Source organism: Trachemys scripta, chromosome 2 (assembly GCF_013100865.1).
Source record: "Trachemys scripta elegans isolate TJP31775 chromosome 2, CAS_Tse_1.0, whole genome shotgun sequence".
Classification (NCBI taxonomy): Eukaryota; Metazoa; Chordata; order Testudines; family Emydidae; genus Trachemys; species Trachemys scripta.
In genome coordinates, this window is record NC_048299.1 from 238,823,734 (window position 1) to 238,879,892 (window position 56,159).

Sequence of the window (56,159 nt, forward strand, 5' to 3'; positions counted from 1 at the left end):
AAATAAATTAATGGAGATATCCTATCTCCTAGAACTGGAAGGGACCTTGACAGGTCATCAAGTCCAGCCCCCTGCCTTCACTAGCAGGACCAAGTACTGATTTTTGCCCCAGATCCCTAAGTGGCCCCTCAAGGATTAAACTCACAACCCTGGGTTTAGCAGGCCAATGCTCAAACTACTGAGCTATCCCTCCCCCTAGCTTCTATTTAACATCCTCCTGGGACAGTAGCGGAACAGAAAGAATGTTATCATATAATGAGACTGCATCATCTGTTTTTCCCCCAAATACAGAACAGAAATATTTATTGAACACTTCTGCCTTTTCTGCATCATTATTGATCATTCTCCACTTCCATCTACTGATGGACCAATACCATTGTCAGAATTCTTTTTGTTCCTAATATATTTGAAAACCTTCTTATTGTCCTTAACTCTGATGGTAATAGATTCTTCCTTTTGTTCCTTGGCTTCCTTTGTCAATTTTCTACAATTCTTATCTTCTGGTTTATATTCTTTACTATCAACGTCCCCTTTCTTCCCTGTGTGTGCGCGCACCTTCACTTCCCCTCTAAACCAGCCTTCTTCCTCAGTTGTGGGATTGTGGCTTTTGGGGCATCTGGTAAGGTGTTCTGAAATGATTCCCGATTATCATTCACATTTCTGACTAAACTCTCTCCCAGCTGACTTGGTTTATAATTATGTTCAACTTTGTGAACCTCGCCTTATTAAAGCACCACGTAGATATAAGACTGGTCTGGACTTTATTCTGCTTGCATGTTATAAATGTGATCAATTCTTCGTCTACAGATTCAACAAAGCAATACAAGTCTTCACTGAGCTCTCTGACTAAGAACCAATTGTTGTAGAGAAGCACCAAATTTTAACAACACAGCTGAGCCCACTGTAGCGTCCATGTTGGGGGAAAAGGCAGTTTTGCTTTAACTGAACAATTTACTGGACAACAAAATTAAAATTGCAGGTGCACTAACATTGGCTCCACGATTTTCCAGATAAGGTGACAGTGGATTTGGGGAGCAGGGTGGAGGTTTTTATTGTTTACTTTCCATTAAGACATTAATAGTGCGGCTCTACACAGGTATAGCTTCCCCCCTGTATGGATCAGATTACAGAATCAAGACTTTATTTTGCAGGCTCAACTTCCACTGGAAACTATGAGTGCCCACTGTGGTAAGAGAATGGGCATATCAAGTGCGGTGCTGCAGGGATCGGCCCTGGGTCCAGTTCTGTTCAATATCTTCATCAATGATTTAGATAATGGCATAGAGAGTGCACTTAAATTTGTGGATGACACCAAGCTGGGAGGAGTTGCAAGTGCTTTGGAGGATAGGAGTAAAATTCAAAATGACCTGGACAAACTGGAGAAATGGTCTGAAGTAAATAAGATGAAATATAATAAGGACAAATGCAAAGCACTTAGGAAGGAACAATTAGTTGCACACATACAACATGGGAAATGACTGCCTAGGAAGGGGTACTGCGGAAAGGGATCGGGGGGGGGGGACTGGGGGAGGGGGTCATAGTGCATCACAAGCTAAATATGAGTCAACAGTGGAAGGATGTTGCCAAAAAAACAAACATCATTCTGGGATGTATTAGCAGGAGTGCTGTAAGCAAGACATGAGAAGTAATTCTTTTGCTCTACTCCTCACTAATTAGGCCTCAACTGGTGTGTTGTGTCCAGTTCTGGGCACCACATTTCAGGAAAGATGTGGACAAATGGGAGAAAATCCAGAGAAGAGCAACAAAAATGAATAAAGGTCTAAAAAACATGACCTATAAGGGGAGATTGAAAAAATTGGGTTTGTTTAAGAAGAGAAGACTAAGGGGGGGACATGATAATTTTCAAGTACATAAAAGGTTGTTACAAGGAAGAGGGAGAAAAATTGTTCTTGTTAACCTCTGATGATAGGACAAGAAACAATGGGCTTAAATTGCAGCAAAGTAGGTTTAGCTTGGACATTAGGAAAAAATTCCTGTCAGGGTAGTTAAACCCTGAAATAAATTGCCTAGGGAGGTTGTGGAATCTCCATCATTGGTGGTTTTTAAGAGCAGGTTAGACAAACACCTGTCAGGGATGATCTAGAGAATACTTAGTCCTGCCTTGAGTGCAGTGGACTGGACAAAAAGACCTCTCAAGATCCTTTCCAGTCCTAAGATTAATTTTATTGTTGCTTGTAGGGTATATATCTAGAACTTGGACTGACTATTACCACCAAGTGTAGCACTAATGTTGCAACAATACTTAGCACTTCCACTGCACTTTTAAAATCAGAAGATCTTGAAATACTTTGAAAACCATTATATAAATCCTCATGTACCATCTCTCTAAGAGAAGACATATCTATTTGTGGTAAACAGCATTTCAGTTTTTATTTCGGACACCATCCCCAAATTTAAATATTTGTAAACACTAACCAATAAGCAGAACTGACCAGAAAATGTGTAAGAATCTCTCAGAATATTTCACTGTCCTAGACTTCACTTCCCTGTACTCCCTTCCCCCAGCCTTTTTTTTTTTTAATTGTCAAATTTAAATTAGGATTGGAAGTTCCTCAGGGCAGGAACTGGCATTTTGGACTTGTCTGTAACATACCAGGCCTACCTATGGTACTATTTAAGACTACACAGCAAAATAATTTCTCTGCCTCAGATGGTGGTTAAGTGTTTTGTGCAGTCACACAGTGAGTCAAAGGCAGAAGTAGGAGTAAAGCTCAGCAGTCCCAACCCCAAGACCCCAACCCGAACCACTGGACAGAAATAGAAAAAAACAAAGAAAAGAAAAAGAACTAGATAAGTCAATGGCTATTGGCCAGGATGGGCAGAGATGGTGTCCCTAACCTCTGTGTGCCAGAAGCTGGGAATGAGTGACAGTGAAAGGTTCACTTGATGATTACCTGTTCTGTTCATTCCCTCTGGGGCACCTGGCATTGGCCACTGTCGGAAGACAGGATACTGGGCTAGATGTACCTTCGGTCTGACCCAGTATGGCTGTTCTTATGACAACACTTCCTACCCTCAATGGTACATTAATTAGCTCAGCAGAGGCATGGTAAATTCAGAATTTAAAATTATATCACCTAAATTTAGAAGGGGAAATAAGGTCTTTATTCAGTTTTGAGGTACACCAAGGTAAGTGTCTCTTTTTGAGTGCATGGGAAAAAAACAAAACAAAACAAAAAAACCCCACTTACCGTATATACTCGTTCATAAGCCGAATTTTTTTAGTAAAAAAAGGGAAGCACCAGAGAAGGGGGTCAGCTTATGAAGGGGTATTGAGAGGGAGAGGTGGGAGACAGCCCCTCCCCCCAACAGAGGAAGTAAGGAGAGGCAGCACAGCCAGCAGAGCCAGAAGGGAAGAGGCAGGACCTGAGTCTCTCCGCTTCAGCCTCTGAAGCGGCTGCAGCTCCGGGGCTGGCAGTCTGCAGCCGTGCCGCTCGGCCCCGCCACCCAGAGCAGGCTGTGGCTGCGCTGCCCGGCTCACTGGAGCACACTGCAGCCATGCCACCCGGCCCAGATGACGACTAATAGCCCAAGGATTTGTTTGCTTTGCTTGTTGACAATGATTTGTACAGTTAATTTTTCATTCCTACATTCTTGTGATGCATCTGAAAATTAAACTAATTGTACAAATCATTAAAAAGCAACAGAGGGTCCTGTGGCACCTTTAAGACTAACAGAAGTATTGGAGCATAAGCTTTCATGGGTGAATGCCCACTTCATCAGACGCAAGAGTGGGTATTCACCCACAAAAGCTTATGCTCCAATACTTCTGTTAGTCTTAAAGGTGCCACAGGACCCTCTGTTGCTTTTTACAGATTCAGACTAATACAGCTACCCCTCTGATNTTTCATGGGTGAATGCCCACTTCATCAGACGCAAGAGTGGGTATTCACCCACAAAAGCTTATGCTCCAATACTTCTGTTAGTCTTAAAGGTGCCACAGGACCCTCTGTTGCTTTTTACAGATTCAGACTAATACAGCTACCCCTCTGATACTGTACAAATCATTGTCAACAAGCAAAGCAAACAAATTCTTGGGCTATTAGTCGTCATCTGGATTAAAAACTCTGGGGGCAGGAACCTTATCTTCAGACCTGCCAAACTAAGGGCTTGGCTACACTTGCGAGTTACAGCGCAATAAAGGAGCCTCAGGCGCACTAGCTCACTACCTGTCCACACTGGCAAGGCACGTAGAGCGCTCTGACTCCACGACTACAGCGCTGCTGGCACTCCACCTCGGCGAGCGGAATAACATTTGCTGCGTCTTGGCTACAATGCACCGGCGTCAGTGTTAACGAGGTGTTGCGTTACTGTGCTCTGATCGCCCTCTGGAAACGTCCCATAATCCCCTTAAGTCAAGTGGCCACTCTTGTCATTGTTTTGAACTCCTGTAGGAATGCGGAAAGGCCCTTTCAAAGCTCTGTTTCTGACAGCCAGCATGCAAGCCCTTACTGCGGAATGCTGTGAGAGAGAGAGAGGCGGGGCAGAGGAGGAGGTCTGCTGCTGTCTGAACTTACAAGACAGCATGCTGACATGCTCTCATGCCCTCAAAAACCCACTCTCTCCCCCCACATACACACAACACATTCCCTGTCACACTCCACCCCACTCCTTCCATTTTAAAAGCACATTGCAGTCACTTGCATGCTGGGATAGCTGCCTATAATGCACCACTTCCAATGCCACTGCAAGTGCCACATATGTGGCCACGCCAGTGCGCTTGAAGCTGTCAGTTTGAACAGACTGCTGCGCTTTCCCTCCTGTGCTCTCCAAAGGCTGGTTTAACTCAAAGCGCTCTACATCTGCAAGTGTAGCCATGCCCTAAACAAGTTTGACTAAAACCCTACTTCAGCAATCCTGAACTTTTAATACACCATATTACAGGCTGGGGAAGAAGCTAGGCAAGATTAGATTAAGCAGCCTGTTGCTAATGAGCTGTCTAACTCACTCAGCTCTCTGCCCCTTGATGCCTTGGTTAGTTTTATTTTGGGAGATGGCACTTGTACTAGGGATGGGAGAACTAATGCTAAAAGTATACCTTGCCTAAAATGGAATCTTTTGTATGAATATTTTAAAGTATTCTTCTGTTCCTTCAACACCACATGGTTAATGCTATTCTCCACCACCACATTCTCCCCCCATAAACACACACACACACACACACACACACACTTTTAAAGTTATTCTGGTTATAGACTCAACAGATCTCCCAGTTCCTCTGCTGGGCTGGCTGTTCAATTCCAGTATGGCAAGTCCTGAGGTGAGAGGCACACAACAATCAAGCAAAACTGTCAGCCACCATAGGCGGAAGCAAGACAGTGCTACAGTTTTATTTAAGGTAGAAAACCTCTTTCCATCAGTGTAGGATGGAGACCTCAAAAATTTGGATAGCACCTGAACTTTCTGGTGTATTATCCAAAACAACCTTTGGAGGTCTGCTATTATTACCTATGAGTAACTTAGAGACCATATGCAAGCCCTAAAAGTATCAGCTCGGGGCTGCTAAAATTTGAAATTTTACTTCTGAGATTCCCCTAGCCAAGACACAGACCAATTCTGATTAGTAACAAGAAGAGTCATTTGTTCAAACTTTACACACTTTATATTTAAGTTTAAGTGATTTATAGTTAGCACCATGTCATCTAGGCATCTGGACAAAAAATGAAAAGGTTATCCAGTAACCACTGTACTGCTCCCATCTTAGCAGCCATGTTTTTAACAGTAAGGATGAACATGAACCAACTAAACAAAACCCCCAAACTAAACCCAAATACAGAACCCCTCCATCCATCTTCACTCGATCCTGGAAATAGCCAACAATACTTTCTGGTTAAAAGTATCACAAACTGTTGAGAGATCTACCAACGTCAATATACAGATATTACCCTTGTCCATTACCAGAGGGACATCAAACACCAGTAGTACTGATTCTGGACAGTACCCCAGCCTGAAACCAGACCAATAGGGATCAATGTAATATGTGGAATCCAAGAATAAACTGTAGCTGACACTACTACCACTTTCCTGGTGGTGGTTTCTTATTAAAAAAGAGATGCTGGAGTGAGGCCGGTAAGTGGGCAGCTGATAATTCTGTTCTTTACTATAGATTTTGTCCATTATCAGACACATAGACGAACACTGTTGGAGAAGAGTCAACACAGCTTTTGTAAAGGGAAATCATGCCTCCCAATCTATCAGAATTCTCGGGGGCGGGGGGGTCCAAACAAACATGTGGATAAGGGTGATCCAATGGATATAGTGTCCTTGGACTTTCAGAAAGCCTTTGACTAGGAAAGGCTCCCTCACCAAAGGCTCTTAAGCAAACTAAGCAGTCGTGGAATAAGAGAATTATAGAATCATAGACTATTAGGTTTGGAAGAGAGCTCAGGAGGGCATCTAGTCCAACCCACAGCTGAAAGCAGGACCAACTCCAACTAAATCATCCCAGCCAGGCCTTTGTCCAGCCACCCCTTAAAAACTTCTAAGGATGGAGTTACTGATCCATGAGAAGACCTCCCTAGGTCTTCTCATGGGAAGGTCTTCTCATGGATCAGTAACTGATTAGAAGACAAGAAACAAAGGGAAGGAATAAATGGTCAGTTTTCTGAATGCAGAGAGGTAAATAGCAGTATCTTCCAGGGATTTGTACTGAGACCTGCGCTGTTCAACATATTCATAAATAATATGGAAAAGGGGGTAAACAACGAGATGGCAAAGTTTGCAAATGATACAAAATACCTCAAAATAGTTAAGTTCAAAGCAGACTGTGGAGAGTTACAAAGGGATCTCACAAAACTGGGTGACTGGGCAACAAAATGGCAAATGAAATTAAATGCTGATAAATGCAATGAAATATATATTGGAAAACCTAATCCCAACTATGCATACAAAATGATAGGATCTAAATTAGCTTTTACCACTCAAGAAAGATCTTGGAGTCATTATGGATCATTCTCTGAAAACATCCACTCAAATGTACAGCTGCAGTCAAAAAAAGCTAACTGAATGTTAGGAGCCATTAGGAAAGGGATAGATAAGAAGACAAAAAATATCACGATGCCACTATATAAATATGTGGTATGCTCACCCCTTAAATATTGCATGCAGTTCTGGTTGCCCCATCTCAAAAAAGATATTAGAAATGGAAAAGGTATAGAGAAGGGCAACAAAAATAAGTAGGAATAAGGAACAGCTTCCATATGAGGAGAGATTAAAAAACTGGGACTTTTCAACTTGGAAAAGACACAACTAAGGGGGGATTTGATACAGGTCCATAAAATCATGACTGGTGTGGAGAAAGTAAATAAGGAAGTGTTATTTACTCCTTCTCATAACATAAGAACTAGGAGTCACCAAATGAAATTAATAGGCAGAAGATTTAAAACAAACAAAAAGGAAGTATTTCTTCACACAATGCAGTCAACCTGTGAAACACTTTGCCAGAGGATGTTGTGAAGGCCACGACTATAACAGGGTTCAAAAAAGAATTAGATATATTCCTGGAGGAGAGGTCCATTAATAACTATTAGCCAGGATGGCCAATGGTGCAACCTCATGCTCTGGGTGTCCCTAAGCCTCTGATTGCCAGATGCTGGCACTGGACAACAGGGGATGGATCACTCGATGATTGTCCTGTTCTGTTCATTCCCTTTGTAGCATCTGGCATTGGTCGCTCTCGGAAGGCAGGATACTGAGCTAGATGGACCATTGGTCTGACCCAGTATAGCCATTCTTATGTTATAAAAAAAGTTTCTTGAACAAAGATTTAGCCAGAACTTGTCTAAATGAGTTGGATATTTGTCCTCTTCAAAAGGAAGCAATATTAATAATGGGACTCAAATCTCCCCTTTGTCCTTAGGCAGATATGAAGGACAAGAGTCAATCTCAAAAGGTAACATCTTTCCAAAAACACCTACACTCAGTAAGCCAAACTGGGAGAATAAACCAGCAAACACCACATCTCTGCAAATCCATTCCTACACTTCTCATGAACCAGTCAGCTCAGCCAAATCTAATCAATCTTATCTTTGAAATAGACTGACAGTTCCCTTGTGTGGGAAACACTTAATTGTAACTAAATTGTGACAGGAGAAACCATCAATAACTTGATATACTCCTGAGAGTCGAGATTTCACAGATGCTATGGCTAAGGGGAAACAAAAAGTCTCTTCACCTTAATCACCCCAGAAACATCTAAGAGTTCTCTGTGATGCAACTGATCAGACTTCAGTTAAGCCTTCCACCACTGTTGCTGGACATTGTGTACCATGGTGACTTCTGAGGATGGTGGAGGATGGAGCAATATTTCAGATGTCCTGGTGTTTCGGTTGTAAAACAAACACACACACACACACACACACACACACACACACACACACTTATAAATTTGTACTAGATCACTAAGAAGATATCCCAGTGATTGTGAAGCAATATCCCCAAAACATTCTGGTATTTTATTGGGTCTCTCAGCACAGAATTCCAGATCCAACACTCCAGCCCAGATTTCCTACCCTCACAGGAGCAAGGAAAGGCCCTGATTTCAGTGAGGAGATGATCTGTGACAACAGCTTATTTCTTAATATGCTATAGTTCCAGTCCCATCATGCAGTTCAAAAACATGAGTATGCCCACTGATAAGAACTGAGACAGAGACCATCTGGCACTTCCCACGGTCGACATGCACTCCAAAAAGACCACTGGGACATGCTTTAGTACAAGAGGACCGCAGCACCATTCCATGATACGCAACACTGACCACACTAAACAGTTTGGTTTGGGTAAATCAGTGGAAAGCACACACACAATAAACCTGCCAACCATTTTTGTGCCTGCACATTGTGGCACCTTTCTCACAATTTCAGCTACGACTCCCTGAAAAAGATGCAGAGCACGGCAACTGGGGCATGATTGACAACATATACTCTATATTATAGGCATACAATGTATGTACATAGATATATAATGGTGGTGTTGGGGTTTGGGAGAGAAAAAGACATGGCATCCTTTAAGGCAGCTAGCAGCCACGGGAGAGCCAAGAGGGAGCAATGCCTGTATCCTTCTGCCACATTCCAACTTGGTTCCACATAAGTCTTACTACTGCACACTGAAACTGAACTAAAAGTTAATGTTGGGAGATAAAAGTTCACCAGGTAGATATCCAATAGAGTATCTTTGTCAATACTGAAAGCTATAAATAGGAACATCCAGTAAGAAAAATAGGGGCACACTTTTTAATTCCTTCAAAAGACAGTGAATACAGAAAGCAACTTGGAGGGCCAGAGAGGGAGAACTGTAAATATTTTATTAAAATATATGGACTGTCCCTCCTAATTAGGGATGATTTGCATATATGATAGCACTCTCAATTAAGCACCTCCTAAACCTGGTAGTGCTTCCCGCTAAAGGAAGCGGAGTAAAACTTTAGAACTGATTTTCTGATATTTCAAGTGGCTCAAGACTGAAGCTGAAAAATGAGGCTTCCTTTGAATATTGCTATACCTATATAAATTCCCAAAGAAAAGCTAAACAGTTAATAAACTGTCACAGGACAAACCAGCAACTTCCCGGCTGAAGTTAATTAAAACTCCAGCAAAGCCCCACATGCTTAGCATGTGACTAGAATTCTTTAAACAGTCTTTCTGGGAAGCTTTCAAATGGATTGGTTTAAGCTGCTTTACTGCACTTGTATTTATCTACAAGGAATTTTGGAAATTCCTGAGTACAAAAAAAAGCTTCCTCAAGTTAATACACTGCCTTGTGATACAAGCAATTTTAACCTTATCTCAAGGTGCCAGGGGCTGAAGTTACACATTTGACCACTAGCAAGCCATCTGTTAATGCTTCTTTCACAGTCCACAGAACTGCTCTTGACACATTAGCTGTTCTTGAAAGAATGTTTAATCTGGAAGCCTCACCTAAAGAATTTTTGAAAAAATGAAATTGTGCTAAAAACAAAAGTAAAGGCAAGGTTAACACTATACCTCAAGGAAAAATCTAGAGACAGTTGGCTTGGTTGTTTAAAAAAAAAAGATGGCCTACGGTCAAAAAGAAAATCTCTGGGACAGCAGGAAATTGAACTTGGGTCTCTCAGGTCTCAGGTCAGTATCTTAAATGCTAGACGAGTGGTCACCAACTGGTCGATCGCGATTGACTGCTCGATCCTAGAGACTCTCCCAGTCAATTGCGATCTCTGGTGGTGTAGAGGGGCTGCTGCTAAGGCAGGCTCCCAGCCTGCCCCTTCACCATGTCGCTCCCAAAAGCGGCCAGCGCGGCACCATGGGCGGGGGGGACAGGGGTCTCGGCGCGCTACTCCTGCCTGCAAGCACTGCTCCCGCATCTCCCATTGGCTAGGAATGGGGAACTGTGGCCAATGGAATCTGCAGGGGCAGTGCCAGAGGCGTGTTGGTCCCTTCCGGGAGCGGAATGGGGTTGCAGCAGGAAGCCTGCCTTAGCCTCGCTGCACCGCCAACTGGGAGATGCCCAAGGTAAGTGCCGCACAGCAGGAGGCCATACCACAACCCCCAACCTTGAACCCCCTCCCAGAGCCAGCACCCCAAACTCCCTCCTGCACTCCAACCCCCTGCCCCAGCCCTGATCCACCCTCCCAGAGCCAGAACCCCATACCCGCTCCTGCACCCCAACACTCTGCCCCAGCCCGGAGCCCCCTCCTGCACCCAAACTCCCTCCCAGAGCTTGCACCCCTAACCCCTTCCTGTACCCCAACCCCCTCCCCCAGGCTCAGCTTGGAGCCCCCTCCCACACTGCAAACCCCTCAGCCCCAGCCCAGAGCCCGCACTCTCATCCCAAACCCTAACCCCCTGCCTGGTTAAAGTGAGTGAGGGTTGGGGAGAGTGAGCAAGGCGGAGCAGATCCTGGGTTGCCCTTAATTCAAAAAGTGATCTTGGACATAAAAAGGTTGGAGACCCCTGTGCTAGACCATGCTTTTTCTGAGTGTGAAAGTAGTAATAATATGCAGGTTTCTTCCAGATGAAAGACACTTCTGCACTTTATTTAAAACAAACAAAACAAAAAACCCTATATAAATGTGAAAAACTAGACAATGGAATGTTAAGCTTACAAGATCAAGTACTCAAGAGTCAGGAAACCCCTAAAAAGAGTTAAACTTTTTCTTGCATTAGCTTGACTGCATTGTGGATCCTATATATTTCAAGATTCACCTAATTATAGATAGTCATTAATGGGTAAGTTATTGTTAACAAAGTGGCAGGAATAGAAGATACTACATACTCATATGTATAATACATACTCACATTCTACATTCACACTTGCATCTGAAGAAGTGAGGTTCTTACCCACGAAAGCTTATGCTCCCAATACTTCTGTTAGTCTCAAAGGTGCCACAGGACCCTCTGTTGCTTTTTACATTCACACTGTGGCAGAAATCCTCACTTTTAACGTTTCCTGACTTCAATGTTTGATTTTGCAAACTTAACACTGAAACAACCCTAGGTCTTCTGTCTTTACTTTCCATAGCTGTTTTTTTTTTGTTTTTTCTCCCTTCCCAATAAAATAAGAAGCAGGGAGAAGAGATAATGCTATAAGTACCTTATACAACATTTTAGGGGAGAAAATACAGAACATCTTTTTACCCAACTGAAACTGAAGGGTAACCAACATTCTCATTTTTAGAGTAGAATTTGAGACTTACAGAAGTTAAGTGACTCGTCTAAGGTCACACCCAAATCTATACCAGCAATGGGAATAAAAATAAAGGTTATTTTGACTCGCAGTATACGGCCCTAGCCACTCAGTTACAATACCTCAATAAATGGAAGAATTTTTTTCCTACAGATCTTACACTTTTTAAAAAGCATTCAATATAGAAAAATTATATGAAAATGCTGTCATATCCCAAATTACAGAACCATGTGAACAGTAGCAACTTCATAGCACTATTTGAAAAGTTATTTAAAAATGCTGACTTTGTCCCTCATATTTTAGGCTCTATTTGCACTGTAAGCACAACAATTTTGGAAGAAATCAGTTCCATCACAGTTGTTCCATAACCAGTTATAACACAGTTCCATACTGTTGTTTTCCTATAAATAACCAACCTTATATCCAAAAGTTATCTAGAAGAAAAGATGGAAATATCAGGGACGTGTTAAGAATGAATCCAGACCATCTGCCATGGGAGGCATGCCATTGGGTGGCTGGAGAACATGCAAAAGGGATTATTGAGAGATTCCCTCCATTGGAATGTTATTTAGAGAGGGAAAACTTATGGGATTTAACAAAAGAGGTTATGCAAAGAGCAGCCCAGGATAGGCAGAGATGGTGGAGTCTTGTTCGTGTTCTGATGTCAGATGGTGCAGGAAGGTTTGAGATTCAGTATAGACAAAACCTTAGTTATGGTTCCATTTTAATCTGTTCTTCACCTTCAGAACAGCGGGAGTGTCAAAACTATCTTTCCTATTTTTGCTGGAGTGCTCTATGGAGGTCCAGAAGAAGCAAATTCTTCATCCTTAAGTGAAGGGGCAAGAGCGTTGAGTATTTTATCAAAGACTTATTCTTCAGGAGTATGACAAATGGGTTTTAAGAGGAGCGAAAACACACCACAAAAGAATTTTAAGTAATCTGAATAAAAAGACTTCTCCCTTCTAATCATGTTTCTTCCCTGGTAACTGTGAGCTCATAATCCTATCATTTCTCAAGTTATCCAGAGAGCTTTCCAGGAAGAAGAGGGTAGACAAGTACTGAATTTATAATGTAAAAAACAAGGAGAGGAAACTTAATTTCCTCACAAACATTTCTTCCCCAGAGTGGAGCTAAAAACAAAACAAAAAACAACTTTCAGACCTTTTTAAAAATACACTATGTAGAAACAAAAAGAGAAAGGCAAAACCCATTTACACCTCTTTGCAAGGTCACTTTCAATGTCCCATTTACACTACAAAACAGTATTGTAACTGGGTCCCCTCGCACTGCTGTATTTGAAGTTCTGATGGAACCATAGTTTGTGAGCTACTGCCTAGATTAGCCACAGCGAGTATACTTACCAAAATAGTTTAAATGGAAATGAACCATTTTGTTCTCTGCATTTATATTTTATATTGTAAATGGTTTCTGTCACTTTACAAGGAATCATCTTGCAGGCACTCATTGTCATATGAAGTGAAATCTCACCCTCCCCCCTTCCACCAAAACTGATGGTTAAACTTGTGACATCAGAGGAAAAAATCAAGGAATGTTTACAGTTATGGGCCAAAAACACCATGTTTTCCCAATATCCAGACATAAAAAGCCAGTACCATCTGTGTTCTGAAGACGCTGGGTATGAATCCAATTTAACTGCTTGTTTTGCTTCTTTCGATATATCAAACCTAATTTTATTTTAGTTCTGTTATTACATGCACTCTCTTAAAAAATGTAATCAAAAGTGTTTACATTCTATGAGGCACAATTTATGTATTAGAAATCATTTTTCTGGGCGCCAACCTGGTCGCCACTGCTGTATGAAAGTCATTTGTACAGTGCATAAAAGAAACACATTCAAATAGAAGTTTGTGACTGTTAATTTCACCATCCTTTCTGTGTTTGCCACTGGAAGTTATGTTGTGAATCTAAGTCAGATTTTCATATTTGCTAAAGTGCTCAAGTGACTCAGTCAGCCAGTCTCAGTTACAAAATAAGTCAGGCAGTTAGGAGCCTTAGTCACTTAAATTATACCCTAAAATCCCTGCTTTAGGAACTGATCTGTTCTTGTCAGAACTACAAACCCCCTCTCCCTTCCCCACCCCAACCCCCCCCTTCAAGTGCATGAAAAGGTCCACCAACTAAACAATACAAAGCTACAGCTACGAAGTTTAAGATTGTGTCCCCTCAAGTCCCAAGGCTAAGGGCTTGCACTTGATGCAAACTTATGCCACAATACTCCATGCTCTCAAACACTTCTCTGTTATCCGTCAAGATAGTTGCAGCTTGCACATTAAAACAGTTTCAGTAAAGGTCCAGGTTTATTATTTAAACTGCACCATAAGTGTGCTTGTCCCTTTAAGAACAAATCAAATAAGAGGTCCGTGCTCCAAAGAGATTATACAACATAACCTATCAAAAAGACAACAACAAAGAAGTGGGGAGAGAGGATGAGGATTATAGCAATAACATCAGGTGGTATACCTGTTACCATCATGCTGGTTCATTTTTAAAAGAAATATTTGATTCCACTGTGCTTTGGGATAGTATCAGGAGAGAGATGACTTGGAGATCAGCCATAAAATGCTATATGTCAGTTTTAAAATATAACTGCTAACCATGATTAATATACTACTCAATTCGGGAGAGAAAGTCTGTGTGTAGTTACCGCCAATACACTAGAGCAGGGATAGCAAATGGAGGACAATTAACGCAGACTCCAGGGTTCACTGGCCTAGACCAGGGGTTCTCAAACTTCATTGCACTATGATCCCCTTCTGACAACAAAAATTACTACCTGACCCCAGGAGGGGGGACCGAAGCCTTAGCCCACCCGAGCCCCACTGTCCTGGGTGGGGGGGCCAAAGACGAATCCTAAGCCCCACAGCCCCAGGTGAGGAGTGGGAGTCAAAGCCAAAACTCAAGAGCTTCAGCCCCAGGCAGGGGACCTGTGATCCTGAGCCCCTCCACCCAGGGCTAAAGTCCTCATGCTTCAGCCCCGGGCTCCAGCAAATCTAACGCCAGCCTTGGCAACCCCCTCAAAATGGGACAGCGACCCACTTTGGGGTCCCAACCCACAGTTTAAGAACTGTTAGCCTAGACAAATGGGAAAATGCCTGCCACCCATGCAGTCATTCACATGTACTGAGCCCAAGATTTCCAGAAGTGTGCCCCCAAAGTGCTGGCTGTGTCAAAATGACTCCAGTGCAGGGTGCCAAGCACTTTTAAAAAACAGGCCACTTGTATAGGTACCTAAATGTTAAAGTCTTGGCCTAAACTGTCCACTAGGCATCTGCCTGTTCTTTCATATAATATATCCCCAATGCTGGTGGTATTTCCCTTGCTCAGTGAAACATATAGTACTCCCATTACTGGAAGTAATATAAATATAACAAGGGAAGACAGGATCCTCTGAATAACATTAGCATGGGAAATAAGTCAGCTAAATTAATATTTTCACCTCTAATTTCATGCCCTTTATTTGCAATCATCTCGCTTCAAACATACATTCTGGGCAACATTGGGAGCCACCATTTTTAGTGCCATTTGAAGATAATTACTACCATGTCCAATCAATTGTTGCAAAAGTTAAACTTACTTTCTAAATATATATTTTAAATGTGTGGTTTGCTTCCTTAACTTTCCTTCTTAAAGTTTAGTCTTAATGTAACTTCTCACTCCTTACCAAATAGTAGACAAGTTAGAAATTATTCCATAAATATTAAATGTTAAGTATCTTATTGCAATAGCTTGCTTAACATGAATTAAGCTTTGTATTTGGGAACAGAGAAAAAACAAAATACTTTCCAAAGTAATAAATATTTTTCCTTTCTTCTCCTATTGCTCTCAAGCTGAAGGCAAGGTGGGTTGTACGTTTATGCAACATCCCGATTAACTGCATGAAATGGTAAGCTTCAAAGACATTAAATAAAAATGTAAGCTGCTGTTAGTAATCCATCTCTTTCTATTGTTAGCCATCTATTTCTTCCTCAGACAGACAATGGCAATCAAATTAATGCAGTTACTAACCTAACCTGCATATGTTAAACCGTTACTAACTTATAGGGAATAAGGAGGGGAGGGTTCACTGGCACATATTACTCTCTTTAGTCTCAGTATTCTCAGGTATAGAAAACAAAGTATCTGCATGTCAGCCTGTTCTCTAGCAATAATATTTGACATAAGTTTAACTACTTTAAATTTGTTTCTAATGTCTCTCCAACAAACTTAGCATTTTTAGGAAACTTACATTTTTTTGCAGTGTGGGCATTTTGCCAAAGTGTTAAACCTCAGTTCCATCCACTGTAAAAGAGAAAGAAAAAAAAAGTTGAAAAAACCCTCTAGCCTGAGAAAATGTTTATTTTACTTCATGTTAAATGTCACTGGGGATCACTGCAAAAACATTTTGCTTCTCATGCTTTAATCTAACTTGTTTCTTGTTTTATTCCATACATGGGATGCCCTTTTGCCAGCAACAATGTTGCACTCCTTGGATTGGGATTTCCATGTTAAATAATTTCCCATGACTTGCCTAACTGTTTTGAGCTTGTTTGACGTAGCAAGGGTTCCATTTACAACAGCAGCGAATGCAATGTAGTATAATTAATCAGGCCATTTCTCCCAATTCTATGAGCACCCTCTGAACCAGAACAAGTGTATTTTCTTTGGAACATCCCTCTCTTCAAAATATTATTCATCTAGGTTCTAATAAAGCTTCCTCCTCTCCCCCCATTTTTACCTTTTAATCTCTTTTCTTGATAATCAGCTTTAATATTTTTTTGCATGCAGCGATTCATTAAAGGGAAAGAAACAGAACTCATTCATTTTGAGGAGAAAGGCAATGTGTATGCCTTTCTAATAGAGACAATTTAAAAAAAAAATCAGTTTTATTTTACCAAGAGAAACACAACACAATGGGAGCAGAACAACATTTGCCAACTATTTCCCAACATGTCTAGCAATTTGTCTATTCTGCCCCCTTGACCCTGAGAACTCAGGCAACTGTCATGCTACAAATTCCCAGCAAGTCTATAGCATAGCTTCTGAAGACTATGGCCTTGATGCTTATCTCCATGTAAAATCAGGAGTAACTCTACTGAAGTGAGTGGTAGTATACTGGTGCAAACCTGCTATAAAAAAGATTTAACCAAGGTCCTATAATTGTACTGCATGTAAATGCAAGCTACATCACAACAGCATTTAAATGCGTGAAGAATGCTTTCACATCTACTTAGAAGGTCTAATGTGGAAAAGGCCTAAATAGATTCCTGGTAATCTCACTCAGATGGATTTCTATTAATAAGCTATGTGAGACCACTAGCACACACATCAATCATTGAAACAACGGAAGTAAGAGGACCTGGAGTTCCAGTTTCTCAAGCAAGAAGTGTTCTTGCTTTGTCACTGGTTGTATTTTAAAATCCCTCTGGGGAAATAGGTGAGATTGGTCATCAGAGTTACAATTTTCTAAGGTAAGCTGGGGTCAGAGAGAATTCTGATAAAAATAATTGCGCCTTGGTGACAATGCAGTTAAGACTACGAAAGTTTCTCCATGGATGTTTTTGTTGCAAGGACACTAGCTTCATTTTATATCTTCAGCATGAATTTAAGATGTTTTTATCCCACCTATCTATAATCGATATGCTGCTGACACATCCCACTTTTGTTTTCATTCAATCTTTATGTTTTGATTGCTACCATTAGCAGGATTTGCTAATTTCTTTTTTTCTTCGATACACCTCTGAAATGCTTCATTAGCCATGGGAAAAGTAAAGAGTGAAGCTTGTGTGTAAGCCAGACTCCTACATCTTTTCACAAACATGCCTTGGCTCTAAACTTGAATAATAGCTTTCTCCTTCCACTGAGAGCATCAATTGGAGTGTTTTATTTGTTATTTTGACTGAAATAAATGTTGCCAATGTGACATCCAATACCAATACTTTACAGTAGTTTTATGCACAGAGTTCATTTATGAGAAGAAAATCAAAACAAAGTCTTACATTTCAGAGAAACGTGCATTCATTCACTAAACTATTCTAAACATAGAGGGACCAATTCTCACTTATACCAAGACCCCTTTACCCCACTCTGGCAGAGTAATTTCCACACACCTCATGGCTTCTTTATGCTGTCAGAATAATGTGAATGGGCTTCACAGCACGCGGGAATCAGACCCACAGCACTAGTAGTATGGCATACATTTCTGTCACTTGGGATTTGACTCTCCATGTTTAACTTCTAACTCACATACTACTCCACCAATTGACCCTTTAAGTTTGTTTTGTTCTGAAGGGTTCATTTATAACATTATTTATAGCTTTCACACTCAGCCAGTAAGTTTTAGAAAAGATCTATCACCATTTGCTCCCCTCCAGGATCCAAGTGGAAACTGAGAATATATAAATCCCTCATATATCTACAACACCTTTCATCTACAGATCTTGAGGCATTTTAGAAACATTAATTATGTCTCAACACTTCTGTGATGTGGGTGAATCTATGTGCTAAGATACTACACTGCTGGGGGCCATAGAAGTTTAGATGGATGAACTAAAGCACAGACAAGCGAAGTGACTTTCAGAACTATCAGTGCTGGAGTTGGGAATAGAACTCAAGAGACCCAACTCCCATATTCCTTCTTAAAATTGCTATATGGAACTCCCAGATACTGGAACCAAATCTCTACTCCATTATTCCAGTTTTACCTCTTTAATTCCACTGAATTCAATGGTGTTATAATGGGATAAAACTGGTGTAAAGTATTGGAGAATCAGGATCATTAACTCAATTTGCAAAGTTAGGTGCATTCATTACATGAAGAACATTAATGAATAATCTTATAACTAAATATTGCCTAGAAAGCATATAAATATGCCCATTCATTAAGAGATTATAGCTACTAAACATGAGTATATTAAAACCTTTTAAAGGACAAAAAGATTTAATTTAATCTACTCCATTTTAAACAGGGGAAAAATAAATAATTTTACTACAGATTAACTGCACACAAATTTATGAGATTTTAACTATATGCCTTTTTCCCCAGTCACTGAAGTGCTTAGAATAATTTAAGAACCAAGAATACATGTGGCACTATACAAGACAAAAAGGAGGATGTATTAATGAACTTACTAAGGGTCTGATCCTGAACACTTTTATACAAGTGAGTGGCTCCATCAAGCTCAATGGAACCTCTCACGTGTTTAACTGTTTGCTCTATCAGATCCTAAAAGACACAATGTAGAAAACAGAAAACACTGGAAAGCAATGGACAGAGAAATGATTACAGTTATAATATATTTTATTCTTGGAGTGGTATTATCTCAGACTAACACACAGATAAGAGAATACTGGCAAACCTGATAAGAAGCTCTGTAGAACATCTTAACTCAGCAGCATTGTAATATATGTGGTGTCAATTATTTTAATCTTACAGAATATAGCTGTCTAGGGTGGTCCTGATTAACTTGCTCCTTGGACTGTCAGAAGTTGGCAGTAGCAAGGAAGGAGAAACAGAATTAACCTAACATCATTCAACCGCAGTCCTTATGACAGATCAAGTAATAGTACAGAGAGACCATTGATGGAATTCCATCAAGTAGTCCTCAACAGGATCTGGCAGTGGGGTAGAAATTAGGAAAAGAATGGGGCTGGGGTGAAGAGATTCTCAGGGTTCCTACATGGGTGCAGAGGACTCAAGGCAGGGGGAAGGATACAGCAGACCTGGTCATCAACTTGGATAAAACACTTGATGCCCCATCTGAATCTTTATCCATGGGAGGGGGGAAGCGGTTAAAACAAACACCTGCACTTTTAATTTATTCAAATACTTCCCTCCCCATCCACAGTTTCCTTCTGAGACCAGAAACACAAGTGCCAAATATGACACAGGAAAGGCTGTTCTTGGGAGTTTTTCCAGCTAGAATCCCAAGTGGAAATGCAGATAGTCTCATAAGATTTCTAGCTTAATTTTACAGACTGGAAGGTCTGAGTCTAGCCACCTTTAGGTCACAATGTGAAATTTTCCATTCACAGAAGACTTTCTTCAAGAATGACAACTATGAATGGCCAGCACAATCTTCTTCTGGAAACACACAAATGAGAACAACCCCACTTAGAAAGTGGTGAAATTAATGAAGGAATGTAACGTATGGTTCTTTTGCATGAAATAATGTTTTTCTTGACTTCATATATATTGCCTATAAGCTACAGTGATGGTGTTAAAATGGTGACGAGATTGGCTTTGTGTTAAATTGCTAAAAAAAAGTTCTTGATACTTAATTTTTCATTCTCTTCCCCACATTATCTTTTTCATCTTGCATTTAGCTACTTAAGTGTCACAGAGCCACCCACCAGTAAATTGGGTTACAGTTTTACAACAGATTAAAAACAAAACCTCAGTATCCTAAGCATATGATGAGAACAACAAAGACCCACCCATCTGACAGTTCAGCTACTCCATTTCGGTTAGAAATAAGAGAAGAAGATAACACCCATTTTTGAATCTCAGCTGAGACTGTGGGAAGTGGAAAACTGCAAAAAAATCATGGTGATGTTTTCCAGTCAATGGTGCTCAGAAAACGACATCACCTACTGCAAATCTGAGTCCTCATGAACTATTATCCATTTTTTGTTTTTAAACTTGTGAGGCAATCTTGTAAACAGTATATTGGGTACCAGGAAGGGCAAATCACTGAATTGCCCCACCTACCTCAACTCCACTCCACCCGCCCTGCAAAAAAAGTGTTTGCAGTACATTTAAAATGGAAATCAAACATGAAACAGTCATCCTGACACGAGACAGATTCAGACTGCAAAAATCAGATCGTCTTAGCAGCCAATGAATGGCGGTATGAGAGTGCAGGGAGGATGTTTTAAAGTAAATTCTAATGTTAGTGTGTAGTGGTTATCTTAACAGGTAATTAAGCCTACTGTTTTAAAACAAAGATATTGATTTAAATTACAGACTCTACCTTAAAACAACACTGAAATGGTGTTTGTTTCAAGATTCTACTAAAGCCTGTGTTTTCCCAGCCATAATTTGCCTCATGAGATTTTGGTCTCCTGCTGGGAAATACCATTTGTCTCATTAAAATAGAAGCTTTTGCTGAGACAATAGCCCCATTCATTGAATGGATGTACTGAAATACTGATGGGAATGTCAAAGAACTCTTATGAAAATATATTTCAATTACAGATATTGTATTTTAAGAAAAACTTCAGTGAGGAAATTAGTACAGGGGCATAGTCAACATGAAAACCACATCTGCCTAGAAAACATTTTACCTAGTGTAGAGTAAAGTAACACCTAAGATAACTACAATTGAAAGAAGAAAAAGATATTTCAAGCATGTGACTTTAAGCTCTGGGTCATATTTTAACCTGCTGTAAATACTGTACATACCTATGGATCAATAAACACTGCTACATTAAAAAAGTCATAGACTTTAAGGTCAGAAGGGATCAATATGATCGTCTAGTCTGACCTCCTGAACAATGCAGGCCGCAGAATCTCACCCACCCACTCCCGCAACAAACCCCTGACCTATGTCTGAGCCATTGAAGTCTTCAAATCATGGTTTAAAGACTTCAAGATGCAGAGAATCCTCCAGCAAGTGACCCATGCCCCACACTGCAGAGGAAGGTGAAAAAACCCCAGGGCCTCTGCCAATCTGCCCTAGAGGAAAATTCCTTCCTGACCCCAAATATGGCGATCAGCTAAACCCTGAGCATGTGGGCAAGACTCACCAGTCAGACACCCAGGAAAGAATTCCCTTTAATAACTCAGATCCCACCCCATCTAACATTCCATCACAGCAGGCCATTGGGCATATTTACCGCTAATAGTCAAGATCAATTAATTGCCAAAATTAAGCTATCCCAACTTACCATCCCCTCCATAAACTCATCAAGCTTAGTCTTGAAGCCAGATATGTCTTTTGCCCCCACTGCTCCCCTTGGAAGGCTGTTCCAGAACTCCACTCCTCTGATGGTAAGAAATCTTCGTCTAATTTCAAGTCTAAACTTCCTGATGGCCAGTTTATATCCATTTGTTCTTGTGTCCACATTGGTACTGAGCTTAAATAATTCCTCTCCCTCCCTCTTATTTATCCCTCTGATATATTTATAGAGAGCGATCATATCTCCCCTCAGCCTTCTTTTGGTTAGGCTAAACAAGCCAAGCTCAAAACCGATCCCTGAGGAACTCCACTACTAACCTCCCTCCAGCCTGACAGTTCACCTTTCAGTATGACCTGTTGTTGTCTCCCCTTTAACCAGTTCCTTATCCACCTTTCAATTTTCATATAGATCACCATCTTTTCCACTTTAACTAATAATTCCCCATGTGGAACTGTATCAACTGCCTTACTGAAATCGAGGTAAATTAGATCCACTGCGTTTCCTTTATCTAAAAAATCTGTTACCTTCTCAAAGGAGGAGATCAGGTTGGTTTGGCTCTATCTACCTTTTGTAAAACCATGTTGTATTTTGTCCAAATTACCACTGACCTTAATGTCCTTAACTACTTTCTCCTTCAAATTTTTTTCCAAGACCTTGCATACTACTGATGTCAAACTGACATGCCTGTAGTTACCCGGATCACTTTTTTTTCCCCTTTCTTAAAAATAGGAACTATGTTAGCAATTTTCCAGTCAGACAGTACAACTTACAGATTCATTGCAAATTCTTCCTAATGGGCTTGCAATTTCATGTGCCAGATACTTTAATATTCTTGGATGAAGATTAAGATAGTCCCATTAAGATGTTCGAGTTTGGCTTCTACCTCGGATGTGGTAATATCTACCTCCATATCCTCATTCCCATTTGTCATCCTGCCATTATTCCTAAGCTCCTCATTAAAGACTGAGGCAAAGTATTTGTTTAGATATTGGGCCATGCCTACATTATCCTTAACCTCCATTCTATCCTCAATGTTTAGTGGTCCCACTTCTTCCTTTGTTTTCTTCTTATTTATATGGCTATAGAACCTTTTACTATTGGTTTTAATTCCCTCTGCAAGGTTCAACTCTACATGGCTTTTGGCCTTTCTCACTTTATCCCTACATGTTCTGACCTCAATAAGGTAGCTTTCTTTGCTGATCCCTCCCATCTTCCACTCCTTGTAGGCTTTCTGCTTTTTCTTAATCACCTCTTTGAGATGCTTGCTCATCCAGCTTGGTCTACAACTCCTGCCTATGAATTTTTTCCCCTTTCTTGGGTCGCAGGCTTCTGGTAGTTTGTGCAACTTTGACTTGAAGTAATTCCAGGCCTCCTCCGCCTTTAGATGCACAATTTCTTCAGTCCAATCCACTTCCCTAACTAATTTCCTTAATTTTTTTAAGTTAACACTTTTGAAATCAAAAACCCTGGTCAGTTTTGTTTGTTTGTTTATCCTTCCATTTAGTTTGAACTGAATTAGCTCATGATTGCTCGAACCAAGGTTGTCCCCTACAACTATTTCTTCTATGAGGTCTTCACTACTCACCAAAACTAAATCTAAAATGGCATCCCCTCTTGTTGGTTCAGCAACTACATGGCGAAGGAATCCATCAGCTATCGCATCCAAGAAAATCTGAGCCCTATTACTATTACTAGCACTTGTCCTCCAGTCTATATCTGAGAAGTTAAAGTCTCCCATGAACACACAATTCCTATTAATATTTACTTCATTAAAAACATTAAAGAGGTCTCTAGCCACATTCAAATCAGATCCTGGTGGTCTATAGCACACCCCAAGCACTATCCCAGAGGAGGCTCTAGTAGCTTTCTTCCCCAATGTGATTTTTGCCCAGATAGACTCTGTCTTATCCATTCCATCACTTCTTATTCCTTTATAGTCTACCTCACCATTGATATGCAATGCTACTCCACCACCTTTGCCTTTATTTCTGTCTTTCCTAAACCGCACATACCCTTCAATACCTGTACTCCAGTCATGACTACTATTTCACCATGTTTCTGTTATCCCTATAATATCTGGTTTCACTTCCTGCACCAGTAACTCTAGTTCCTCCATTTTGTTACCTAGGCTCCTCGCATTGGTGTACGAACATCTCGATTTTTGCTGTTTGGCTTCGCTCATATTCTTTACCTGATTAGGCACAAACATTCTACCTATTAGACTGGTATCTACACTACCCTTCCTCCTTATGTCCTTTCTCCTACCCATGGCTGTATCCTTTCTTACTTAGTTTTCTTCCCTCTCAATGTTAAAATCTGGTGTGGAGATTACCTGGACATCTCCCAACCATCTCCCCCAAATTCCTAGTTTAAAGCTCTCTTACTCAGTTGTAAAAAGAACAGGAGTACTTGTGGCACCTTAGAGACTAACACATTTATTTGAGCATAAGCTTCCGTGGGCTACAGCCCACTTCATCAGTTGTGCCAGCCTCCATCCTAGAAGTCTATTTCCCTCCCTACTCAGGTGAAGTCCATCCCGAGAGAACAGTCCTCTGTCCATGGATGCCAGTGGCCATTCATCCCAAAGCCCTCCTTATAGCACCACTGCCTGAGCCATCTGTTGATCATCATAATCTTGTCACATCTTTGTTGCCTTTCTCTAGGAACAGGCAGAATCCCACTGAAGATCATCTGAGCCTCGATTTCCTTGAGCGTCTTCCCCAGCCTGGCATAGTCTCCCTTCATACATTCCAGCGAGAATCTAGCCGTATCATTTGTTCCCACATGAAGGACAATCAGTGGATTCTTTCCCGCTCCCATTAGGATCCTCTTCAGCCTCAGGTCCCGTATCTTAGCACCTGGCAGACAGCACACCCTTCTGTTCTCTGGATCAGCTCTGGTTACAGGCCTGTCTATTCTTCTCAGTAAAGAGTCCCCAGTCATATAGACCTGCCTTTTCCTGGTGATGGTGCGATTCTCCGATCTATCCCCTGTTCCCTCTGGCCGCAACTCCTCTCGATTCCTATTCTCCCTTGTAAATCTCTGCCACCCATCCTGTATCGTCCTGGGGCTCATATTTGGTGTTATCTCCATTAACTCTTCCCCTCTTCCTATAGGACTAGCTGCTCTTCTCTTCTTCCTTGCCCTCTCACCTTCAGCGACCACCTGCTGTGCCCTTTCTTCATTTTCCAACTCCGCAAACCTGTTCCTGAGCTCTATTTCTCCTTCACTAGCCTGTCTTTTCCTCTGCCTGGTTCTCTTAGTCATATACTTCCATTGTCCACTTTCCTCACCCAGCAGTCTCCCCTCAGAGTTCTTTGGTCCTGCTTCCATCTGCAAGTCTGAGCTTCCCCCTTCAGCCTCCTCATGTCTTTGCTTCATCATCTGCTCGAACCCCTTTCTAAGCTCAACCAGAATTTCCACCTGCATCTCCAATCCTCGGATCTTTTCTTCCATCAGCTCTACCAGGCGACACTTCATGCAGACAAAACTCTTTTCAGGTACTCCCTCCAGGATCATGTACATATTGCAGCTTCCACATCCAGTCATCTTCATTGAATCTTCCACTGCTTGGATCACTACCACTGCTGCCTCTGTATCTGTCATAGCCTTCCCACCTAAGTCCTGTTAGTCCAGGAAACACAAACCAAACCAAAACACCACCACCCACAGCAAAACAAACCTCCAGCGAGCACCACAACACTGCCAGAACATCACACTCTCCCTTCACTAGCCTGTCTGTTCCTCTGCCTGGTTCTCCTAGTCTTCCCCCCAAACTCCTCCAACAGAACTCCCACTCAAACAGCTCTGTTTGCTGGCTCCTCTGCAGCTGTCTGTGCCGCTGCCTGACTGCCCGGCTACCTAAAACACTTCAAATGATCCTTTTTCAGGCAGCACAGTAGGAGGAGATCAGAGATTTCGAACTTTCACTCCTACTTCCCAGGCCTAAGCACTAGCACACAAAAGGCTCTTGCAAATTTCTGGTGTATATGTCTACCATGTTGTCTAAGAGAAAGTCCAGTGGACACAATGGCAGCAACTGCTGACACCTTAACTACACCACTGTAGACATGTATTGGTGGAACTAAACCAGTTGTAGTGGAAATTTCTGACTAATAAGATCTCTGTAGGTACTATCCAAGACACTGGACCTGAAGAGGCATTTGCTGGGTCTCCAGAGGTAAGTAGAGGGCTTTGGGATTATTTACACATACAGAGGACCCACCTACAAGATGGCTGTCTGATTCCATCTGTGACACTGGCAGAGCAGGTGCCAGTGTAACCCACGTGCCCAATAGGGAGATATGCCTTTAAGAGCTCTGTAGAGAACAGGGCGGGGGGAATGAATTGAGTCAGGGTCATTATTGCTAGGCAGATGCACCATTAGCACTCCACACTCAGAAGTTTCTGGAATTGGGTGTTGTAGTTTTGGCTATGCTCCAGTAGGTTCCCTGTAGCTGGACTCTACTTGCCCCCATGGAGTCTGTCAGAGCAGCTGCTTTACAAAAGGCGTATGTCCTGTGTGGGCTGGGAGAAGCTGAGCTACACGAGCAGAAGGAAGGCCAGTTTTCTCTAACTTTGAAGCACTTTGCAGCAGGTTAGTGCTATTGTTAACCCTCCAACAGGGAAGCCCTGGCAATGTTAATTATATAAAAGGGAAATTGGGAGGGAAACAAATTTATTTTATTTTAATAGTAAACTTTGAATGCTATATGATTTTAGCCAAACTGTTTTAGTTAAATTGTCCCAACTAGTATGATTAATCAACTCTTCTCTTATTAAAAACAACGAGGAGTCCTTGTGGCACCTTAGAGACTAACAAATTTATTTGGGCATAAGCTTTCATGGGCTAAAACCCACTTCATCAGATGCATGGAGTGAAAAATACAGTAAGCAGTATATATATCACATCATATGAAAAGATGGGAGTTGCCTTACCAAGTGGGGGGTCAGTGCTAATGAGGCCAATTCAATTAAGGTGGAAGTGGCCTATTCTCAACAAATGACAAGAAGGGGGTGAATATCAAGAGAGGGAAAATTACTTTTGTAGTGCTAACGAGGCCAATGAAATCGAGGTGGACGTTGCCCATTACCAACAGTTGACAAGAAGGTGTGAGTATCAGCAGAGGGAAAATTATATAAAATTATTATATATGCCATCATGTGCCAGCAATGCCCCTCTGCCATGTATATTGGCCAAACCAGACAATCTCAATGCAAAAGCATAAATGGACACAAATCAGACATCAAGAATTGTAACATTCAAAAACCAATAGGAGAACACTTCAATCTCCCTGGACACTCAACAACAGACTTAAAAGTGGCAATTCTTCAACAAAAAACTTCAAGAACAGACTTCAACGAGAAACTGCAGAACTGGAATTAATTTGCAAACTGAGCACTATCAAATTAGGCCTGAATAAAGACTGGGAGTGAATGGGTCACTACAAAAAGTAAATTTTCCCTCAGCTGATACTCACACTTTCTTCTGAACTGTTGGAAATGGGTGACGTCCACCTTGACAGCAATTAAATTATGGTAATATTAAAAATGGAGAATCAGCAATTTTTTGCATATACAGTTTTCTAATATCCCTTGTAGGGAACACAAAAGCCGATCTACAGACTCAGCTGAACGAGGCTTAAAATGTTTCTTGGAGTGTGATTCCCTAAAGCAGCCATCAGATTTGCATTCATGAATAAGATACTAATTTATAAAACTGAGTTTTTGGAAGGTAGGTATGTGCAAAGTAGTTTTTGTAGTCTTGTTCATACAAAGAATCACAGAACACTTCATAGCAGAGAAGAATCTAAGTAAATTATGTAGCTTACAAATATGCATTACTCCTACAGATAGAGTGGACAAAAAATTAAAATCTCAGCGTTTGCAAAAACACCTGAATAAGGGGTCTGGCACATTATCCAGTAGAATTTGATTGCATAGGACATTGTTTCTAGTAAAACAATGCAGTGTAAGGGTCTGTCTGCACTACAATATTATTGTGTCAAGAGAATGCATTAAAACTTAACAATACCATGACTGTTTAATAGCGGCTTAGTTTTGCCTATGTAGATGGAGCCAAACACCATTATAACATCACAGAATCAAGTTATGATAATTTACCAGACTGCACTCTTTTGTATCATGCCAGAGCTCTAAAAGGATTCCATAACATAGTCCCAAACTGAATTTAAACTATGTAGGCAAAATCAACCCACGTTATAAGGTGATCTTTGATAAAACGTGTACTGTAGATGGGCCCTTAGAAGAATTTGATCTTGAAGATTGAAGCTTTTTTTTAAAGTGATATCCTATTATTTAATAAATACTATGTTCCTGTAATTACAAGGAAGCAGTCAGAGTTAAGGTTGTGCGTACAAGCTGAAATGTACTGATTTCTGAATGTTTAACCATGAAACCTTAACACTGGATTTTTTTTGGGGGGGAAGGGAGGCATAGGTTGCACTAGGTATGATTTTTATTTATTTTTAAGAAAAAATGGAAAAAAAGAAGAGTGAATAGAAGGAATTTCTGTCTCCAAGACTTCACAACTTTAGCATTGCAAAAAAACCTTGCAAATAGCATGTGTAAATCCATGACCCAGCTCCCTAACTAGTGCCCATAGAACCTACAGCACACTCGCAAACTCACATTTAAACTACAACAGTATTTAAGGTGGTTAGTGTGCACTTTAATTGATCTGTAAATGTACCCCACAAAAAAAAAAAAAACATCCTCTAGCAAAACTGCCGCAAGGAAGCCCCTCTCTTGCACCCATTACAAGGCAAACGGAAGCCCTTCCTCAACCCCTTTAGACTTCTTTATATCAGTAGATAAATGTATCTTTAGCCCTTTCACACCTTACAAGGTTGGAAAGAGCCCTTGCTTTAGCAAGGTGACATTGGTCAGTTGATTATGAAAACAGTTTAGCTTCAAGGACCTGCATTGGCCATTTTTCATAGGGGCATAACTAATGCACTTTGCAACAAATGTCTACTATGCATGTTCACAACATGATTTTCAAACACTAATATGTTGGTGAAATCAAAGCAAATTTCCTCCAGCATAAGGCTGTTTATTACATCTCTATAAGGACTATTTCTATAGTCAATTTCAACATTGAAACCTCAAGCTTTATGACAACAGGGCTGGTCAACAAATGGTTGCAAAAATATTTTTACTGTAAGGGGGAAAAATACTTTTCCCAATCCTCCTATTCTAAAACAGCTGAACTTTTTGCTCAAACTTTCAAATGAATTTTTACCTTTGGCCTCAAAGTAAAGCTTCAACCCTACACAAATTTACACATGAGTGTAGCTTCAAAAGGACTACCCACTTGATAAAAGTTATGGATATGCATAAGTCTTTGCAAAACTGGAGTCCAAGCATGGAGAATTTTATCCAGAGGTGAAAGTTTCATAAAGTTATGAGCATCTGGAAAATGAACTATAATAGAAACAATTACACAAGTTTACTTATTGCAGAATATAATCATCACTGGATTGTAACAACAACAGTTTAACAATAGTTTTCCATCAGTATTATATTGATTATGGGCCTGACCCTTTCCTAGATGGAGAGAATACTGGGGGATTTGCTTGAAGAAGCACAAGTAAATACTCAGATACAACTGCATATCCAATGTGATATCTGTGTGTTAACAATCAACTCACAAAGGGATTTGGCTCCACATCAATGCTGTACCAGAGGGATAGGCTCTTGGAAGGAATTCCACTGATGTCAGTGATATTGCACTGATGTAACTGAGGAGAATTTAGCCCTTCGGCTACATCTACATTTAGAGCTGGGGGCTGATTCCCAGATGACACGCTGCATAGTCGGGATAGCATAGGCAGTGGCTCAGGCTAACCGTTTGAGTATATGCCCAGGGGGACAGGATGGGTACCTGGGCAACTAGTCTTGAGCTGCCATCCATGCTCCACTGCTATTTTTAGCACACTTGCTTGAGCTAGCTCAGACGCATCTATTTGAGCTAGGAATCACAACCCCAGCTCCAAGTGTACACGAAAACCATGACACTACAATGCACTTTGGTTACTTACCAGGAATGTATTTCCACAGTGTCCACACACCACCCGAGTACCTTCTGGCTGAACTGGCAAGGCAGGCTGAGCTGGCTGCTCTTCTGGAATCAACATCACTGGACCCAGGTTAATGATGCGTCTACTGTGGTAGGAACATTAAACATATATGCCATGTCATTACACTAATGAGGGGAAGGGATGATGCATTTAGATTATTAGCTCTGCAAGACCTTACCAGATATTTTATGACTGTAAAGTGGAACCTACTTCTTATTATATGTGCACCCAATTGAGCTCTCTCTAGTAGTGTTTTCCAAACAGGTAAGGAAGACACCGTTTTCTTTATTGAAAGGTTATTACATAAGTGTAAATGGCGGCAATTTCAAGAACAGAGACCTAGCCAGCAAATGTCAGAGTCCAGTTTGGGATACTGCCCCTCATGAAGAGGGGAGTACTAAAAGTGCAGAAAATCTGGGTGAGATGACCAGATATTCAGGCTTGTGAACAGAGATATGTGGCAATGGCTGGGGAAACACATAGCGGAAATGGGACTCTCTCTCTTGGTCTTCCAGCCAACATCCTTCCACATTCACACTCTCCTTTCCCTTCAAAATCAGGCATCCCTCCTCCAAGCAGATTTCTTCTTCTTCTCATATGACTCTGTCCCTCTTTCCCACACACTCCAAGCCAAGACAGGCCACGCAGCTTCCTTGCCTCTTGTGTATCACAGTCTCTGCCCACAAAGGGGATGTCCAACACTCACCTCAGGCTGCTCCGCTGCCAGCTTTGGCAAGCAGTGAGAATATGCCCGATTTATAAGATTTCACACACACACACACACACACACACACACACACACAATGGGAGAAATCCCACAGCATGAGGCTTGGACAGACTGTGGGAGATCCCTGTTTATTTCCCAGGAGGTTTGCTCACCTGGGACCCACACAGAGGGCGACTCAGATGACATTAACCATTCTTTATATCTACCCTCGAGTTGGCAATGGGACTGAGAACTGGCATAGTGTCAGAAGGTCAGAAAATACCAGTAATCCAGTACAATTAAACTCACTTAAGAGAAAATTATATTTAAAGGACAACTTTTTCTATACACTAAGGCCTGGTCTACACTACGAGTTTAGGTCGAATTTAGCAGCGTTAAATCAAATTAAGCCTAGACACGTCGACACGATGAAGCCCTTTTTTTTTTTTTTTTTTGACTTAAAGGGCCCTTTAAACCGGTTTCTTTACTCCACCTCCGACGAGGGGATTAGCGCTAAAATCGGCCTTTGCGGGTCGGATTTGGGGTAGTGTGGACGGAATTCGACATTATTGGCCTCCGGGAGCTATCCCACAGTGCTTCATTGTGACCGCTCTGGACAGCGCTCTCAACTCAGATGCACTGACCAGGTAGACAGGAAAAGCCCCGCGAACTTTTGAATTTCATTTCCCGTTTGCCCAGCGTGGAGAGCACAGGTGACCACGCAGAGCTCATCAGCACAGGTAACCATGATGGAGTCCCAGGATTGCAAAAGAGCTCCAGCATGGACAGAACGGGAGGTACGGGATCTGCTCGCCATATGGGGAGACGTATAGCGCTAGCTGAACTCCGTAGCAGTAAACGAAATGGCAAAATATTAGAAAAGGTCTCAAAGGCCATGAAGGACAGAGGCCATAACAAGGACGCACAGCAGTACCGCGTGAAAATTAAGGAGCTAAGGCAAGCCTACCACAAAGCCAGAGAGGCAAACAGAAAGTCTGGGGCAGAGCTGCAAACATGCCGCTTCTACGCGGAGCTGCATGCCATGCTAGGGAGTGCAGCCACCACTACCCCAATCGTGTGCTTTGAATTCATCAATGGAGAATCACGCAACAGGGGAGCGGGTTCGGGGTATGAGGAAGATGATGATGAAGACAATGAAGATAGCTCATAGCAAGGAAGCGGAGAAACCGGTTTCCCCAACAGCCAGGATATGTTTATCACCCTGGACCTGGAACCAGTAACCCCCGAACTCACCCAAGGCGTGCTCCCAAACCCTGAGGGCACACAAGGGACCTCTGGTGAGTGTACCTTTGTAAATATTACACATGGTTTAAAAGCAAGCATGTTTAATGATTAATTTGCCCTGGCAAAAGCGGCCAGTACAGCTACTGGAAAAGTCTGTTAACGTGTATGGGGATGGAGCGGAAATCCTCCAGGGACATCTCCAGAAAGCTCTCCTTCATGTACTCCAAAAGCCTTTGCAAAAGATTTCTGGGGAGGGCTGCCTTATCCCGTCCGCCATGGTAGGACACTTTACCATGCCAGGCCAGTAGTACGTAGTCTGGAATCATTGCATAACAAAGCATGGCAGCGTATGGTCCCGGTGTTTGCTGGCATGCAGACAACATCCATTCCTTATCTCTCTTTGTTATCCTCAGGAGAGTGATATCATTCATGGTCACCTGGTTGAAATGGGGTGATTTTATTAAGGGGACATTCAGAGGTGTCAGAGGTTCCTGCTCGGCTGAACAGAAATGTTCCCCGCTGTTAGCCATGTGGTGGGGCAGAGGGGTGAAGTGATCATCCCAGAGAATTGGGGGGGGGGGGCGGTAGTTGGGTTTGTGCTGCATGTTAACCCGGAAACCCCAGCCCCTCCTTTTACATTGAAAACCCATTTTAAATGACCAACCCAACGGGTCCTTGGTATGGGAAATGAGGGCGCTACTGTTTGAAACCATTCCCACATGTTAAGAAGGTTAAAAAAGCCAAAAGACGGTGGCTTACCATGGCTGCCTGCAAGCCGAATTCTGTTGCCTGGCACTGCGTGAGTGATCTCTCACACCAAACTCGCAGGCCTTCAATATAAGAGGAAAAATGCGACCTTGTAACGAAAGCACGTGCTGTGTAATGTGAACAGCAAAATTTAACATGAAAGAGTGTACCCATTGTTCTCTAAAATTTGACTTTTTTAACCACCTCTCCCTTCTCCTCCACCAGCTGAAAATGTTTCTCCTTCACACAGGCTAGTGAAGATTAGAAGGAGAAAACGGTGGACTCGGGTTGATATGTTCTCAGAGCTCCAGATGTCCTCTCACGCTGACAGAGCACAGCAGAATGCATGGAGGCAGTCAATGTCAGAATGCAAAAAAGCACAATATGAACGAGAGGAGAGGTGGCGGGCTGAATCGTGGGATGAAGTGAGCAAGTGGCGGGCTGAAGAGGATAGGTGGCGTCAGCTTGCTGACAGAAGGCAAGAGTCGATGCTCCGGCTGCTGGAGCATCAAACTGATATGCTCCAGCGTATGGTTGAGCTGCAGGAAAGGTAACAGGAGCAGAGACTGGCGCTACAGCCCCTGTGTAACCAAGTTCCCCGAGTTCCATAGCCTCCTCACCCAGATGCCTAAGAACGCGGTGGGGGGGCCTCTGGCCACCCAGTAACTCCACCCCAGATGATTGCCCAAGCATCAGAAAGCTGGCCTTCAATAAGTGTTAAACTGCAGTGTGTCCTTTTCCTTCCCTCCTCCACCACCCCTCCCGGGCTACCTTGGCAGTTATCCCTCTAGTTGTGTGATGAATTAATTAAGAATGCATGAATGTGAAGTAACAATGACTTTATTGCCTCTGCAAGCGGTGCTCAAAGGGGGGAGGGGAGGGTGGTTAGTTTACAGAGAAGTAGAGTGAACCGGGGGGCGGGAGGGGGGGGAGGTGGAGGGTTCATCAAGGAGAAACAAACAGAAGTTTCACACCGTAGCCTGGCCAGTCACAAAACTCGTTTTCAAAGCTTCTCTGATGCGCACCGCGCCCTGCTGTACTCTTCTAACTGCCCTGGTGTCAGGCTGCGTGTAATTAGCGGCCAGGCGATTTGCCTCAACCTCCCACCCCACCATAGATGTCTCCCCTTTACTCTCACAGATATTGTGGAGCGCACAGCAAGCAGCAATAACAATTGGAATATTGGCTTCGCTGAGGTCTATCCGAGTCAGTAAACTGCGCCAGCGCGCTTTTAAACATCCAAATGCACATTCCACCACCATTCGGCACTTGCTCAGCCTATAGTTGAACAGGTCCTGACTACTGTCCAGGCTGCCTGTGTACGGCTTCATGAGCCATGGCATTAAGGGGTAGGCTGGGTCCCCATGGATAACGATAGGCATTTCAACATCCCCAACGGTTATTTTCTGGTCCGGGAAGAAAGTCCCTTCCTCCAGCTTTTGAAACAGACCAGAGTTCCTGAAGACGCGAGCATCATGTACCTTTCTCGGCCATCCCACGTTGATGTTAGTGAAAAGTCCCTTGTGATCCACCAGGGCTTGCAGCAGCACTGAAAAGTACCTCTTGCGGTTTATGTACTTGGTGGCTTGGTGCTCCGGTGATAAGATAGGGATATGGGTTCTGTCTATCACCCCACCACAGTTTGGGAATCCCATTGCAGCAAAGCCATCCACTATGACCCGCATGTTTCCCAGAGTCACTACCCTTGATATCAGCAGGTCTTTGATTGTGTTGGCTACTTGGATCACAGCAGCCCCACAGTAGATTTGCCCACTCCAAATTGATTCCCGACTGACCGGTAGCTGTCTGGCGTTGCAAGCTTCCACAGGGCTATCGCCACTCGCTTCTCAACTGTGAGGGCTGCTCTCATCCTGGTATTCTGGTGCTTCAGGGCAGGGGAAAGCAAGTCACAAAGTTCCATGAAAGTGCCCTTACGCATGCGAAAGTTTCGCAGCCACTGGGAATCATCCCACACCTTCAACACGATGTGGTCCCACCAGTCTGTGCTTGTTTCCCCGGCCCAGAATCGGCGTTCCACGGCATGAACCTGCCCCAGTAACACCATGATTTGCACATTGCTGGGGCCTGTACTTTGTGAGAGGTCTATGTCCATGTCAATTTCCTCATCACTCTTGTCGCCGCGCTGCAATCGCCTCCTCGCCTGGTTTTGCTTTGGCTTGTTCTGGCTCTGCATATACTCCAGGACAATGCGCGTGGTGTTCATAGTGCTCATAATTGCCGCAGTGATCTGAGCGGGCTCCATGATCCCAGTGCTATGGCGTTTGGGCTGAAAAAAGGCGCGAAACTACTGTCTGACAGAGGGAGGGAGGAAGGGAGGGGCAAGTGATGACATGGCTTACAGGGAATTAAAATCAACAAAGGTGGCTGTGCATCAGGGAGAAACACAAACAACTGTCACACAGAATGACCCCCCCCCCAAGATTGAACTCAAACCCCTGGATTTAGCAGGCCGTTGATTTCACGGAGGGAGGGGGAAGCAAATGAATACAGAACAAATCTGGTCCATCTATTTTTTACATCTTAAGCTGGCAGCAGATGGTGCAGCATGACTGATAGCCATCGGCATCTTCTGGGTGCTTGGCAGAAAATGCTGTATTACGATTGCTAGCCATCATCGTCAAGACGGTTCAATAGGACTGCCAGCAGGACTGAGTCTCCAGGAGACAAAACATGTCTGCCCAGGTGCCTCTGACCGAACTCACTGATGAGTACGACGACGACGGATACCCGTCGTAATACACCATCAACTGCCAAAAGGCAAGGAGCTGCTGCTGTATAGCAATGCAGCCCCACGTCTGCCAGCACCCAGATAGCCGATGACGGCTACCAGTCATACTGCACCATCTACTGCCAAAAGGCAATTAGCTGCTGCTGTGTAGCAATGCAGTACCACGTCTGCCGGCACCCAGATGACATATGGTGACGCTGAGCTGAGCGGGCTCCATGCTTGCCATGGTATGTTGTCTGCACAGGTAACCCAGGTAAAAAGGCGTGAATCGATTGTCTGCTGTTGCTCTGATGGAGGGGGAGGGGCCTGACAACATGTACCCAGAACCCCCCGCAACATCAGGCATTGGGATCTCAACCCAGAATTCCAATGGGCAGCGGAGACTGCGGGAACTGTGGGATAGCTACCCACAGTGCAACGCTCCAGAAGTTGACGCTAGCCTCGGTACTGTGGACGCAGTCCACCGACTTAATGCACTTAGAGCATTTTATGTGGGGACACACACAATCGACTGTACAAAACCGATTTCTATAAAACCGGCTTCTATAAATTCGACCTAATTTCGTAGTGTAGACATACCCTAAGTCATTTAGCATTAAGTTAGTCCTAAATAGCCCACTTTGTATTAACTAGAAAAAAACCCAACTTTGAGTTCCAAAGACAATTTAATGTCAATTTTATCACATGCTTGGTTTTGTATTTTTAAGTTAACCACACTGTATCATTTCATGTTTCCAGTTTGCTCACATGGTTTGAACATACAACAAAAATGACAGTATATGAAGCAAAAATGCAGGCACAAAGAATCACCTAATCCACGTCATCCCTCCCCATGCCAAGCTGCCACAGCTCAGGGTGTGCCAGATCCCCTTCAGTGTGGAAGGCAGGAAACAGTGGCAGGGCATGCTGTGTGAAGGGCCCTTTTCTACAGAATGCACACTCCCAATCTTGCTCTCCTTCAAGGAGAGTTGCTGAAGCAGCATATACTATTGGGACTGATGTTTTAACAAAATTAGGGAAATTGGTTTATTTTTGTGCTTCCTGGTTATCTAGTACATTATTATGTGTTATGGATTCCTGCTTCCTTAGATTTATTAGATGAAATCCTTGACTTCAATGGGAACGGGATTTCACTTATTGTGTATGCAGTGGCATCTGGTGTGTCCAGACACATGCCTCTTATTTATTTTAGAATTCTAAAGGTTCGCATAAACATCAGATAAGTTTATATTAACTAGTTTCTCTAAACAAAGAGCAGATATATTCACTGACTTATTTTGTTTGTTTTTTTTTGAGAAAGGAGTAGGAGGGATTTCTGCAATGAAAGATTTAACAAGTGTATCAAGTTATTCACCGTTACTAAGCAATAGACTTTCTATAACGCAAGTTGTGCGTTCACCACTTTCCCATGGAATTACCATAGAACTGAGCTTGCCGGAAATTATGCACAACATTTCCCAGAACTTTTAAGTTGTTTCCCCATTATATTGTATGCTATTCACTTTATATAATACTCGTATAACGTACACAGTATACTATTCCATATTAAATATATTAAAAACATTCTTGAAATGGATATCAATCATGTTAGAGAAATAGTAATAATGGCACAAGTAATATAGTTTTCTTCTTTGAATACGTTAACCTAATGAATCCAATAAATTTAGGTCTACACAGATCCATGGACAAATAAATATTTGTGTAGTGTTAATGAAAGTGGACACACTTGATAAATAAATGACTAACAATGACATTAAAATATTAATGAGTCTGACGAAGTGGGTATACACCCACGAAAGCTTATGCTCCAATACATCTGTTAGTCTTATAAGGTGTCACAGGACTCTTTGTTGCTGCTTACAGATCCAGATTAACACGGCTACCCCTCTGATACTAAAATATTTATAACATTCACATCACCTGGTATCTGTCATTAAGATTCTTTAGGCCTTACCAGTTGGGTCTCGGACATCCTATTCGCCGAGACGTATCCTTACAGATAAGAAGACAATTACATGGACATCTAACATACTTCTTTCCTGAAGGAGGGTTTTTGATTGGCTAGACAAAAAAAAAATACCAACAGAAATTTTATACAAAATAGCGAACTAGTATTTATTTATTTTTTTGCTAGTTTCTTAAGTATCTTTTAAACAGAGTAACTGATATGACATGAACCCAAGTTAAGAAAAGGGAAATACAGGTTCTCTCCTTACAGGACAGAACATGACAGGACTAAAGTTTTAACAACAAACAATTAAAGTTATTGATCAGCACCCTAACTTTAGCTTAAAGAGTAGGAAAATGTTTTTGTCTCACTATTAGCTGAAGAAGCATAACATTAAATTAGGTCCCAGTTTCACACATGTGTGTGTTTGCATGAATTAGTGAATGCATGTTGTTTGAACTTTGTAGTCCTTATATTTGATTTTATAAAATGCATCCTAAGAACACTAGTATTTCACACACTGCCACTTGAATGCTTAAATATCCACATCGCCAAAGGGTTTATCCTCATTATTCTCTCGCTCTATCTATATACTCACTATTATATACACACACCCCTCAGTCAAGTAACATGCAGTCTCTACAGCTTACTAGTTACACCTTAGAACCCAGCTTTCCTTAACACACAGCATTCAGATATGTTTAGTGAGAGTAAATATATAAAAACAACAACAACAAGCAACCAAGGATTTTGTAGCCTAGTGGACAAGGTGTCCAGTTCATATTTTAGAAATACAGAGTTCAAAACCTACAAAGTTTAGTTTTATTCAATATTAGCTGAAATGTTTTCTAAACAAATACAGCTTCTTAAGAGACAAAGCCTACCTGTCTTACTCTGAGACTTAATCCTACTGACTGCAATAGGTGTATTCATATAAGTAGGGGAGCAAGATTTGGCACAAAGGCAAATACCCTTTGGGAGTTTTGTGCCTAAATACCTTTAAGAATCTGGAGCAAAATAATTAACAGAATGGATAGACTGAAGTTACAATACAATATAATTTAGAACAAAATATCTAAAATATTATCTGCCTGTGTTTCTATAGAGCCTAATGCAGTGTTTCTCAAACTGGGGTCGCCGCTTGTGTAGGGAAAGCCCCTGGCGGGCTGGGCCGGTTTGTTTACCTGCCCTGGCCGCAGGTCTGGCCGATCGCGGCTCCCACTGGCTGCGGTTCGCCGCTGCAGGCCAATGGGAGCTGCTGGAAGTGACACAGGCCGAGGGACTCACTGGCCGCCACTTCCAGCAGCCCCCATTGGCCTGCAGCAGCAAACCGCGGCCAGTGGGAGCCGCGATCGGCCGGACTTGCAGACAGGGCCGGTAAACAAACCGGCCCGGCCCTCCAGGGGCTTTCCCTACACAAGCGGCGACCCCAATTTAAGAAACACTGGCATAACGCAATAACATCCTGGTGCATGAGAGGTCTCCTAGGTGCTGTGGTAATACAAATTAATCAATAATAGTAAGAGAATCAGGTAGCTTGTTTATTCTCCAAGAGATAATCGCAAACACCTAAAGCTAGGGCCTGCATTTATCATCTCTCGGGAGTTCCTGCTATCAGCACATTTTTACTGCTACAACAACCCCACTCCCTCTTTTCTTTTCAAAAAATTAAAAATATATCTTTAAAAATATTTTAAGTTCTCTTAATTTTTTCTGTGTTATCCAAAAGATGAAACTAGATGATCATAGTGTTCCTTCCTGACCTAATAAGCTATGAAATATCAGTTTCTATCAGCGTATTCACACGTTAATTGACATATTTCTAATGGAAAAGTTTTATTATAGGCAGAGCTGGTAACTTACACTTATAGCTACGGTTGATCAACACTTTCCATTACAAGATACAGTTTTCAATTACTCTGCCAAACTTTTTAGCTGACCTTTTCCCTGTCAGGTGACTGCCTCAGGCTAAATATTTTTGGAAAGTTTCAGCAAAAATTGTTCAGCCATTTCTGAAAATGAGATTAGGGAAATCGCTAAGTAACATATGTTAAAAAAATGCTTACAAACATTTTGTCCAGCAGCTCTAGCATCTCCATTGCTCTAGCTTTAGTGCAAGGGCTTGGAATTTGATAGGAAGTTAAGCTTAATGTCAGGGCTATGCCTTTTGCTGCTACCACGAGAAATCATCCAGCGTTGGCCAAGCTCTAAGCCTTTGAAAGTCACAGCTCACACATGCTTGTAAAATTTGGTCGCTAAATTCTCCAAAGATTCCATCTGTACTGGATATGCTCCAGCACAGGGATGCTGGAGACTTTCCTTGACATTGTTCCTCCAGATGCCAGGGGCTGCTGTGGCACCAGGCACAAGAACTGAGGAGCAGGGTAGGGTAAGAACTGGTAGGGTAAGACTGGGATTGGCTGGGAGAGGAGGCAGGGACTGGGACAAAGCAGAGAAAAGGCTGGGACAGAGCAGCAGTAGGCAGGTCTGTAACCACTAGAGAATGTAGAATCAACCTAAGATTCATGAGTCTCAACAGTCCTGTGCTGTCAGCAAGCCACAGTCTCCATGTGTGGATGAGTGGGTTAAATTCAGTACAGGGACATGAACCCCATGATATAATGCTGATTAACTTGACTTGAGGAGGTGGGGGAATTGATGCCATTTGGAGTAGCCCTCCACTGCCCTTTCAATATTCTCTGCCCAGCCAAACTCCTCTAAAGTGTATGGATGGGATTTCTGTTGAGTTGGGGAATCCCACTTATGATCCAAAAAATCTTGCTTCCTCAATGTAATGGAAATGTTTTATTTCTGCTGCAAACATGATGCTCTGCACCAACCCAAGGGGAAGAGGCACATTTGTCTCTCACTGTATAACACTGCAGTCCCGGATATGGGGAGCATAATGAAATCCATACTTACCATTGGTTGATTTTATATGTCAAGGGGACATTATAGATTTCAGGTCCTGAGAAAACTTGTTTTTTAAATAAGAGGGGAAGGGGTGGAGTTTATATATACGGCACAAAACTTTCTAAACAATATTTAAAACTAAAGACTTTAGAGTATTATTTAACAAAATAGTGCACATATTCAGCCAAGTACACATATGTAGTCCACTGGGTAGATTAGGCATTGTGTTCCTTAATTTACACCTAAAATACTTAAGGCACCTCGATTTTTTTTTCTGTCAGATCTGGAAATACTGTCCCCCCTTTTCCCTCAACCCCTCCCCACCCCAAAAGCCTATCATCTCATGCTGTCTCATCTCCCTAAAACATCAGGGAGGTAGCTTCTGCTTTAACTGACTCTTTTAACCCTTTGAATTCCTGCTTGCAAAGAATAAGAGATGGAAAGCAAGATGCATTCCACCTGAAACAAGTAAGCTTAGGAGCCTGAAGACTTCATTGCCTTTGTACATTTTCATTGCTAACACATAAACGAGCCCACCTTGTGTCAATAATCCTTGAATAAACATGCTAGGTGATCAGTAATACTGACATACCCTTTCTACGTAACCAGGAGTTAAGAGAGAACATCAGCAACAATGGAAAATGTAAGAACTCATTTACCGTAGCTTCATTGCAAACTGTGCATTTAACAACATGTTGGTGAAGCTTGCCATCCAAATTGATTAGTGATTGGCACACACGGCAGTTTATTACAGGAACACCACTGGCATCAGGACTGGCTATGGCGGTATACGGAGGGGGGAGTTCTGCTGCAAAGAAATGATGAAACAGTTCAACAACCAAACCAATAGGATGATCAGGGTCACTTTACAGCAGAAAATATTTCCAATGGTTACAATAACTTAAGACACAGAATCAGAAAGTTAGTGGTTGGTGTTATTGTTTATCTAAAGTAATCAAAAAACTGATTATTTACAGATTTTCCCTAATATTCTGTATTTATACATTAGTCCTAGTTCTATAACCATACTACAGAATACCGATAATACAGAAGCATCACATCACACATTGGGAAGGCGATAAGAGGTGACACGTCTGCCTCTGGAATACTGCATTTGTATCCAGGCACTTCAACACCAGAGATATGTGGCCAAATTCCAAAGAGTTCAGAGAGAAACAATAACAATGACTGAGGGGTGGGGGAGAAAACAATTGATTTCTGGAGGGAAAATGAAAACAGATAAATAAAATATGCATGGTTTGAGTAAGTGGGAAAGTCCTGGCAAGCATTTATATTACCTGAAGAGGATGCAACATTGGGACAGATATACTTAGTGTGGCATACAAAAAGGTAACACTAGAAGAAATCAGGTAAAATTAAAAGAAAGGAAATTTTTGCTGACTCCCAAGAATAGCTCCCCTAGAGTGAGGGCTATGGTCCCAATCCCACAAGATGCTAAAAGTACACCCTGAAGATTCAGAGAGCCCTCAACTTCCACTGAAGTCAAAACGAGTGGAGAATACTTGGCACCTCACAGATCCACATTCTTAAAAGGCCTGAATTAGTCCCTTCATGGAAATTTGTGGAAAACAATTCTGCTTTTGGCAGTAGTAGGCTGAACTGACCAACCGTGGGGCTCCAGCTTTCAGCAGACACACAGACAAGTTTTGGGTTTTAGGGGAAGGTATTCTGTTGACAGAGGCCTTGGCTACACTTGGGACTTCACAGCGCTGCTGCGGCAGCGCTGTGAAGCGTGAGTGTAGTCTGCCGCCAGCGCTGCAAGAGAGCTCTCGCAGCGCTGTAAGTACTCCACCTCTCCGAGGGGAGTAGCTTGCAGCGCTGCGAGCAAGCATGCAGCGCTGCAAGCACTGATTACACTGGCGTTTTACAGCGCTGTTGTCGCTGCGCTCAGGGGGGTGTTTTTTCACACCTCTGAGCGCAGCAAGTTGCAGCGCTGTACAGCGCCAGTGTAGCCAAGGCCTGGGAGTGTAAATGCAAATGCAGCTTATGTAATGCACTAAAAGGAAATGTCATTTAAAAAACAACAGCTCAGCATGAGGAGGGACCAAAAAGGCTTTCTACCCTTCTGAATGACCAGATTTCCCTTTCTCTAACCCTATTGTCTGTAAGAAGCCAGGAAGGCAATAAGGTACTAGGTCCCCACTACAGTTTATACATGTGTTCTTAAATAGGGAATTGCAATAGGCAATAGAAAACACAGTCTAACACATTACAGTAACACAACAAAATTCATTTGAACACATGACAGTCCTAAGTAAAGTTTTACTGGAGATAATAGCTCGAGTCTATTTTAGTCACTTTTTATGTAAATTAGTGTCTTGAAATAAGAGCACTAAATATGTGCATTTGTGAGGAGGAGGAGGTAAAAATTACTGAAGCCCAACACTTGAAAATAGCATAAAGTAGGAAGTGTGTACAAAAGAGCTCCCCTTTAAGCATGGAACCAAGAGACACTGAATAAACTATACAGTACTCACAGCCGAACTATCAACAAATGTTTCAAAGAAACCAGGAGTCACATCATATTCCTACAAAAAAGCAGTGCTCAACAAAGCAGCAGCTGCTGGAAAGAATTAAAGGGCTACTATTAAAGCTGACAGGCCCAAATTTAGTCCTACCAGTTTGTTTTAGCTTGTGGAGACACTATATAGGGTAGCCATATAGGTATCCAGTTTTGGACCAGAAAGTCCAGTCAAGTCTACTGATTGGACATCCGAAGTCCAGTCATCACGGGCGGGGGAGATGGGGAAGCACTGGGTCATCACCTGCACCAACCCTTACTCAGCTGTAGGGTTGCCAACTTTCTAATTCCAGAAAACCAAACACCGTTGCCCCGCCCCGCTCACTCCATCTCCCCCTCCCTCCATTGCTTGCTTTCCCTCACCCTCGCTCAGGTGCTCAGTTTCACTACAAGGCCCAAACAGGCACCAGGAGAAGGCCAGGAGCTGTAACAGTTTGAACGTGGGAGATGGAAAGTGTGATTCAAATATCAGAGCGAAGGGGTCGGAGGCTGGCCGCCTGGCACTGAGGGGGCTCTGCTCTGCCTGGCCCCAGGCTGCTGGCTGAGTTTTATTGCCTTTTTATTTTCTCTCTCTGATTATGATGGCGCCCAGAAGGACGCCACTCTTCCAGGGGCTGCCTAAATCACCCAGCCGGGAAGGGAGGAGGGTGGGCTGGAGGGAAAAGATGGGAGGGGGTGGAAGAGAGAGGATGGGGAGGGAAAGAGGCTAAGGATGAGAGCAGGATGGGGGTGAGGGCAGTGAAGGAGAGAGGAGGGAGTGTGGGGGGTATGTGGGGTGGATCAGGAGGCAGGGGGAGGCAGAAAGCTACAGGTGCATGAGGCTGTGGGAAGCACAGGGGTGTATAGGGACATAATGGGAGTGCAGCAGTGTATGGAGGTGAATGGAGTGCAGGGCGGGGGGTGAAGGACATGGGGTGGCTGATCTGGGAGGTGGAGAGGATGGGTGGGAGAGCGCTGTAAGGGGTACAGGGATGGGATGGGTAGGTGTGGGGGCAGGGAAGGATGGGAGGGGGAGGGATGCAATGGGGGGGGATGAGAGTGTGGGGGGGTTGGGACAGGGAGGGATGAGAGTGCGGGGGATGGGACGGGGAGGGATGCAGTGAAGGGGATAGGGGTGCAGCCCTATTCCCAGCACTCAGAGATGGGGATACATACCTCAAACTCCTGGGTGCCAGCGATGGGGCGACACACCACGGTTCACCACAGGGCAGTGAGGGCACATGCCGCAGCTCAAGCCCAGCCACAGGAGGAGAGCGAGAATAGGGCCGGCAACAGCAGAAGAGGTGCACACCACAACTCCTCAACAGCCACCTGCTGAGCGCTCAGAAATCGTGCTAGTTCAGCCCCTGCCCTGACCCAGCCAATTAGAGTGAGCCTGCGGGAGGGGCAGCACACAGACCCCCTTGTGCGCCCCAAGCCTAGGAGCCGGACATGCCAGCTGCTTCCCGGGAGCGGCAGCTACCACTGCACGGCACTGCCAATTGGACAGTCAATGGCCCAGTCAGCAGCGCTGACCAGAGCTGCCAGGATCCCTTTTCAACCAGAGTTCCGGTTGAAAACCGGACACCTGGCCACCCTACCCAGCCGGGGCTACCTCCAACCTGTGTCGGGCACCTGCAGCTCCCAGCCTTGGCTCTGCAGACAAGTCCCTCCTGATCTGGACGGGAGGGGGGGAGAGGGAGAGGAACAAATGGTGGGCGGGGCCTTGGAGGGACAAGGCAGGGCAGGAGCAGGGCCTTGGGGGAAGCGGCGGGGCAGGGGAGGTTCCAGTACTCCTGCTGGAGTGTCTAGATTTTAAATATTAAAGTTGGCAACCCTAACACTATACTCATTCTTTCCCTCCGTTTTTGTGAGTAGGCAGGGTACTGAAGTACACAAAAAACCTACAATATATTTCCTAATGATGAGAAATCACAATCTTCTAAGATGCTGTTAAAGCCTGTTTCTTTGCTGTGTAGCCTACACACAAGCTACCCAAGACCTTTGATTTGTTTGCATTTTTGGGTGCATGCATGTTAAATGTTTCTGAAAAAATAAAACAAAACATAATTTTGGTAAATTTCAGACTCAAGTCTACTATCATTTGCACTGGCAAAATTCTGGAGTAACCCCACAGACATATATGGAGTTACTCCAGAATTACACCAGTGCAGCTGAGAGCAGAATCTGGCCCTTCATTATTTAGGATAGGCTCATTTTCAGAATCTCAGCCTACCATCATCCTTTGCAGAAACCAATACACTCTTGAAGATTTTTGGAGTAATTTCAGAACATTTTAATGATTGGTTGTTTTCTGAAGAACTGCAATGCCATGTGGATTAATGCCTGGGCATGCCTATATGTGGAGACAAGTTAAGCTCTCCTCATTCTCAGTTCAAGACTACCCACTAGTAGAGAGAGAAGCCAATACCGTAATCCGTAAGAACCCAAAGTAAATACTTTTGGAGTCTGGCAATATTTCCTACTGCATGTGCATTGTAAAAAGATCAGTGTAATTTTAAAAAACCGTAGATGACTGAAAGTTGGAAAAATCAGACAGGGGGTGGTGCCTGGGCTGTTGCTGCTACTGCTCCCATGAACACCTTTCCAGCATCGGACAAGCTGCCTACCACAGAGCTGGCTCATGTTGAGCAGCCAGCTCTAGCCAAAGACGGGCCAGCTCAATAACAAAAGGCATCACATCTAGCAGGCTAAGAAGAGAACTAAGAACAAGGGAGAGACCCAAGGACCTCTGATCCTCTGGGTCTGGTATTTACATTCTAGTTCACCAAAGAGGGTCATATAAGGTTCCTACTGAAGCCATTATCTTTGTGGAATGTATGTGCAGATATATATATACATACACATACACACATACATATATATATATACACACACACACACACACACAGAGCAAAACACATTCTTAGGCCATTGTAGTTAAAGGCAGGTCACCCACAGGTAGTGTCCCTTAAGGCAGGTTTCACAAGACAGGAGGTGGGAGACACTCATCTCCCTAGATGACAATTGTGTATTGCATGTCTTACAAATGGAATGCTATTTGCATACTGAGTCAAATGCTAATGAGAGGGTGAGGATTTCAGGAGAAAAAAGGTGGTGGGAGCTGTATATAGGAAGGGCCCTACCAAATTCACCGTCTATTTTGGTCTATTTTGTAAATTTAATGATTTCAGTGTTGTAACTGTAGGGATCCTGACCCCAAAAAGAAGTGTGTGTGGGGGGGGGAAATCACCAGGTTATCGTAGAGGGGTTGCGGTACTGCTACCATTACTGCGGTGGCACTGCCTTCAACACTGGGCAGCTGGACAGCAGCGGCTGCTGGCCAGGAGCTCAGCTCTGAAGGCAGAGCTGCCATCAGCAGCAGCGCAGAAGTAAGGGTGGAATGGTATCGTGGTATTGCCACCCTCATGTCAGTGCTGCTGCCTGCAGAGCTGGGCCCTCAGTCAGCAGCCACCACTCTCCGGCCGCTCAGCTCCGAGGGCAGCAGTGCAGAAGTAAGGGTGGCAATACCACAATACTCTCTGAAATAACCTTGTGACCCCCTTGCAACTCCCTTTTGGGTCAGGACCCCCAATCTGAGTAATGCTGGTCTGCCCTGTGAAATCTGCATAGTATAGGGTTAAAGCACACAAAAGACCAAATTTCATGGGGGGGGGAGGGGGAGGGAGGGAGACCAGATTTCACTGTCTGACGTGTTTTTCATGGCTGTGAATTTGGTAAAGCCTATATATATAAAAATATATATATAGCTGAGGAACAAAGAACTGTCTAATATATCTAGGGGTGCAGAAAGAAGCAAGGGCATCCTTCATCAGGAGGAAAGCTGCCAGCACACTTGGTCCCATGAAAGGAGGATCTCAGCTTTCCTAGTGGAAAAATGCTGTGTGAAAGACTTTGGTTAAGCAGTGCCTTATTAGACAAGAGGGAATCATGTTAGTCAAGCGTAGTTTCTAGAATGCATGTTCTGCTTTTATTTTACATGTAACCCTTTGTTGTTTTTGTTTGCTATCACTTGAATCTCTGTTCTTTGTTATACTTACTCTCTAAACATATCTGAATGCTGTGTGTTAAGCAAAGCTGGGTTCTAAGGTGTGACTAGTAAGCTGCAGTGTACTGTTCCTTTGGGAACAACGGGCCTGCTAATTCTGGGAGTGTCCAGTGGTTAGGGGGCTGGACACCATAGAGGGAAGCTTGGAGGACTCATGGGTTGGAGTGTGCCTATTGCTAGCCTGCATGCGGGAGAGTGGACCCCACAGGGGCTGAGAACTGCCTGTGGCTGGGAGCTGGCCCCTGGCAGGTACAGACAAGGTTTCCTCATGCTAAGGGCAGGTGGCAGCAAGATGCCTCACAATTCTAGGTATCACTGGGAAGAGTCACAAAGGGATTCCTGCCTTCTAATCCTAGCCCCAAGAGCAATTCACTGTGAGGCTGTAATCTCTGCCTCATTTTCCCCTTCCATAAAAGAAGGGTGGCAACAAGTGCCAGCTATTGTGTTGTGACAATTATTTGCAAAATGCTTTAAGTCCTGGAGATCACCAGAATGCACACAAAAGTTCCCAGTGTCTGGGAGACTACCAGCCCACAGAACTGCTGTTTGCCTGGAGAACTGTATTTGCATGCCCTTTTAAATATTGGCAACTATGCTTGATGGAATCCAGCACAAGCAGCAATCTTCTTCCACTGCAGCAGAAGTCTGATGGAGACCTGAGATTGGTCAAATAAGACTTGTAATGGAAAGAATCACTACAATTGCCCCATATTAGAGCTGCTTGGCTCCCAGGTGAGCAGCACAGATTCTAGCATCCTGCCACATCAGCTACTTCCAATATCTCAGGATAAATTATGATTATCTTTTAGAATGGCACTGGACCTGATGTTTACATCTGAACTAGAACAAGGCTGATTGTGAACTGGGCAAAAATATCCATCAAAAATGCAGGAAATATTGGGGCTATAATCTTCATGCTAAAAAAATGCATTTAGAGGAGTTCCAAAAACAAATCAGTACCAGGAATTAAATTTCAGCAAAGAGTATATTGTGAGGAGAAGACAAACAGATTCTCTAGCAGGGTTAGGAGTCTGCCAGTCATGAACTCTTAATAGAAATGCAGACAGCTTTCAAAGTACATTAATATAGCACTTACAGATGGCTTTTTTAACAGTCTGAATTTCAGACTAAATATTTGTAGCATTTGTAAGATACAATATACTGACAGCAATAAAACAGTTCATATGCGTAGGCCTAGTATTCCTGATATCCAGTCATTTCCAGCAAGTCTTGTTTTTACAAGCCATAGATCTTTTCAGAGCACCTGTAATGAAATCTGATTACTGCTATTGATATTATGGTTTATAGCTACATTATCAATGTTACTTCTAACAAAAGAAAAACAACAGCTACATCATATCATCAATGACAGCAGAATGCTCTCTGTTATGCAGAGTATCCTAGTTCAAGCTAGAGGTGGGTCCCTTTCTCCCCAGGATAGGAATGCTGTGGATGTGGTAACGTATTGGCTTCCTAGGAAGCCATATTTCACATTACCCTTGAAAATCTTCCTCTGCTTGACATTCAGAAAGGCAGAGACTATCTCCAAAGGGATCTGCATCCAGGTTTCCTCACAGGCAGATGCTGTGATTCTGGGCCTAAAAAGGGGCATGGAAAGGGGGAGGGGTACATGGAGGTAATGAAGAATACGTTGAGAAAAAGAAGTTATTGCTCTATTTCAGTGCCTCTCTAACACAGTCTACAGCCATCCAGTAGTCTGCAGAACCGTTGATGGTGGTCCACAAAATAAGGCAGACAGGTGGTTAGGGACACAGGCAGTTAGTGACTGGGAGATAGTCCAGAAGAAAGTTCCCCTCAATGTGCACTGCAGAATAACAAAGCTAGAGGACCACCACACTACATCCAAACAAGCTTACTCCTGCCAGTAAGAGGTTAGAATCTAAATCCTGCCCTGGCCAGCAGAACCATACCCAATGCATCCTCTGTCATAGGCATGCTGCTGGATTATTTCTCTATAGTGAATTCTGCTGCTCCTCTCAGTAGGAATATGCACACCTACTATCTGCTCGCCGTAGCACACACACTTGTGGATTAGGCATTTCCAAATCCCTAACTCAACAAACCAGGCCCTTCTGGGATATGACAATCCCTACCACACTCTGTGCTTTTGAGAGATCCTGCCCTGCTGCTTGTGTGAAGAGACGATACTCCCTACCTATTGGTGCTTCCAATGCATCACATTGAGCCCTGGGGATGTGTTACCAGCCACACACTCCTCATTATTAAAAAGATGGTTCTACCTCTTAGAAAACTTCATAAATAAGAACATAACTAAGGCCTTGCCAGCACTTGAAAAGTGTATCCAGCATCTACTAGCCTGAAAACTAAGCCTGCTAGCCTAGGTGAAAAATACACGAATTGCTAGGAGCAAAGGTGGAGGAAAGAAGCAGCAGTTTCTTCCCCAAAAGGAGGGTGCTGCTACACCGCCAAGCGACATCCCCTCCAATTTAAAGGAATAAATCAGCTGTGTACCATCTATTGGGTACTGTATTTAATTAGAACATGTCCAAATGTTTAATGTACTCAGACAGGGCTGACAGGGCAGGAGGCAAAAGAGGCAGTGCCCCAGCCCCTTTGTTTGAGAAGGCCCCCAAATTGAGTGGCACTGCAACCCCATGCTCCAGGTCACAATCCACTGAGCGGGGAGCTGAACTCAGTCCCATGGGCCAGGGGCTGCCATTATAAAGGGAGTGCAGGGTGGGCTTGCTCGCTCCCCACCCAGGTTTCCCCTCAATGTTTTTGCATCCTTGGGGATTTTTGGAGGGGGAGGCCCTCCGTTTCAGATTTTGGCCCTGCCCCCCAAAAACCTATGTGCGGCCCTGCTCTCAGCTCTGGAGACTAGGGGACACTGCTCTGAGAGGCTAGAAAGCAAGCTCCACTGCTCCTTGACACACCACATCCCTAGGCCTAGAACCACGGGTGGATAGGGACAAAGGAACTGATCTCTGACTGGGTGCTAGGTGAAAGCCGAAGGTGAGAACAGCTCCTTCTTTCCACTGCCTGTGCTCCTGCTGGGTCCCAGTGATCCATGGATTTTCTTGCATGCTCAACCAGCAGGTGTGATCCACTGGGTGTTCCCCCATGATCTATTTTTGGCACCTCACCACTGAAGAACACCTGCTTCAGCATCTCTGCAGCTCCTAAGACATACAAGAGAGAGGAGTTTCTCCTGCAGGTCTCCTGAGGTGTATGGGACAGCCTATCTAGTGGTGTGTAGCTAAACAGTTTCAGATTACAGAATGTGCAACCTTAACTCTGCCCCTTGTGTGTACACATTACAGTGCAGTCTTTATTAGTTTAATCAGCAGCTATATATTATACATTTTCTTTTTAACTAGCAACTGGCCTTCCTCAAGGGTAATTGAGGTAGAGAGGCAATTAACTAGGAAGCTACAGCAACTTATCCTATATACTGTATGCCAACAAATTTTCACTATTCCTTTAAGCCATACTAGCAAAACAAAATAATTTCGACTTTCATGTAAGTGATTTTTACAGGCGATCTGGCATACATACTTAGCACAACAAAATGCTTTATTAACACATGGATTCTGCGCCTTTTCTATGGGAGGAGTATAGAATGTACTAATAAAAATATTACATGCCAAAATCATTCAAGCTTGTTGCTTTCTCCTGCCATCTGAACGTGAAATTTAAGTGCTGGGCTCTCTCACAAATTTTCACTGATGACATCAAAGAAACTATTAAGTAATAGTATCAATTGGCATGAGAACCAGGTTTAAGAAAAGTGCTACAGCATAGGCTTATATCTGGGTTCAAACCCAAGTCATTGCACTGATTCATTCCCATTACATAATTAATAATCACATTTTCAAAATACTCTTAACTGTACATAGAGTAATAGTTACAAAACAAAGACTCCTAGGAAAAAAGTAACTGAGTATGAGAATTCAAAATGCCTGAAAACCAATATACTTTAAAGCTAAGGAGGTTATAAACATAAGGAGTGAAGGCAATTCTGCATAATTAGATCTCAGGGAAAGAAAATCCAATCTCCATGACCTCTGTTTTGAGGCCTGTGTTACTGGTTTGTGTAATTAAGAATGCTAGATGATGGTTAAAGTTAACCAAGGGCATAGCAGAGCTAGATTTTCATATCCAGCCCTGATTTTCTGACTGTTTTAAAGATTACAGTATACAAAAAACATATTTGCTCACCTGTAGCATTTGTTCACTTTCTTTAGAACTCCCATCTACAGTGTATTCACATATAAATCACTTTTTGGTTTAGATTTAGATCCTGTTTAATATGTATGTGAAAACTGGAGATCCTAATTTGTAACAAGCCCGGTAAAAATAGAGACCAAAATCTGCTCCTATTAAAGCCAACCAGAGTAGGATTGGAACCTCATACTTTAAATGCTGCCACTAAAGCTGAACTAATCTCATTTAGTTTAGACAGTCTGAGCTTTTTCTGACATTCTGTTTCACTCAAGAGGTTTAACTAGTTTAAAAAACATCTATACCAATGTGTTTAGTAAACCATAGATTCATAATTATATTTAATTTTTAGATCATGTTTATTACTATTCCTAGCTCCAAATCTAAGTTACTTGCTTAAGTAAAAATTAATTCCCTCTTACTGAACAGACAACCTTTACCAACAGACCAATTTTATTACACCTATAGAAGAGAGTTTAACAATACATCATTAATCTGGATCCCACATTCACAAGTCAATGACCTACTGTATCAAGCTTGCTTTTTTCGTGTGTGGTCTGCAAAACCAAACTCGCAATGACATGTGTTAGTCACTATATTCGGTATAGACGCTACTGTACAGAGAGCTACTCTCTAGTGCCAGTTTGCCCACCGGACTAGAATTCTACCACCCGTGTCTACTGGTACAAGGCTTTGATGACCATTGGAAATGAAATGGGGTCTTTCTATGTCTTTTCTCCATTTGTTCCGGTTTGATTCTTTAAGATATGCTTGCAGGTAAGATTCTCTCTGTGTCCTATACTATAGTTGACCATACTGAATTTAGTTAAAATTAAAATTATAGTTCAGTTAAAATATCCTTTGGTTTAATCCCACCTCTAATTAATGGGAGGACTAAAATCCAATAATTTACCTTTCAAAATAGCTTATTAAAAAAAAAAAAAAAAGAGTTCAAATGTGAATGTAGTTAGTGTTGCTAGAAATATGCTCTACTCTGCCTTTTTAAAAGCATTACCCATTGTTTCTCAGCTTTTTCTTTGCTGCTCAAATTTCCATGCAACAAAGAAAAAGTGAGATTACTTTTGCTACCTGAGAAACTATCATTTGTTTATTCCATTCCTCCTTCAGCCTATTGTTCACTAAACTATACACATGCCTGCTCCTCTCAAGGCCCAACAACGACCTGTCCCTCTCCTCAAGGCAAGGCAGTCCCATCAAAGAGCAGCTATCAGCAATCAGGCACAAATCAGACGTGATTTTCTCCAAGTCTGATAATAATGCCAGCATTATTCCCTCTTAAGGCAGCTCAAGCAAAAGATATTGAAAGGTAAAAGGTACTTTCAGCTCCACAAGAAGTTTAGTGTCACTTTTCACAAAGGTGCTTCAAAAGCAGCACCAAAAGGTGCGTGGATTTTTAAATGAAGACTAATTACATATGTAATATCCCACCCAATTTTTTTTTTTTTTTTTTTTTTTTTACAATTTTCAGTATAAAAATAATTACTGAGATCTGAACTGAGGTAAAAAAATGACTTGCTCGTGGGTTGTAGGAACAGGGAACCCCCAAGTCAACAGATTGGGGGTGAGGGAAGGGTGATGAGGCTTTCAATGACAAATTGCATAGTTTTTCTTGTTTGTTTCTTGAGCAACAGCCTCTCAAGGACACAGGAACAATGTGTGCACCAAACACACCCTGCCTCTGCCTAGGCCAAGCAGCAGTTGCTGAGCGATGCGCGTTAGGGTCTGCACGTTTGACTCGCCGCCGGTAACAATGCACTGATGGCTGCTGCGGAGAAGCCAGGAATGCGGCACGTTGCAAACTCATCGTGCAGCCTTTCCTACCCTGCCCCCCGCCAAGAAAATACCCCAGCCTCCGGGGCACGCCGAGAAACCTCTGCAGGGCCAGGCCAAGCCGCGGGACGCACCAGCTGTGCAAGACACCCACCCTCTCCCCCAGCACAGGCTGGAAAGGCTGGCCGGGGGGAGGGGGCAGTGGGGACTCACCTCTGGGGCTGCTCTCTGGTAAATAGGGCGGCGCGGTGGGGGTGACATTGCCGGAGCTGGGCGCGGAGAGCAGAGGGGAGCGCTCGTCCACCCCGTCAGCAGCCATGACTACTGCGGCAGCAGGGCAGGCTCAGCCCGGGGAAGCGCTCTCCTCGCTCGCCCGGCGTGTGAGCGTGTCACAAGGCACTGGAGCGAGGGGGAGGGGAGCGGGACCAGCAGCGCGAGAACGGGGGGAGGGCCTGGGAGCAGGACCAGGAGAGGGAAGGGACCTGAAGGACGGAGGGTGGGACTAGCTGGACTCTCAATGTCACAAACTAATGAGGCAGAGGATGGGGAAGGGCAGAGCTTCCATTCCCTGCAGCCTCTGCCAAAGTTGAGGATGATGATGGTGGGGGGAATAACTCATGTGGCAGCTGTTTTTGTTTCCCAGGGCAGCTAATGCCTGAGCCTTAAGATGAGGGTGGCAAGGGGGAGCAACTGGTGTTCAGGCTCTCCTCCCAGGAGAAACTGGGACATGAGCAGGAGAGACTACACCTGTGGTTGCCCAGGCCACCACTGCAGCAGGAGAGGGAAACCCTGGCACCTTGGGGTTTGTTATGAGGCGCACACACACACACACACCCTCTCCTCCTTGCTTGCTACCCCTATTCTCTCACTATAGTGTCACTAGTCAAGAGCTGTCTCTTGTACCAACCGAAGTTGGTCCAATAAAATATAGCACCTCACTCACTTTGTCTCTCTAATATTATAAATAAGATTTTCATTCCAGAATTGTTTGCAGACACCATTAGCATAAAGAGATGGGTACCTTTTGCTTTTTCAACTGGAAGTTACTAAAAAAAAAAGGAGGAAAAAATAGTATTTTCTCACTTTCTGCTTTTTTACTAGTGGTTTGATCTGTTATGTCTCTCGCTCACTCTCAAGGTTTTTATATGACAGTTTTCACTGGGATGTCTGCACAAAATTAAAGATCTCATGAAAAAAATCATGTTTTTAAAAATAAACTCAAAGAAAAGAGATGATATAGTAAACAGCAAAAAGCAAATGGAGTCATTGTAGCTGGCCTTGTTATTACTTTTTCAATTGCCTCTTTCAAAAACCTGATGAGGAGGCAGATGTTTCCTCCCTGTGATTGTAAACACTGATGTACTTAAGAAGATGATGGCAAATCAGTGACCTTTATTGCAGTATTAAATATGCATAAGGAAATTCATACTCTTTTTGTCATTTGAGTCTGCTGCTCATCTGGGAAGGGTCTCCTCTTCTGGTGTCAGTGAACTCTCTGAGGACACAAGGCACCACTTAATACTGTCTCTGCCTGAAATCCCACTCAGGCACCAGCTGGAAATCCTAGCTGAAGAACTGGGGATAACCTTTCCTATTGTATTTTTTGCCCAAAGAGACATATGCTTGTCACACTGTGTCATCTAGATACATTACCCATGGATTTGAGATTTCCAGGCCCTCCTAATGTATGGCATGTAAGTGATAACACAACAAGGTGTGGAGTTATTCTGGATAATGGCATATGCCTGAGGCATTAGGAGGATTGCTAAGTGTCATGAGCCATCCCAGAAGTGTGGTTATCTAGGACAACTGAACTTCCTGAAGTGTGTTATTGGGAAAATGCTCTTACATTTTTGTAACAACAGTATAATAAGACCTGAGCCTGAACTCTGAAGTTGGATGCAAACACAACAATTTCATTAGCTAGTCGGATTCCTTCCCTCTTAATTTTGTTTTATAAGATATATTAGTTAGAACTGGCCAAAAAAATTCTGACAGAACAGCTTTCCATTGGAAAATGCTGATTCAAGGAAATAGAAACATTTCTCAGGAACATATTGATTTTGTCAAAATTTTAGATGGGAAGTTATCAAAACATTTCCACTTAGCTAAGGTTAAAATCTTTCACTTCAATAAGGATGATGTGTTTCACTTTGAATTTATCATTTTGACTTGTTAATATGATATGATAGCCAATTATAAAGTTAATTGAAACAATTCAAACATAACAGAACATTTCTATCTTATTGAAACATTTTGACATTTCTGAAATGAAGTATTTCAGGATTGTCCTGTCACGGGAAATTTCAACTAATTGTTTTGATTCAGGATGAAAAATAATTTTGAAATGTTGACATTTCCTGCAAAATGGAAATTCTGACTTTTGATCAGCTCTAATGTTGCCATGTGAAGAATAATACATGACAGGGCACCTGGTGGTTAGGTGCATATTGACAAGGAACCAAGCTGAAGGCCAAGTACTTCCCTCATCCAGCAAGTGCCCACTTGTCATCTCAAACCACTGTGCTGTCTAGAGCGTGCTATTCCCCTCTGAAAATGCTATAACTGACTTTGCAAGAGGCATACTTTCAGGCTACATAGTTCTGAACCATGTGTTTTTGTTTTTGTCCTTTCATTAAATTAGACTGATCCTGAGAAGTGCTGAGCAACCCAAATTTCCATTGATTTAAATAAGAGCAGGTGGTTCCCAGCACTGCTCAGGATCAGGCCAGACCTTGGAGCCTTTTCCTGCAAGGACCCTTAAAGCTCCCATTGGTTAGATGCCTAAATACCTTTGAGGATCTGGGCTAACATGCTGCTTACCCCGCACTCTGTTTGGGGTTCTAAGATGGTGTTAGGCTAATGTCAGAAGCTCAATAATAGGTCTCTAGTATTTATAGTTGAAATATACCTTCCTGCTATTGTCTTGCTATCAAGCACCCAGTTTTCAGTAAATATACTGATTTCTAATAAAGGAACTGACATTTCCAGCCACGCACCTTTACCATTTCTGTTGTACTGTGAAAGATACAATAGCTAGAAAAGATCAATAAAAAGAGGTAGAAGATAGGCAGGTTCACCAATACCCACTGCACTGCAGTTACAGGAAATTGATTGTGTGAGACCCATCCACTGCATTGTTCCATGCCTCAGAGGAAGTCTTAAAAACCCTAATATCACTGCCAATTGCCTAAATGGAAAACTACATTACAATTCGGATCTGTTAATCAGTTGAACTCTGGGCATATGAGCAAGAATTATTGTAGCTAAGCATCTCATTATACTGACCTATACCCGGAGAATGATTGGTGTCTAAATAATTGCCTGTTAAGTGAGTATAAAAGTAACACACAGCCACAGCTCCTACTACCTAATTCTCCCTTTCAATGCCAAAGGGCTTGTCTACACAGGGACATCCAGGAAAACAAATGCAGATTAACCAAAGATGTGAATTTGAAATAGCATAGTTAAACCGCATTAAATCTTTGTGGACATCGTTATTCAGAATTAAAATAGTCTTAATTTGGTTTAGCTGAACTTTGGTCTACACTACAGAGTTAGGTCGATGTAAAGTAGCTTACATCAACCT

At 42.8% G+C, this 56,159-nt stretch overlaps 1 protein-coding gene across 2 annotated transcripts; it reads right to left on the bottom strand.

The window, feature by feature from the left end:
- Nucleotides 1-15,677: 15,677 nt before the first annotated feature.
- Nucleotides 15,678-52,968, bottom strand: PIP4P2 (phosphatidylinositol-4,5-bisphosphate 4-phosphatase 2). 2 transcript variants are annotated; one of them, XM_034759456.1, is made up of 5 exons: nt 52,784-52,968; nt 40,646-40,791; nt 37,080-37,186; nt 29,640-29,763; nt 15,678-15,978 (listed from the first exon to the last, which is right to left on the bottom strand). In XM_034759456.1, the coding sequence occupies exons 1-5, from the start codon at nt 52,887-52,889 to the stop codon at nt 15,922-15,924; spliced, it is 540 nt and encodes a 179-aa protein (XP_034615347.1). In that variant the 5' UTR covers nt 52,890-52,968; the 3' UTR covers nt 15,678-15,921. The 2 variants fall into 2 exon arrangements, with proteins under 2 accessions (XP_034615347.1, XP_034615346.1); XM_034759455.1 differs by having other exon boundaries at nt 15,681-15,978; nt 40,646-40,794.
- Between the last annotated feature and the right edge of the window lie 3,191 nt (nt 52,969-56,159).

Excerpts from the sequence above, each read along its gene's own strand:
- PIP4P2 (XM_034759455.1), bottom strand. The coding sequence starts at position 52,889 with ATGGCTGCTGACGGGGTGGACGAGCGCTCCCCTCTGCTCTCCGCGCCC. Across the intron at positions 40,795-52,783 it reads ACCAGAGAGCAGCCCCAGAG|CAGAACTCCCCCCTCCGTAT; the intron begins GTGAGTCCCCAC and ends ATTTCTTTGCAG. Across the intron at positions 15,979-29,639 it reads ACTGTGGAAATACATTCCTG|TGGATGGAACTGAGGTTTAA; the intron begins GTAAGTAACCAA and ends TCTCTTTTACAG.